Below are 72089 nucleotides of genomic sequence, written 5' to 3' on the forward strand. Positions count from 1 at the left end.
TGTAGGACTTCACCATGTCCCAGAAATCATCTACAGTTGCCTGGAGAAAGTCCGAAGTATAAAATACTTCGATTTGAAACATCAAATCCCCTTCAGCAGCAGCTTCTCTGGAGTTGCTTGCTCTCAAAGCTAGAAGCTGGCTCGGAACAGGTTTGACCAGTTTCTGCAATTCAGAGAACAGTTTAAGTAGTTATATACTAGTGCTGCTGGATTAATCTGTGTGAAAATCCCCCCATTGCTCCAGTCACTACCACAGTGTGCTAGGATGAACCTCTTCCTCTGTTTCAAGGGTTATTGAGCAGCATTGGTGTCCGGGGTAGCTCAATAACTGCAGCAGCAGCAGCGCCCATACTGCCAACTCTACAAGCATGGAATTGAGAAGAGGTAAGGAAGCAGAAGGAAAATGCTTAACTGGAACAGCTGTGGAAGAACATGATGAGGTCCTGTGGCTCTTTCTTCAGGGAACGCGCTCTCTCCTGCACTTTCAGTTGCTTCAGGGTATATGTTAGCCAGCTCTGTTTTTGAATATGTCATGGTTTAAGACCAGCTGGTAACTCAGAACCATGCAGCCCCTTGCCCACTCCCCTCACTTCTTCCTTCCTCCGCTCCCAGAGGGATGGGGAGGACAATCGAAAGAATGTAACTCCCACAGGTTAAGATAAGAACAGTCCAGTAACTAAGGTATAACACAAATCACTACTGCTGCCACCAATAATAATAATGATAAGGGAAATAACAAGGGAAGAGAACACAACCGCTCACCACCCACCGACTGATACCGAGCCCAACCCGAGCAGTGATCTAACCCTTCTGGGTAACTGCCCTCAGTTTATATGCTGGGCATGATGTGCTGTGGTATGGAATACCTCTTTGGCTAGTTTGAGTCAGGTGTCCTTGTCTCTGCTTCCTTCTGGCTTCCCCTCCTCCCTGGCAGAGCATGAGACTCAGAAAGTCCTTGGTCAGAGTAAGCATTACTGAGCAGCAACTAAAAACATTGGAGTTACCAGTGTTGTTCCCAGGCCAAAAGTCAAAAACACAGCGCTGCACCAGCTACTAAGAAGGAGAAAAATGACTGCTACTGCTGAACCCAGGACAGGATGTAATTTGAAAACAGCTAGTAGATAATGAGCTTTGGAGGAGAAGGCTTTCAGCTCTTAGTCAGGGCCAGGTTATGGAAGGAAAAGAGAGGATGAACAGATGTTGTTGTAGAGGAAGGGAATAGATGGGGGCATTAAATAGGTGGGGAACAACACACTAACAGAAAAGATCCAGGCCTGCTGGCTTCACATCATGCCAGGATTAATGGTTGAAATATCTCTAGCTATTATTGAATTCAACAAAAACAAAATCTGATTTCTTACTGTTGTAAGAATTAATAATTCTGTATGATATATATACTATATATTATATAATAAGTAAGAAACGTAATTCCGTATGTCAGGATATCCCACCCCACACAATGAGATCTGGTGCATGCAGACATTCTAATGCAGACCAAAAGAGGATTCTTATGCCCAGAGCAAGACACCCAGCATGTGATGCAAACAAGTGTTGTCAGATGTCAGTGTAAGGAAAGAGAGGAAAGATCAAGTAGAGATTCATTTTGGTGGCTCTGCTGTTATGCTGCTGTGAAGGATTTATGGGCATTAGGCCAGGGCTATTGATTCTTAAATGCTCATTCTGAGGCCTACTGCCACATTTCCGGTTCTTCTATTCTCCTTAGCAGGACATGATGGAAATGTCCTATTTTCCATGCTTCTCCAAAATCTGCTCTGAACTGCCTAGAATGAATACAGGTCAGAGAATATATTAGCCTCTGATTTGGCTTACAAGCTGATTTTCTGCAATGGTAACTGTCACTGATTTTATCTCAGAGATCTCTACAACAGCTCTTCATGTTTTAATGTGTTATTCCAGGCTTCGTATCACAAATGTTGATGTAAACTTTGGTTTCAAAGGAATTATGATTGAGTTTTCACTGGTGAAGGAAATAAGGCTAGCAGCTGAAACCGATTTTCTTAGATAAAACAACAGTAGGAAGGTTGGCTTAGGCTCAGGGCTCATAGATCTCTGGTTAGAATTGATTGAAGGCTGTTGTTTCTCATATGGGAGCTGAAAATGGATTTCCCAGTGGGCTGATGTCCATACTGCAGAGCTACATGAGAGTTCTCAAGTCAAGGGTATGTGAAGAAGTCGCTGGAGATAACAGGTTACTCTACATCTGCTGGTTGGCAAGTTCCCACGCCTGCTCCTCCTCCATTGTAAGGGTGAGGTAGTTTGAAATTGTGAGCCCTTTGATGAAAAATGGATGAACTAGTTTGCATTTGCCAAGTGATATTGTGGGATGAAAACACACATGAAGTGGCAGTTTCTGGGGGAAAAAAATGACTGCTAGCTTGCTATTCTGTGGTTACATGTTATGTGTCCTTCTCCACAATATCCATTGGGATATAAAGCAGAGTGAGAAAGTGATAATGGCTATGACAGCTGTGCTGTGTTGTGTTGCTCTCTCACGTGAAGGGATCCATAGTAGTGGGAACTACAGCAGTTACTGCTTGAGATATTTCTTCTTTTGTCTAGACGGAAGATGACTGTTTTCAGGGCTATTAATGCAGTTTACTTTGAGAATAACTTAAAAACAGCAGCCACTATGATGCCTGCTGCTGTCTCATTAGTATATTGGCTGCTAATGGCCTTTAAGCATAAACTCCATACACAATAAAACACAAAGAATTCTTCAGCTGCTTGAATCTTAAAAAAAATTGCAACTATTTCCATTTAAAAAAAATTATTCTTGCTCAGCCCTATCCTGATAGTCATCTGGCTGGCTAGATAAGCTATTAGTCTTTCATCTCTGTAATATGCTTTTGGCCTGAAGCAAAACTCAAGTTGCTCAGTAATGTCAGGAGAACCGCACTAAAATAAACATCCACTTCTGATGTCATTTTTCCAAGGCTTTCATTCGTGTGCAAAATGTTCAAAGTTCAGCTGAAAGGTGGGGTAATTTCTACAGGTAGTGGGTTTTGCTTTCCTGTTAGGAAAAGACTATTATAAGGATTACCACTCAAAGGGACAAAGCGCTGATTCTCCTCTCATTTCCACCGGCCTGTATCAGGCCTAATTCTACTGACTTCAAGGATTTAGTCACTGTGAGGGAAGAATGTGGGCGAAAAGGTGCTCATAAAGCTGCAGCAGCATTTTGATGTTGATTAGCACTGTTAAACACAGTAATCTGGTGTTGCTAGTGAGTGGCTTTCTAGCATTAGTGAGGGTGCTCTGAGCACAGCAACAGTCAAGAGTTCACTCACATCAGAGCCAGGCTTTTAAAGGGATATTTGATAAAAAGTATACCTGAGTCTTTCCCTGCTTGTCCTGCATTGCCTTTTGAAAATCCACTTCTGTTCTGTTTTGCTTATATGTTTCTCAAGCATTGATTTTTATGGTGGAGTTTAACATTTCACTTCCTATCTTACTTCCATCCTGTCAAATAGAGTTTCAAGTAACTGCAGCCACTTGTCTTTCATGATCAAAGTGACAGAGAGACTTGTGTTCTCAAGCTTTTTTGGCAACATGTCAAGAACAAACCCTCTTGTGCGTAGCATATAATAATATGATTTGTTGCATGGACGGTATTTGTTTGAAGAAAGGGGAACTGCAGAGTTGTTAGGTCTTGAGAGGTGCACTTTAAGGAATACAAGGAAAACTAAAGTCAGACACAGAGAGACTTAGCTTTGCTAAATGAAAACAATACAGATTCATAGACTGTAAGGTCAGATAGAACCTTATGATCTCATCATTTGACTGGCTATATAATTTAGGCCACAGAATGTCATTTAGTATTTATTAAAGTGAGAATTAGTTGTGCCCTTCATGAGCTTTCCTGACTTGTGATAATTGCTTAGTAATTCAATGGCAATCAAATAAAATGCAGAGTAAATGTGCCAGTTATTTTCCTGATTTCATATGCTGTGGGGTCAGTGACCTGCAAACCCCTTTATGATCCCTGTGTTGTGAGAAGAACTCAAGGGCTGAAGTCATGGTGCCATCTGAGTCTCAAGAAAATCTACAGGTCAGTAACCTTTTATTTCTGACCTTTTAACTGGCTCTAGTGGTCCATGAAGACCTAAATGCCAGCTCTTTCAGATTCCTGGGAAGCTTCAAGCCTCTTGAATCTAATTCTCTCTGAGAGTTTTGCTCTCATATATTCAGGTCACTGATACTGCAAAAGCAACCCGCAGCCATGTGTGAGAGGGAAGCTTTGGGGCAACCAGTGCTGTTCAGCTAGCACTACACGATGAATTTAGGGCAGTCGTGTAGCTCAGGAATTACACTTCTGCCTGGGAGTAACTATGTCTCACCTAACCATGCCTTTACAGGGAAAAGAACAGTGATGCAGATTCCTCATGTGTGTTATCTGGATGAGGCTAATCAATCTGCCATTTACAGAGGAGCTTCTCTCCCACTCTTGTATTCATGAGGGCTTTCCTTAAAATTGGGAAGTTAAATCCCATTAGCACATTTAGGAGTTGACATCACCCTCATTTTTGTACTGTAAGTTGGTACATGTGTTGAGATGAGTTCTGGAAAATCAGAAGAAGTTATTTTTACCACCTAGGGAAGCCATGGGATGTCTGTGATGACTGGATGTTTTACAGAACAGGTTAGACAAACACCTGTCAGGACTGGTTTAGATAGAGCTGAGTTTACCTGGGGGCAGATGAGGTGACCTCTTGCAGTCCCTTCTAGCTCTATTCTGTACAATCCTCTGTCTTATTACTGGAATTCAGTCAATGTCCAGTGTGTGCAGAACTAATATGTTCAGTGTGGCAGAAGAGCCTGAATTCCCTGAGCACCTGTCAGCTGTACAGGTCTGTGGGACTCAATGCTTGATGCTGCTCTGACACGAGGTCCGTTTAGTGTGGTTACAGTGCAGTTATTCCTGACAGCTCCTAGGGAGAAGGCAGTCAGCTTCACTAGAACTGTTAGGAGCCTGGGGTCAGAATTACAGTTGCACATACTGTAAAATATCCTGCTGTGGTTATTCAGGGCCTCACTGGTTGCGAGGTTCAAGCAGAACAAGTTTTCTAGGGTCGCAGTTCTGGGTTCTGGGTCACTGGAGAATGTAGTAGAGTAACTATTTGTTCTTTTCAGATTTGGCTATCTGGGTCACTGAAACCTGGTTAGTTTCTAAGGACAGTTTCAGGGCCATGTGATCCTAAAGCATCTATGGCCCTTTTGAGATGGTCCATTGCACTGAAAGCCTGGAGGAGTCTCAGCTATGACAGCTCAGACATATCCTTCTTTCCTGTTCTTAACTGGGGACATGCTGGAACAGGCTAGAGTGTGCAAAAGTCTGTCCAGTGCTGACCAGAATTATGCTTGCAGTACATGGGCCAGCTCCAGAATCAGAGGATGACAGGACATTTGCCACTTTTATCTACCATCTCCTTACAGGTGCACAGAGCATGACATTTAGCTCCCTCAAGGAATAAATATATTTCAGTTTAAATGTTGTATCAAGGGCTGGATCTTCTTAGGAATACTCTTGAAATAAGCCAGATATCTTCAAGAAAGGCACACAAGTGTGTAAGTAGGATAATCACTAGGTACCATTTGGTTTTGAATTTTAATATGCTATGATTTTTAACGCGGGTATGTATACCTTGTACTGGCCCAGCATGCTGGTTATGCAGAGAGAATCTAAACCAAAGCCTTCTGAAACATATAGCAATCTTTCCATGGACTTTGGTGGGATGCCAGGAACATTGCTGTCTCAGACAGACTGCTGCTACATAGGAAAAAGCCAGGGCTTTAACTTCAAGGGTTTGCACACACAGTCAATGAGCCTTTATTTGCATGACCAGCAAAGTATGAGGGTAAGCTTCTGCCTGTCTCAGAAAAAGTTCTCACTAAGGCTGAGTTGGAAAATCTTCCTGTCATGGGAAGCAATGCAAAATGCTGCTTTGTTGAAAAGGAAACTTTCTTGAAAAACGTATCAGCTCTGTTGAAGCTATGTCTAGGAAAGACTTCTCTTAGAGGAGTGGGTGACAGAGAAAAAGAGGATGATGAAAAGGTAGAGCACATACTTCTGACTCTATTACCTCAGACCAAAGATTCTGTTTTCTGCCAGGTAAGAATTAGATGCCCATGGAAAGAGTTTAAGAACTGAAGATAGATATGGTCATCCTTTTTTGCATATTTCCCATTGGAAGGCAATGGGAATAAAGAGAAGTTGAGCACACTGAAGCCAGACAGCAGTCCAGCGGTAAGGGCTCTCACTTGCAGGTCCTGACTCCAGCCTCAGATCAGGTATAACAAAAGCTGCAGTCTGGGCTTTGGTGAGTGCCCTGAGAAGTGTCACTGGCAGTGTGTATGTGCAGCAGTAGCCTGTCATCAAACATTTGTTCTGATTTGAAAAGGAAACATTTTCCAAAACCCTGCAGTTTCCCAGGACATGGGATTTGCATGCTGTGTCCAGTTCTGGTCTTATTCCACCACTGCTGTCACATGCTGCCTGCTAGAGTCAAAAAGTATCTTTCCCACTCTGGTGGCAGGGAGCTGTGTGCAGCAGTGCTGTCTCCACCATATCCGTCTTTTCTCTTCCCATCACATCATCAGATAAGTTTCTGCCTCACTGGTCTTGGGTGCGGTGGTACCATAACAAAAGGGACTATTAGTGCCTTTGATACAAGGCAGTGCAGCAGTGTGATCTACCTGGGTAAGGAAATGGTGCCTACTAATAACGAGCAGATGTTAACAGCAATATCGCTCTCAGTCTGGGCAAATAAGCTGCACAGCTCTTTGATAAGTGGGAACAAACTAGGACTGGGAAATCTGGATTTCTTGTCCAAGCCCTGAGGCAAGTCCACTTGTATTGCTACCTACCTCTTGGTGCTGGCCCACCAAACTGTCTGTTTCCCATCTCAGAGCTTGGTCCCTTCCCCAGGGGGTCAGAGAAGACATTTCATTGGCCTGGTGGCATATACTGGGTGTTATGGGAAAAAACCAAAGATTTTGGAACAAAGAATTCATGTGTAATTATAGTGATATCATCTCACTATGCTGAGCAAGAGCAACTTTTCTGATATATTTGAGTATATGGTTTCCTCATTAATACTTTTGTGCTACATTTTATATAACTAACAAGAAATGTGTCCCTTTTTCCATCCAAAATAGCAATTATTTTTTGCTAATTTGCACTAAAATTCTGAAGCAGAAAAGCAGTTTGGAGTGCAAAACTGCGAAGTGATGTGTTGCAAATCAAGCAACAGCATGGATCAGTATGTCTTTGATTTCGAGCTGGTTTTAAAGTGACACCTTGAAACACAATGTTGATGGGCCTGCAGTTACTGATTTATAGTTCCCAAGTGCATTTTTTTTTCTGATACCAAATAAAACAATTAAAAATTGTAATGAGATAGATTGCAGTCAAAAGTATCCTTAACATGTTTCTGCATATGTTTCTCTTCTTGATAAAATACTTTTGTTACCCGGGAGATTTCTCCCTCACTGCAGAAATGTAATATTCAAGTTTAACATCAAGTGACAGGCAAAGTGTCATGAGGAAAGCACAGGCTCAGCAATACAAGGAAAGCCATGAGAAATGCACACTATTGTGTGAGAGATCTTATGTGTGATATACATGTTCACACTGTACGCATGACTTGTCAGAGCATTACAGGTCTAGAGAGAGCAGGGGGAGTTTAAAACAGGATCGAGAGAACTGATGCTTGGGTGTGGTGCTTTGGGAGTTTAATATGACATAGCTGGGAATTTAACACCAAGTTAAGTCTCACAAATAATATTTGTCACATTGGTTCCAAGTGACAGTGGGAATAGAACATGCATAGAAGGAGTGATGTGGAGTAGGAGAAAAGGAAATCACTTGCTAAGGGCTTCTGAACTATTTTATTCTGCGTGAATAGACTTGAGAAATTCCAACCAAGGGTACTTCCTCACAGACTCTCCTGCAAGGCACACTGTAGAGTCACCAGAAGTGACTTTGGATGACAAAATTTTCTGTTGTTCTTGTGAAAAGCCAGTATGTTACACAGCCTGCCCTTTCTTCCGAATCATGTGATACAGTTCAATATGGCACCCTGGACATTTACTTTTAGTCACGAAGACAGGACCTTGTCATTATCGGTGGAATACAGGAAGCGCAATGACTAATCTTTTAGTCATTTTTCTAGAAATTCTTCAAACCTGTAACAATTTCCCATTATGTCATTCTCACTGAGACAGATGTGGCTGAGAGATAAGCCTTGGGGAAGAAGGTAAAGTTGCACAACAGTCTTAAGTGCAGAGTAACCTATAGTGTTGCCTCTTACTCTGATTTATAATAATGGATCTTATGCATTAGATCCCATATCCTTAAGACATGAGGAATTAAAGAAATGAAAATGTCACTTGTTTCACATGCTGGTGAGTTATGTACTTTTAAGTGGCTTTTGCTGCTCAGTGGAACAAGTTTTCTTTGATAGATTGCTCTGCTACTGTATTTGATTTCAGTTTCCCACTGAATAGCACCAAGTAAAATCTGTTATGCTTTAGGTTGTAATACGACTTTCTCCAGCACTGTCCTCATATCATTCACCCCAAGCTTTTTTTCATCTAGATTATGAAAAATGAAATTAATGCAGGGCACATATTTCAGTCAGTTACAGACCAAACTCTGGGCAAGTACCCTTCTGCCTTCCATAAGCACCAAGGAGAAATGGAGACTAAGAATTAAAACAATTTCAACATAGAAACTGACCTTCCTTGAGTATCACTGAGATACTCTGTTTGCCTGCATTGAGATAACTTGTGAGGCACTTGACTGCATTTACCTCATTGCAGCTGAGATCACTCTACCTTCAAAATAGACACCTACTCTCTTGCAGGAACGTGCAGATTGATGGACTTCTTGTTTGTTCTCTTCAGATTTCTTTGTGCATCATTTTGGAGAGTTAGATAACTTTTTACTTGTAGAGAGCAGTAAGAAACCATCTCCATATCACAGAAGCTAGCCTGCCAACTGCTGCAAAGGCTTGTCTTCTCCCAGCTCCAGAGATGCAGAAGTGAGTGATCATACAATGCATGTGTTTTTCTTGGCTGTTGTCTGGCTTGCTTACAGTGGGAATGAATAGGGGGAGCTGTGAGGTGAATGTGGTGGAGTCACCCCTGCAGATTTCCTTAGTGCATGATGGGAACAAAACCTGAGGGAGATGCATAAACCTGTAGTCAGCAGCTAACACAATGAGAAAGGGTCAATCAAAAGCACAGAGTTAAGGGGGTGATATTTTCCTAAATTAAAAAGGACTCTAATTGCTGCAGCTCACCAGGGTAATCATGGGGCACAACATCCCACAACCCACATGACTGCTGTCTCGTTGTCCTCTGACTTCTAGTGACCCATATTGTGTCCAGACTGGGCTTTGTTCCCTCTCCTGGATGATGTAAGTGTTCCAGAAGTCTCTCTTGCTGTTACTAGTGGATGTCTGGTTTCCCTGAGAGGAGCACATATTTCTTAATGAGTGTACAAATGCAAAAACGGGCATTAGAAAGAGGGTTTTTTCATATGCAGAGTCAATATTATTGCAGTTGGGTTATTCAGAATGGAACTGGAAGTTTCATTTGATGGTATTCATTCTTCCAAAATTTGCCCAAAAGTCAATTCACAAACCTACTGAAGCAAATTACTAAACATCTCTTGCTGTTTGGTAGCAATCACATTGAAGAACTTCTTTACTTGGGGTAGATCAGCTTGTTTATGATTTGTTTATTTCAAAGTGCCTTGAAATACCGAAGGTAGGAAAAAGGAGGTTTGGTATTTTTTTCAAAAAAAGGTGTTTTGTTGCCCATTTTTCTTCACTTTTTACCTCTGATGGGCTTTCCAATTTTTTATCTATGGAACATTGTAAAACTGCCACTGGATTTTTAAAAATGCGAGTGCCTTATCTGCACAGCAGCCATTACCTTCAGCTATGTTTCTTTTTATATACTCTTTCCATTACCATGTATTTTTATTTTACTGTACCTTGCCCCTTCAGTGTTAGTATAAGAACTGCTTACTTTGGAAAGGACTCCTGGCTATCGGGTATTCAGAGTGAGTTGATAGAAAACTTATGTTCCACAGGTCCTTTGTTCCTTTTCTGGCCCTGTCACTTCACTGTCTGTTGAGTGAGATTATGTCCCTAGTATTTGTTTTATCTACATGATTGGTTCCCCTGAAACTCTCTTGGGAAAGCTTTTTCTGTCTATATTGTCTCCTATTATGTTTTATCTTTTTAATGTGAGCACCTTCCTTTCTTGTATTGATCTAGTAAATGCCTCGTGTCTTGAGATACCCTTTTTCTTGTTTATGCAGCTCTCTGTGTAAGCAGGCAGACTCATGCATTAATTCCTAATAATCTTGGTTCTACAAAGGGCTAATTGAGAATCAAAGGTTAGTAACAATTGTGCTCTGGCATTTATATCACTGAGCTATCTCAGCTCCTTCTGATGTCAAAGAAATCGTCTGGAATGTTGCCATCAATTCCTGCTACAATAGAGGAGTCTTACTGTGCATGTTTTACATAGTGGAGGGTGGGTTTTTTTGGTTAGTTTGTTCAAAACAGAGCCTGAAGAAGAACAAACTGGTTTTGAAGACCGGGTAGCATCTGGGCTCCATTAGAATCAATAGGAGCTTTGCCACTGTTTCCCAGGAATTTACTGAGCTATCTACTTAACGGGGTAATGTAGTTGATCAAAATATAGCTCTTCTTTTATGCCATTTCTGTCTAAAGAATTCTCTTTCTATATAGTTTGCTTTCTCTGATAATCAGATTAAGAGATCACAGTAGTTATGAAGCACCATTAACCCACATGGACTCTTCAACCCCCAGGGTTCCTTGCTGGCCCACGTACTTAACCTGAACCTTTTGCTCTCCTGGAAAACATGAAGCTACCTGGAGACAACCCAAGTATCATGCCCAGGACTAGGAGAATGAATGGATGTGGTCAAATAGGGGCAGCACACTGTATAGTTGCACTTAAGTTGAACAGGGTTTCAGCTCTGTTTTCTTTAGCAGTGGACATGGCTCTTATATACAGCAAAGGGCTGAGGGGAAGCCGGGACAGAAGCATTTTTATGGGACTTCCATATTTCTGTGCTGTAGTCCTGGGCAGAGGAGTGCCACCTGAGACTGCTGTCAGTACTGGACATGCTCTGTATAGTTGGTTAATTCAAACATAGTAAATCTGATGTATTTAGGAGGTGGGATTTCTGAGCATGCCCAAATGCAGTGCCTAACACATCTGCTTGAGGCCCGATGCCCTCTGGATGTAATGCACAGTCTATGTATGCAAACTGCATATTCAAATACTTTATGTGGGGCTTCAGGGCTTTGGCTGAGTAAGATCTGCTGTTCTGGTGGGCTGAGGAACATGCAAGGATTCTGGTCAGAGGCACTGTACCTGGTTTTCAACCTGGTTTAGGTTGCCGTTAACCAATTCTGAATTAATCCGATGATAGTACCTGCGTGGGTTTCATTGTGTTGGTGTGATTTTGTTGTACAGAACACAGCTGATATATTATCCCCTGACTGCGAATTTCTAGTACAATTTGAAGGTAGATGTAAAAGACGTTTGTCTCAAAAAGTCAGTGTTCAAACTATGTTTGTCAATAGTAGTCTGGAAAAAGCTGTATAATCTTCCTTCTTACCAAACAGATTTCCTAAGAACTGATCTGATCTGAGGCCTCTAGCAGTAGTTATACTGATTATTCTGTGATCTCCTACATGTTTGTGTAGCTGTGCTGGCTCATGTTATGGATATGGGAGGGGCGATAATCGTCAGGAGTGCAGATAAGAAAAATCTTTCACATTGAGGATGCTTTTCCATTTGCTTTCTTCAGCAACAAAGTCAGCTTGAGAAATCTTTCTTCCTCCTTAGCTTTTCATTCATTCTTTCCCACCCTCCTCTGCAGCCACCACCCTTTCAGTGGTGCTGATAGAAGTGCTCATGGGACATGTAAACACAAGACATGCTGTAAACCAGGTTGTAGACAGAAGTGCATGACATGACTGAGGACACACAAGGCTCTGGCATAGCAGAGAAATGGGTAGCTCTTAGGAGGGGTGAACAAGAACTTCTTAACCAATTTTGCCAAGAAGAAAATGTGCTATAAACTACATCCTTCAGGATTGTTAATATAGCCATTCCCATGTGTATGTGGCTGCACGAGCCATGAAAAAGACAGCTTTGTCCAAGAAGTATGCAGTATATGAGAGAGACATTTTGAATGGACAACAGAAATTAAGTAGGTTGCATGTGGACTTGGAAAAGATAGCAAGACAGAATGCTGACTAGTTATCTGTTTGCTTGGCATTCGTGGCATATCTAAGGCTTGGGAGCTGTGTGAAAAAAGGAGTACTTGGCAGAAATTTGATTCACTTGAAAACCTTGTCTTGCCTTTACATAGAGTCACAGCAGAATGATTGAAAGGAGTCAGTGAGTTGGCATGAGGGCATAAGAGAGCTGTTGTGGTCAGTCAGGCAGCATTAACTAGTCCAAATGGGACTTGCTGTAGGACAGAGACTGTACTGAAGACCATCATGATCCTGAAATATTTTTATGGTAAGACGCAGATCCAGTGCAGATGTGATGGGCCAAAGAGAGCCTTGAAGATGAAAGGTTTAAAGAGAACTGTGCATTGATGGCTATCTCCATAGCAAAGTATTTACCCTAGTGTATTCACTTCAAATGCCTCCTCTTCAGAGAGTTTGTATGCAAACCTCTGAGGTGTGAGAGTGCTCTCCTCTCAGACTAGCTATAGAGGCATATTGGGCAATAGCCTCTCCAGCTTACTCAGAGTTTGGCAGGTTACTTTTTTCTCATGGGTACCTAAGCTATTTTTAGATAATGCAGCTGGCACCTTCCTAAAGGCCTGATAATGAGTTAGGAATGCTCATCTCAAGCATGTGTATTTGTTCCTTCTTCAAGGCAAGCAAAACTGTCTGGGATCATCAGTGAGATTTATGAGCCTCCCTGGAAGCAGTGGGTTTCCTCAGCATTGTTCTCAGCAGGGACGGTGTAGGCAGACACATGCTCCCCCCTTGTGTGAGCCCTGAGGGGAAGACTTTTTCAGATAGTGACTATGGAACCAGTTATTCAGTATTTGCCTGTCAATGAAATATTCAATATCTCCTCTGGAATGTGCCTGCAGACTGGGGATTTAGAAGTGTGGAAGATGATTAACAGGAAATAAAAAAGCCAACTGATTTTGGCAAAGGCAGCATGACTTCACCTCTGCGAGATGGCAAGTTTTGAATCAAGACTTTTTGTCAACAACTGGAAAAGGCCTCATTCCCCATTGTCACTCAATGGCTTTTCTTTTCTGTAAGCAATTCAATCAAACGAAGAGTAAACACGAAGATTGCCAGTTGAGCATATGATGGCAAAGCCTCTCCTTTCTAATTCCAGACACTCATATGTTTGTAAACTGCATGTCTGGTAAGACTTTATCGGATTGTTAACTAAACTATTTTGATGACTGTGATCCAGAGCAGGAGATCAGAATCTCACTGTGTTTGATACTATACAGGAACAGGATGAAAAAGTCCCTGTCCTCAAAAAGGATGTTAGCCAGCAGAGGTGTGTAGATGCACTAAAGAGCACAAGAGAGATCTTGTGGAAGCACACTTAGAAGGAGAGACAAGGCAGTCGGCTCCTCCATATCTTAATCCCATGTTTTTGTTTGCATCTTGACAAGGAAGACTTCTCCAGAGAGAATGAAGAAGGTGCTCTGTGGTTGTCCATGGGGGATCCTCCAAGAGCAAGGGCACCAGAGAAGAGCAGGAGGTTATAAGGCTGTAGTCAGATTATAATGATTCTACTGGGAGGTAACCTCATGGGAGACGGAGGCTGGTGCCCATTCTGTTCTTTGGGATCTGATCTCACTTTCATGCAAACGGCTGGCAAACTCCCAGTGAGCTGAACAGGACCCACTGAGAGCAGCAGAGGCCTGGGGGCAAGATGCCGTCTCTGAAGCCATTCTCTGGGCCTGCCAGGTATCTGATAGGCAGCATGTCACACCGGCTGCCTGAGAGGCAGCAGCCGGCAGGCTTGTTGGTGCACACCTTGTTCCCATTCCCAAATTCCTGGGTGGTCGGGCCTATTGCCACATGCATACCAGCTGGTGCTTGGGTGTCTCCGCACCAGCCATGGTGCATATACGCTGCTCCTTGGCAAACGTTATGTAGCTGTGATTGGGATTGTAAGAGGATAGTGGGGAAGGGTCTCAAAGATGCTGTAGGGAGTACAGGATAGCTGGGCACAGGACAGAGAGGGATAGCTGAGGCTTCACTGCAGGAGGCTGGGGATGCGGAGAGGAGCTGAGGGGGTTATAGTGTGGCTTAGGTAGGAGACTTGGGGGACCCTGGGGTGCTGCAGTGGGGATGTAGGTTGACTGTAGTCTGAGTGTGACCTATATTTGAGAACTATGGTATTGTGTAGGAACATTCAGGAGATGAAGGACATCGAAACACAGTGGGAAGGGACATGGGCAAGATGTGTATAAAAAAATGGTGAGGTGATTCTGAAGCATATGAGAAATTGTGGAGTGTAGGAGGTATGAAGGGGAAAACATGTACTATGGAAAGGATTATATGTTGGGAAATGAGGCTCTTCGTGGCCTACTCCTTGCCTGGGTTTTGGAATTCTTCAAGCATTGTCCATACAGACTGTATCCCACCTTGCACTGGATACTGCCTCTAGATTAAAGTAGGGTTTCTTTCCTTATTTTAAAATAACAGTATGCAGACTAATAGCCACAGCACAAGCCACAGAGAATGGATAAAGTGTGCCAGTCAGAACTAATCCAATTATATTTTAATTTTCAAAGATTTGTTTTAATTTGCCATAATGGTGTAAATTATGGTAAATTTACAGCCCCTTCCTTTTCATTTGTGCTTTATCAGAAATGCTGAATTTCCATGCAGGCAACTAGAAATACCAGGACACTTGAAAGGAGAGAGTGTGTTCTTACAGATTTTCGGCAGCAAATATAACAGATTTCTGTGCATATCTCCTTGAAAACATGAACCCTGGATAATTATTTGTTAATATTTAGCAGTTTTTGTTAGATTGGTACTTTCTGAGGAAACATGGCTTGAGAAACAGAGTTGCTTCTTCTGCTGAGGAATGGAACAGTGACTAGAAGATCAGAGGAATAGTTTCCTGAGATATCGCCCATGCCTGTCACTGCAGTGTCTAAGTGACACGTACTACAACAGCACTGCAAGGAATTTGAATGCAACCACCTTAGTAACCGGTTATGCCCCTGTTTACTGCTGACATTGATCAGGAGTTTTGCTCCAGATTGGCTTAGAATATGAGACATCTGTAATTAAAACTAAGATTAAAAAATAGGTTTTTATTCAAAGAAGCATCAGATCTGGTTAAGACTGGAAGTCCCGCAAAGGGTGAGGATAGGGTCTGATTCAAGTGTGGGTTTGATGAGGAACAGACCCCACACATGGATTGTTTTCCCACAACCTTTGTGAGTGACACTAAACTATTGTTTACTCTTTCTGAGCCTCAGTTTCCTGCCTCACATTCCTACCTTTGTGTGGAGGATAAACCTACTGAAGGTTGTGAAGTTCTTTATGCTACAGACAGCCATAAAGCACGAGATTCCCTTGGATTACTTTTTATCAAGCAAAGAAGCTGAGTATGGAACATTGTTATCAGAAGCTCTGTTTTTCGGCAGAGAAAACCCCTTGGTCCCAAGCCCAAGACATGACTGAAATTCTCTGCTGACTTTGACTTGGCAGGATTATAACAGGAGAAAACTTGTCTCAGTCACTTCCACACTGTTCCAGGTAATCACATAATTTTAATTCCCCTCCTTGCACGTTCATGCCGTAATATGAGCTGTGGGCTTCAAGCACGTACTGTGGAGTGTCCAGGTGAGAAAAAATGCAGTGATTGACTTTCTAAAGACACTTAACTTGCAAGGGGATGTTTATGTAAGATACAGTAGGGACCTGTTCTCCCAGCTAAGAACTGCACTTTGAAATCAAAGGTGTTAAACTTTGGTTTGTCATCTGTCACAGCAAGACTTTCACTCTTTTTTAACACATAGACTTGTTGCTAAACCGACATAATCCTGAAATGCAACTTTTAAGTGTGATTTATGATTTTGATTAGATATATTGTATCAAGTTACTGTTGTAAAACCTCTTGTTTTCCTAGGAAGGTAAGGCTGTAAATATCCTGGGAACAGGAGAACTGGGATGATATTGCATAGTTTTTTCTAAAGGCTTTTTAATTTCAAAGCCAATGAGAAGAAATAAGACCAAAAAAACCTACCCTGAAACAAAAAACCCCACCAACTGCCACATAACAAAATCGCATGTAATGTTTAGTTATCTAATGGCAGTAAAAAAAACCAAACCAAACCACGAAAAAACACAAGCAACTTGTAGGAGCCAGAAATAGAAGGCACAGATTCAAGTTTTAACTGTGAGAACAAAAAACGTTTTCAGAATGACTGTCAGCTTACCCAGATGTGAAATGCATAGGCTCTAAATTATAACATTGCTGAGAAATCAGACAGCTCTTTGCCCCTTCCACTTGCTCACAGGAGGCATTGTGATGAAATGAGAATACTGCAGATATTTTGCAAAATAAATTTATCAGTGCCTCCGACAGCGGCTTGCAGCTGTCAAAGGTCTGGCTCGTGATCAGGAGATTGTGGGAAGTCATGCAAAACAAACATGAAAATCTAATGTTTTTCCAACATAAAACCTCATAGTGGTGTTACCATTTCAAGGCTGCCATCTTGCTATAACCCTGAGACAGAGGCTTGCAACTGAGTGCGTGTGCATGTGTGTAACAACTAGGTAAAGCCTTCACTGACAGAAGAGCATCACTAAGTGCTCATGAGTTAGGCATATAGAGCACTGTGGGAGAGAGCTCCTTGCTCGCAGCTGAGCAAGAAGTGTTGCCTTTCCCCCAGTCTGGATTCTGTGCATAGGTCACCCTATTCCCATTGAGCTTGCTAGACACTACTTCCGCTCTCATAACCAACATTCCCTTTCTGAATACTTGTGCTTACAAGGCAGTTTAAAGCAGGTGGTGATATTATAGTTTTGTGTGCTCACAAACAGGCTTAGAGGTATTGTGCATGCAGGAGAGCACCAGGGAGGCATTGCATAACACGGACCATCTACAGAGACAATTTTGGGAATACAGATCTATCATGATTCTCTAGGGGACAGAGAGGAAGGGCAGTCCTTGGCTGGCGAAAGAAAGGCCGATCTCGGGGAGAGAGCCCCCACCACATGGGCCTTGGAGAGAGGACAGATGCCCTGCGGGGATGCAGTGCGGGTCTTCAAGAGCACTCTGCAGGGATGTACCTTGACAGTGATTGTGCTGCAGTAAATCGGCAGCCTGGGAGGGACTGGGAGTTCAATCAGGGTTCAAGAGTTGTTCTCAGTCAGCCGGGGCTCTCCTGGCTTTTGACTCTATGTTTGACTCTGAAGTGCTCTAATCACAGGAAGAGGACAACAGGAAAACTCTCCTCAGGAGAGCTGGTCAGTAGGAAGGGCTGGCCTAGCAGAAGTAAACAAAAATATTCTAACTGCCTCTGAGAATACGAAACGGAAAAGCGGGAGGGAGAGCAGGCTGTTTGCTTGTCACTGAGACTGCTGAGATGTCCCTAGGAAATCGGAAGAGGAAGGTGGGATGTCGGTGTCCTGCGCCATTTCCATGTTTATCTTTTGAGCAGTCTTTTGTCGAACAGCCGTCTCTGCTGCACTCCAGGAATATGCAAGCTGAGCACCCAAATTACAGTTCTGTCTGGTCCTTTTGTCATTGCGCTGAGAAACAGCCTGAGGGGCTGACAAAATCAGTTCCAGTGTCTTCATTCAAATACTCAGATATGTCACTCCTTTTTTTATGGAGAGATGGATATGGTGTGTCTGACTGTGACCAGAATTCAGTGTCTGTGTTAAAAGTAAGAACGCTGTTTGTGTAAGACAAAAAGCAAACAAGCTTAATTTTCAATTGGGTAATGCCATGGACATGTTTACACACCGAGTGCTTAAAAGCACACCATGTTCCATGTAGACAAATAAAATACATCGCCCCACCTGGAGGTGTAGGGACTGTAGTTTGGTTTTCTGCGGGAAGGGGTTTTCCGTCAGGGCTTTGTTATAAAAACAACTCATTCAACAATAAAGAACCTCTTGAAAAACCAACAGTGCAGTCCAGAATGATGGCCGTTTTCATTAGTCTGAGCTAGTTAAGCTTAAGCATTTTCTTCAGCTTGAATTTCTTGGACTGCTGAGCGGGAGATGGATCCAAAATGAAACAGTAATGCTCCTCCCCAGCTCTATGAAGTCTCTGTCAGGGCCAAAGGTTTGAGTGAGTGTATTACATAAAAAACCAGCTTTCATCTTGTACAGAGGCTCTATTGTGCTTCAGAAAGAGGTTTGGAGTCATCTAAATTTTTACTTCTTACCCATGAGTACACAGTCTCAGACTGCTCCTTGTGAAGCTGGCAGTCCGTAATCACATCGGGGCGGGCTATAACCACTCACTGATAGATATTTAATGTTGCCCTAAATCCTAACGCGAGCTGAAAAACGAGAAGCCTGCCTAAAAGCTTATCAGATCTAATGCACTTTTACTGAGATGAGGAGGAAATACAGCGGTAGTAAACAAATACAGGAACCTATTGTGACTGCGGCTTAGAATCACCAGGAGACCAATTAACACCTTTTTGTTAGGATTAACCATTATGATGTTTGCAGCAAGAGCCTTAAATTGGTACTTTCTTGTAGTTCAAAGTGTGACTACATTGCAGTTACAAGGGAAGTGGAGATCAAAGCTCCCAGAACAAATAATTACATGAAGGTAAATTCCATCTGATGTAGGAAGCAGCAGAAGCCTCCAAAGAATAGCAAACAGTCTGGCAGGGAGCAGCCCGTAGGAGTGTGAGCAACACAAAAGGCAGGCTTTCAAAAGGAGAAACGCCTCTCCTCAAAATGATGGAGTGAATCGACTGCTCTGAAACCATTTCGTTGTACGGGGCTGCTCTTTGCTGTGTCAGCAGCTCCATTATGAAGCTTTTATTTTCCGAGGTTCATCACTCAGCTGAACCGGTGCTAATACGTAGCATAGAAAGCCTGTGTGGGGTCTGTGTGCTCGGCTGGGGATTTTAAAGGTAATTAAGGAGGAAAAGCCCATTGTGCTATATTTGGTGACTGTTTTATTTTCTCGGTGTTGGTCCTGTGCCCAGGAGAGGAGGCTGGAGGGTGGGAATAATGGAATTCCCCTCATTGCTTCCATGTTCCTCTTGAGGCCCTTCAAGCAGTAGTTTGCCAATGAGAAACTTGTATTTAAATAAATGACTCTGGAATTAATTGAAGTCTCAGCTTTGATGTAGTGCGAGCTTAGATCTCTAATTTAGACTTTGAGCCTAAAGTAGAGGGGACTTTGTTTTTCCTACCTAAAATACAAAAAAAAACCCCAAAAACAAAACAAAAACAAAAACAAAAAAACACAACCAAAACCGAATCAAACCAAACCAAACCAAAAAAAGCCCACCAGGCCATGAGCAAACATTTATGGTGTTTTAGTGGTTTTCTGAACGAATCACTGCTTCATTTATTTCTTTATTTTTGCTGAAAAGCACTAATGAAATAAGTAAGTGACAGCTGAATGAGCCATAAATTTGCATTGCTTTAAAGAATAATGGGTTTTGCAAGGAGAAAAAAGCCCAACAAAAGAAAACAGAAGCAAAATTTTAAAAATTCTCAAAATTTCCGTTTTGTCACTTTCAAAGATTAATATTTCTTTGTTCTTAATTTTTTTCCCCAGCTTGAAAGGTGCCAAAATGGACCTTTAAATAAAGGGTTAGGTTTTAAGGAAAATGTGTAATAAAAAAAAAAACAACAACCAAAAAAATTCCCTAAAACACAATAAACGAACCAAAACAAAAGAAAAAAAAAAAAAAAGAAAAGAAGCAAAAAATAAACAAAACAGAAAAAGGTCCTGTTTTGGGTGGCATATGAATGAAAATTATACAACAACGCAAATGTACCTGTACTGAAAATGAAATAAATTACTGAGATCTCTATAAATGATACTGCAGTTACTCCCCTTCTAATTAGAAGCTTGGAACATTTAATTCCATAAGCAGCCTCCTCCTTATTCTCCTAGGTTATAAAAGATGTATTCCTTCAAAGACTGGGCGTTATGGAATAATGAGCTAACACTTCAGTGTGGGGTTGACTCACCTGTTTTCTCTCAGCTTGTGCTCAGCTGACCACCTGCATTCCTGTCAGCCTCCTGAGGCAGATAAAATGTTTTTCATACAATTAAATATTTATTGTGTCCTGCAGGTATCCTGGTGAGATCTGTGCTGGGTTAGAAGGTGTGTGTCAGCTGAACTGGTCTAAAGAGCTGCATCTGAGCACAGCCTGATTCAGTCTCCTTTCAATTTAACTTAAACTGACAGGAATTAGCATAAGAGGTTCAAAGCAGTTTAGTTAACCTAGTTTAAATAAGATACTAGTTATGATACGGAAACCTTTCTTTCTTTTTTTTTTTTTTTTTTCCAACACGTTGGTGAAGAGAAAATTATTTAGGCCTAGATATGTTTCCTCACCTCCCATGGGCAATGCAGGGATTAGATACCACCTTCTAGATCTAGAAGCAGGTGCCAGAGCCCACTGCTTTTACACATACAATATCCATATGGGAAGAAAAAATAACTATTCCTACAGAAGCAAAAATGTTTTGAGGTAACTGCACCCCCTAGTCTGTCTTTTTGCCTACTGGGAAAATCTACTACGACAGTGACTGTCAAGTCAGCGTTCATCAAAGTAATTTAACTTTTAGAATGAAATGAACATTTCTCAGGCCGATCACCCCTTGCCTTCCTCCTCAAGCTACCAGCACATCACCAGGGCTGTTGCAGGGCGAGCTAGGTGGCCCTAGCTGGACAAGGAAAGGCTTCCTGAGCCTGGGGGGATGCTGCCAAGTGGAAAAGCTGTGCTCCAGCATGAAGGATAGTGTGTGCCCAAGTCCCTGCTACTAGGGAAGATCAGGGGGTTTGTCCCTTGTGCAGCAACAGAGTGTCTAAAGGGGTAGGTGAGTGCCACAGACTGGCCCCAGCAGCCCCTCAGCCTCTTCAGGCCCCTTCTCCCTTGGGCAGCACGGCAGCACAGTCCTTCAAACCCAGCCTATACACCCATGTCCCATGCAAAAGAGCTCATGGCGCTCATGAAGTGAAGATGAGGGGAATTTCAGCATGCATGCAATAAGGCTCTTGCTTTTTTTTCCGTAAGAACAAACTGAAAAATGAGACCATTCACTGCCCATGGGACACCCCTCGATGCCTGTTCTATGAGGGGTCCACCCTGGGAGGTGGTGGATTAACACTGGCTCATACTCTTCATCCCTGGGAGCCAGGCCAGGCACCATCCCTCTCTGAAGCCTGGGGAGCCACAAGGGGAAGGTGGGTGCTCCTTCCTTTCTTCCCTGTGTGCAAGGCCCTTTTTAAACAAGGCAGTCTGGTGTGTAAGTCAGGTCGATGTTTTGACCCCTCTGACAAAAGCCAGGAAGCGCACACTTTGAGCTGACCCTGGGCACCTCACTAACTCCCACGTGTTTGTTGTCACAACAGCTCAAGCTAAGGGCTGGATTCAGCTTAGGGATTTCCTGGCTTTTGTCGGTTTGCCTTACAGCCATAACCTGTTTTGAACATATTTCTTTCTGTTCTTAATATTAATGTTGGAAGTGCTATTTACAATAGCCATCTTCTAATGAGTGGGAAAGAGTACAAAGCCTTTCTGGAGGAAGAACATAAAGTGTTTGAAATTGGTAACAGGCATGGGGGCTGTTGGCAGAGGATCATTTGTAATAAATGGTCTTTTTGTTTTTACTCATTAAGAGGTCAGTTCCACGAAAAAGAACACTTCTTACTCTTTTATATGCTCTTATCGCAAAAAGGGCTATTCTTTTATTTTCTGCCATGCAGATGCAGAAAGGGAATTATTTGTATCAAAGAATGATTATGAAGCATGTCTTAAAAGACCATGTAAAAGAAAGAGTACATTTGTTTGAACATGTAAAGGAAGACCTCATGCTTCATTCACTTTGATGAACTTGAGTGTAGCATCTCTTCATGGCTCTTTTTTTCTTTTTTTCCCTCTGAGGTCTGAGTATAAAAGCTTGTGATCCCCTTGGAAGTTAATGAGAGGTTCTTTCTTATATGATTTGAACAAAATTCATGCTTCCTTTGAAACCAGTAGCATTAATCACTGAAGATGACTTCCCTGCTATGTATTATCATAGAACTCAAGTTGCATCTAGAACAGCATTTTATATGCAGTAATTGAGACAGACTTACGTCATTGCTTATTTCTGTGACCATTCTCTCCAGTTGCAAATGTGGTGGTTCAGGAATCCAAAAAATTAAAGGGGGCAGGCAGAAAAAAAGATATTAGAAAAATGCTGAAAGAAGAACACTCAGAATGACTCTGAATTATGTTTTCCCGGAAAGAGTCCTGAATGCCACAGCTGCTGAGTGACAGGCACTGTGACCTTCCTCTCTGCTTCTGAGAAAGGTCTTGCTGTGTTGTATCAACTGTGGCACATTCACTTCCTTACGGTCTTTTCTTTCATGTGATGCATCCATAGGGTACCGGACAGCCCATGTGTTAGAATGTTAGAATTGCTTCCTGTGCAATCCTTCCACCTTTGTGGAAGTGATTGAGTTAGCTTCCTCCCCTTTTCCCCTTCTTTCTTTTTCAGTGGGAGAATGTAGAGAACTAATTTCTCTCCTCTCCTCCCAGTCGATCAAGAGGAGTTGCCCAGAAAGCTTAGAGAAAGAGCCCCCTGCAGCTGTCTTAGTTTCTAATGCTAAATGACTTAGTGTAGCCATCCAACTCTGGAGTTGTAGAGCCTTATACGAATTCAAGTCGTATTTTCATCTGGCACAGACCTTACATTATTTTACAATATAATGACTATTAATAAAAAACATTAAATGATAAACAGAGTCCACATGGCATGGTCTCATGCTCTGCTTCTGCCATTGTTGGTATTGATTGTTTTAACACAGCTATAATTTGCCATTATTTAGGCCATCAGCCAGCCTCAGGGGTGTGGAGGAGTGCCATGCCAAACCGAATGGCCCCTGCCAGGGAACATTGTGCCTGGGAGCTGGAGGAGATGGTTTCCTTAGGGGAGGAAGGTTTTGTTCTCCCAAGCAGGCATCCTGACCCATTGTAGAAGGCTGGCAGGGCAGCGAGCTGACACAGGGCTTGACACTGCCTGCAGAGATAATGCTCAGACCCTAGCGATACAGAAATTGTCATTTTCTTGTTAGCCTCCCGCTGTCAGAAGATCTATTTCCCTTTGTTTTGAGCTCCCTTTCCCTCTCTCAGCTTCTAAAAGTTTCTCCATGAGAACAAAATAAGGGGTTTCTCCAAAGAAGAAAAGGGTTTTTGGACAATCGCTAGAGTTACAAAGGAGTGAATGACATGCTTCCTCTGCCTGACAAGCAGCTGGAGTGAGGAGCCTTTGAGGGTGCAAATAGAAATCATTGTGCTGGGTGTTTGTGGAGTTACTTATTCATTAGATCTCTTTTCACTAAGTTAATGAACTTATGCAGCCTGATCCTGCTTCTAATTTAGCTGGTGTCAGTCACAGTTCTGCGGAGTCTGGGATAGATCATTGGATTTCTAAACTAATCCCACTCAGGCAACTGAATTTTACTTGCATATTAGTGCTTGTCTGGGGTGAATGTCTTTCAGTGTTCACTTCAGAAAGGCATTTAAACTTGATTCAAAAGCATGGGGAGAGGAGAATCTGCCCTTCCTTTGGTAGATTATTCCAGAGGTTAGCAAGCCATGTTATTGGGCTATTTTGAGTGTATCTGGCTTCACCTTTTACCTATTGCTTTTTGCTGTGCCTTTCCCAACTAGATTAAAAAATGTGTTAGTGTCCAGCACTACTTGAGGTATTAGAGCTATTCACAATTGTGATTTTGTTTTCCTTACTACTTTTGTGAGTTGCTGCCTTTCCTCCAGTTTTCCAACATGCCCTTAAAACAGAAAATAGAAAGTGGATATTGCTCATAGCAGTACTTCATACTCACAGAAAATTGTACTTAAATAAAAAAAAAAATAAAAATGTACTGCCCCCTATTTATAAGATTGCAATAACGCTGTTAGCTCTTCAGGTAAGCAAAACCTATTTATTTCTGAAAGTTTGTACATTTGGCACTTGAGATTACCTCAGTGCTGAAAGCTGGGGGTTCAAATTCCTCATCCTTCCTATCTCAATTGCTGCCTGCTGAACCAGGGACTGTCAGAGGTGAGAGGGTGGTGAGTTAAAAAAAAAGGTCAAATTAAGAATTCTTTTCTCCACCTTCATGAAGAAATAAGCTGGGTTTCAACATTTAGAAGTTTTTGTAGTGCTGAAAGAACCTGGATGCTTAGATACCTCTGCACAAAAGGCTTGCATGATCACAAAGTGCTGTCAGTTTTAAGAAGGCAGAATTTTTGTCACTGTTATTAGTCTAATTTTTCTTAGGATTCAGACATATTCACTTAGAGGTTTTTACTTGGTACCAAAAGAGAAACCTGTTAGGGCAGCTTAGGTTTTGTATACACTGGTAAGTCTTACTGATCACACTGTGATGGTTAAATTTCTGTAGTCATATGGGTTTAAAAAGTAGTTCTTTCTGTCCCAGCAATTACTGATATTATTTGAGGGATATCTCTAAAATAATATAAACTAAAATTAGAAAAAATACATTTGTATGAGAATTGGGTTGTCCAGTGGGAAACTGCATCAGTCTGTATTAAAATTCAGCTTGTATTAATACAAATTTCCAAGGTAGACAAGCCTGAGTTGTTTTACAAAAGCTGCTGGAAACAATCACCAGGGCTGATTATAGTTTCTTCATTCTATTTTCTTAATATTTCAAACGTGGAGAAATCCAACAAAATATTCATTTTGGAATTGGAAGAAGCACAACAGTCTCTGACCTCATAGCAGCCTTCTAGTGTCTGAAGGAGGCCCATAAGGATGCTGGGGAGGGACTCTTCATTAGGGACTGTAGTGACAGGACAAGGGGTAATGGGTTCAAACTTAAAACACGGGAAGTTTAGATTGGATGTAAGGAGGAAGTTCTTTACTGTAAGGGTGGTGAGGCACTGGGATGGGTTGCCCAGGGAAGTTGTGAATGCTCCATCCCTGGTAGTGTTCAATGCCAGGTTGGACAGAGCCTTGGGTGACATGGTTTAGTGTGAGGTGTCCCTGGCCATGGCAGGGGGGTTGGGACTTGATGATCTTAAGGTACTTTCTAACCCTAACTATTCTATGATTCAATGAAATGATACAGCAGTGAAACTATCAATCTGGTTTTAACAGCAATTGTCTCAGCATACTGTGTATAAATTTTTCTTGGTACTAGAAATATCCAGGATGATAATGAAATGCTTGTGCTCCTGTATGTTGTAATGTCGATTGATCCATTAATTGAACTGAGAAGGTTTTGATTCCCGTGGTGTCCCAAGGGGAATGATTATAAAGTGTACATGGTAATGGGGTTATAGCATCTAAAAGTATGGTGTGTACAAAACCCATGCTGGACAGGGAAGGATCACCAAAAGCCAGTAGAGATGTGAATGCAGCTCAGCTGAGGCCAGATTGAGATGGGAAATAGGTTATCCTCTGGCTTCTGATGGGAGAAACTGGCACTGAGAACCTGAGGCAGTCTACGGTTTATCAGGACCTCTCTGGGGCAACACAGGAATCGTGTTTGTAATAGGTTGTTTGTTAGTGCTGTGAGATAGAGTTTCCATCATGAAATGCTCTGAAAGATATGGGGGCTGGGGGTTATTGGGCTGAAACTGAGTGTTATGAGTGACCCAATGTGAGAACTACTGAAGGAGAAAGATTTCTTCTTCTTTACATCTGTTGTGGCTGTGTACTTTCTGTACTCACTTGAGTTGTCCCTTTTGTTCCCTGTGAGTTGGTTTAATTCACTTATCCAGCAGAACATTAGCTTAGTCATCCCTTGACTACCTCAGAAACAAAAAACAAGTTTGCCACTGCGTTAGCTGTGTGAATCAGCTCAGGAAGGTCTCTAACATGTGCTGAGGAAATGAGAACCAGTGGACAAAAGCAGGAGTGAGAGAAGGAGAGAGGAGAAAGAAAGTGAGGTGACAGAGGATACTGAGATTCACTCAGCTGGAATAGCTGTTTGAGAGTCCAGATGAGTGCTTCTGAGAAGTGTATGTGGTGAGTAAAAGGACAGGGTCCAACTCTGATCTTGATTATGTTTGTTTCAGAAGTTGACACCTGGAAGGTCTGGGCCAGAGACCTGCATCCGCAGACATGGTTGGTGGTGGCTGTAGGAGGGAAACTGAGGTAAGGTGACTAAAGCCATGGATACAAGATAGGACTTTGTAGAGGCTGAACTTGTATATAGGTGCCTGAGATCTCTCACTAGATGCTTAATGGAGGTCTTGACTCTTCAAGGGATGAACAGATAAGGTTTTGCAGAGGCCCTTGCATGTAGCTAATGCCTTCTTCTCTATGGAGTTTTAACTTTGCCAAAAACCATGCTGCTCCTCTTATTTAAGTGAGTTTGGCTGAATAACCTTCAAATATTTTAAAGTATAATCATAGGATCACTCCTAATGTCTAGATGTACTGAAATGCTTGATGTTGAAGACCCAGCATCCACACTATGTACATTTTGTGACTGGTCTGTGTATATCAATCTATATATGTGCATATATATGTATTTTGCATTTTTGAGAAGCTCCAGTCTGGTTCTGTGAGCTGAAAGTCCATTGGTGCTTAAAAAGCAGTTGATGTGCTCTCAGAGTGTATCCTCTGGTTTAGTTTCATCCAAAAGGAATACGGTTTTACTCTGAGACCACCTGCAGTGTAAATCAAAATGCTTGTTGTAGGGACTATCATAAGATTGGTTTCATAAGTGTGCCTCTCATTCAAAGTAAAATGCTAATGTAGGCACTCTCTTATTTTCTTGATGAAGATGTAAGTTTGAAAATGAGCATCAGAGTACATTGTTAAAAATAAAACTGCTTTATTTTCCTGATGAATTATAATACCTTGTTTTGGAGACTGCCAGGAGCCCTGGGTCTGTTTTGCAAAGTGTGTATATCATGGCAGTGGAAGATTAATATTTGCTCCTACAAACTTCAGGCAACAGTTAGGATTTGTTGTAGTACGTGGTAACTAACCACATGTAAGAAGGTCTCCAGGCTTGGCTTCCAACAGATAAACTAGACTGAGCAGAGACAAAATTGAGTTTAGTCATCCCTTTAAACACAAGGAACCGAAATACAGCTCTGGAAGAGCTTCCCTAAAGTCAGCTGGGAAGCCTGCAGCAAAAATGGTGAATCCTTTTAAAAATCTAGATCAGTTGTCCTGTTACTGTACAATACTGCACATTGATATAACTGTTCAATCACTGACAGAACACACTGGGATGTGTGCCAAGACTTGAATCATGGTATGGACTGGCTGATGAGTCAAGAGTCAGAAGGGACCTCCTGTTAAAGGAGTTTCAGTACAAGAACCCTATTTATAGTCATAACAAGCAAATCCTGCTTTTCCTTTTAAAGTCCTCAAAGAAGAAAAGGAAGGCATCGCACAAGAATATCAGGCTAATGCAATCAGGCTGTAGGCTGCTCTTTCTTGGTTATACCTCTATAGACTTTGCTGCTTCTACAGCAGATACATTTGGATCACCAATATTGATATAAGACTCAATGATTTTTATTTTTTTTCATAGAACAACAACATAAGAATACAATGTTACAATCTACTTACCGGCTCGACATAAACAGTTGGCTATCCAGGGTCTAGTTTTCTGCAGTATGACATACTATTGTTGTCTTCAGGGTATCTCACCAATTCGTCATCATTGGCATTAGTGCAACTAACTGAACTTAATTTTGTTATTTTCTATTCTAATTTTAAGTGCTACACTGTTTTCTTTCCTCTCAGGCTGACATTAATCACTTCAGGAAACACTTTGTTTTGTAGCCGGAGGCCCTTAGTCTTGCAAGTGTTCAGCCAGTAGTGATCTGATAAGCTTAGTGCTGAAAGTACTCTGTGAAAAGAGATTTCATTTATCTTGAATATTGGGTAACAAACTGTCAAGATTTCTTTTCCTTTTTAATACATTATTTCTATGCAACTTAGACATCAGACAGAACAAACACCTGGATGAGGAAAGTGAAAAGGTGCAGTTGAATGAAATGCACTACTGAACTCTTAAATTTTTTGCCTGGAAAATGCAAAGGAAACCCTGTACAATTAGGTTGTCATGTTTGACTCACACCATCCAGTTTGCACATCACATTATCCAAACAGTGCCTTAGTACGTCACTTCTTTAGTTTGAAGTTTTTATGTACCAGCATAATATTAGAACAAAACTTTGTTATAGTACCAAAACAGGAGGAAAGATGGTGGGTTTTTTTGTTTGGTTTTGGGTTGCCCAAGGAAAAATTAAATGGAAAACAGATTAAAAAAGAATTAAAAAACACAAGCAGCCTTTGCCAGCCCGTGATATGAAAATCTATGAATTTTTATGATTTGTGTTCCCAAAACTTGAAGCTATTTAAAAGCCTCAGACTTTGAGGTAGTGGCTACTTGCTTAAGGAATTCCAAATCAAGCATCTGAAGCTCTGGTTCTTTTCATTTAAATAACCACCACCTGTTTTGTTTTGGTTTTAATTCAGTTTCACATTAAATGTACTCATGGCAAATACCTGACTCATTTCTGGATCCCTGTCCTTGCCCAGCAGAACTTGAATTGGGTATGTGTGGAAGAGCTGTTGTTTGAGTCAACCTAGAGAAGTCAGGAGCTCAGAGCTATAATCCTGTCTTAGTCAGAGGTGTTCCCATGAAGCCTGGTTTCATTAATTAACTAGACTAGACTTTAAATGGGATTAATTACATAGGTCTAACTTCTAAAGCTTGCTGAATGTGAGAAATAATATGGTGGGTTATGGGAAATACATCTGTCAGTGGGCAGTAGTTTAGGGTGTTCATGAACCTTTGTCTGGGCTACAAAACAACTTGCATCTGAGAAATGTTAATGCAGCACTGTGCACTTTCTTTTATGTCTTGGAACAAGCCAGCCCACTCATTGATGAACTGGCCCTTATTTTCTGCCTAGAGCCTGAAGCATCATATTTGTGTATCAATAGGAATAGCAGGAAACATATTCATTATCAGACTGGCAGTAGTATAGGTGGAAACACTGAAAATAAAATACAAATAAAAGGCAAAAAATGACAGCTATATGGTGTACTTTCAAAACGAAACCTCAGCTTGAGGTCTATTGAAGGGATGAATTTTGCAGACTGTGTACTTCCTCATTATCAGACATTATATCACTTCTATATTATTATGCATTTATTTACTGGAAATTTGTTCTGAAAAGCATTTAGATAACCAGGCAATCTCATTAAGACAAGAATAAATTACAGTGTGCTAATAGAAGTCTTCAGGGTGTTTAAGACTTCTCATACCATGTTATCAGATTTAACTTATTTTACTGTACACACTCCCTGTGTCCTATCTTTGAGTTGCATTATATCAATTTTTGGATGCTGGAGAGGGACTTTTCCTTAGGGACTGTAGTGATAGGACAAGGGATAATGGGTTTAAGCTTAAACACGGGAAGTTCAGGTTGAATATAAGGAAGAAGTTCTTTACTGTGAAGGTGGTGAGGCTCTGGAATAGCTGCCCAGAGAAGAGGTGAATGCTTCATCTCTGGCAGTGTTCAAGGCCAGGTTGGACAGAGCCTTGAGTGACATGGTTTAGTGTGAGGTGTCCCTGCTCATGGCAGTGGGGGTTGGAACTATGTGATTTTAAGGTCCTTTCCAACCCAAACCATTCTGTGACTCTAATTCTAATTAACAGGTTGTTGTTCAATTAGCTTTCGTTTTCTGTTTTGACTTTATTAATGTGAAAATAAAGAGGAACATTAACACAAACATGAATAAAGAGGAACATTAACCAAACAGCATCATAAATCTGACCATCACATTCTGATTTAGTCTTTCTGTTGTAGGCTTCAGTGTGACAGATTATTGCAAACTACAGTTCAGTCCTCTGATAACAGTCAGTAAAAAAAGTGGAATCTATAAAATGTATGCTGATGGTAGTACATTAGCTAGAGGAATGAGGAGGAAACTGAAACAGCCTATTAGGATTTTCTAAGCAAAATGCCTTACTTGGGAAAAAGAATCTAGTAATTAGCAGTGTTGTTATTCTGCGTCAGTTTTAGTTCTGTTAGCTTGTCACTGACATTGGGGAACTACATAGACAACATAGAAGAATTGTGGGAATCTTTATATTTATTGAACTCTGCTTCTGGTTTCTCCTACAGCAAGATGTGTGGCTGTAGATTCCAGTTTGTTCTTTAAAGACATGTTTTTCCCATGCATGAGAAAATGCAGCATTTAGACAAACAGGTCCTTTAAGTGTTACTGCAATCCAAACAAACAATACTGCTGGGCATAGAGCTACAAATCTTGCTCTCAGCTGAGCCGGCTGAGGGATTACTCGCTTACTGATGCTGAAAGAGCTGTGTATTGCATAGCTTTAATAAAAGCTTTCTTCACTTTGTAAAGCAATCTCTGTGCAATTGGTTCATGATCTTGCAAAGCAGACAGCTGGCTGACAGTTTTTCATTGAGCTTTAATGGAGAAAAGCCAGGTCTGAAGAAAATTAGTGTAGTAGTCTCAAATGTTTTAATAAGATATAGACTTTCTGTGAGCTCATTCTTATTATTTGGTTTAAAACATGTTTTTAAAAAGAAATGTCAAAGAAAACAGTCTGGGAAAAATCTCTTGAGTGAAGCAGGCTGTAATCTTGTTTCAGTCTAAGCTCAAATATGTCATAGTTTAGGAAGTTATTTACTGAGGCCAAGTAGCCAAAAAAATAAAGAACACGGAATATGCAACCAGTGCTAGTCCTTTTTATTCGTTTCTTTAAGGGAATAAAAATGCATGTTCCACTAATGAAAACAATCCATCAGTCTTTTGCAATCCTATTGCATTTGCAGTCATTTGGTGCTACATCATTTAGAGACCAGACTTGCTCTGGGGGTTATGTTCTTCTTTTGAATTAATGAAACCTGACTGGTCTTTCTTTGATTAATATTAGGCTGAAACTGGGCAATGGTTCTTCACCTGTATTTATCTTGTCCTTTTACTGCTTCTGTTTCAGACCTAAAAAATTATTTTTGTTTAACATTTGTCCATTTTCTTCCCCCAACAGTAGCAGTTAGGCTAATACATTATTGCCGCTGCTAATCCTGCTGGGCTTTTCTTTGTAAATTATTTCCTTTAGGAATATAAGATTATTACAAAATCAAATACATAAATTATTTTTTTAATTACTGTTTTGGAGCAATATGCTTAGGTTTAATGTTTTTATTATTTGATTTGAACTGGAGAAAGTGGATTTGCCACAAAGCAAGTCTTGCCTATCAAAGGAGCTGTTGGGTTTCAGTGAACAGAGCACCATCTCCAAACTTTTAACATTAAAACCTGTTCAGTTGCCCTGGGGAAACATATTTTTCTCAGGACAGCCATGCTATGTTTAATTTTGTTCAGTGTGTAAGAAAGGCATGAACAGATGGACTGACTTTTTCTGGATTCAGGGGCTTAGTCGAACTGAAGTCTTGATGCATTTGTGTATATTTTGAACCATTAGAAACCTTCTTAGCTTGCAAGTCAGTGAGTACCATGAATGCATTCTGAATATTATTGGTTCCTGTATGTATTTATTTTTAAAATCTGTAATTTATCAATACAGTTATTTCCCACTGAGTAAACCACTCCTTAGTTTACAAAGAAGTTTTTTGGCTCACACAGTCTGTCCCTGTTGGAAGCCAGTATTTGGCATGTGTCCCTGTGATGCACAGATGAGGCACAAGCAGCAGAGGGTCAGTTAGTCTCGGGAAGGAAGATGCCAAAAATGTGGTTTGCTTGAAACTGCTGGTCAGGACAAAGAAATGCAGTATTTGAAAGAATGATGGGAGGGATGGGTTTATTGTAAGCATGTTTATGGAGCAGCACACATGTAAATTACAAACCAGCTTAATTTCCCTAATCTGTTTATGTACTCTTCTAGAGCCCAACTCTACTTAGTGCCAGCCAAAGGCAGCATGACTGGCATCTCCCAGAATTCTTCATCCTGGGAAGGATTTCGCTTCAGCTGTGGCTTTACAAAAAATTTTTTACAAATTAAATTTAAATTTTAATTTAATTTACAAAATTAAAAAATTTTACAAATCTTGTGGTCCACAATCTTAGCCTATCAACCTTTGTAAGAGAGTGACCAGAACAACTTCTTGGAGCCTAGATGGCCTTTGTGCCTGGCTCAGGTTGTCCTGGCTTTAATGAGCTGCTGTTGTACATAGCTTGTAGTTTTAACATACACTTTTGTACTACAAAGGGATACGCTTTATCTTGTTTTTTTGAATAGTCTATTGGCTCCTTAACTAGCAAATATTTAATCAGGAAAAATGTGTTAAGTATGCATATAATTCGCATTCCCTTTCTCAATTTCACTCTCTATTTCTTTAGGGTATCATGATGCTCATTTTCCCCATGTAGCCAGAGGGCAAGGAGTAAATGACTTGCCCAAGGTTGGCCATGGTGGTTTTAGGTTGTGAACCTGCATATTCTAACTGCTGGGCAGATCCCCAAGTCACTGGGCAGCTTTTGCCTTTATTGCTGCTTTTTATGTCAACAGTAACTCAGCTTGGCTAGAATTGGCCATGTTGGGGTTGTATTATAAGCAAGAGAATAACTACTCCTTTTATGCCTCCAAACCAGTCCCTTTAATCCTTTAAACCTATTCAAACTAGGCTCAACGAACAAGCTGCTAGAAACAGCTCTGGGAGTCAGAAATCTGTCTATTGGAAGAGGGATCCCTCTGTGTAACAGTGAAATTGGAAATGGTCAATGTGAACCCTGAAATAAGATGTTTTCCCTCTTGTCACCTTACATAAAGTTTGTATTTACATTGCTCAGGGTAGAAGCCAGGTACTCCATGCTGTCATTTGCCCTGCTTGTGTGTATTAGGTTATATCTTGGCTTTGTAGACTCTAAGTTGACTGAACTGACGTCATTCTATGTTTGACCTGATTCCGGCTGGGATAGAGTTCATTTTCTTCCTAGTAGCTGGTACAGTGCTGTGTTTTGGTTTTAGGATGAGAATAATGGTTGTAACACATTGATGTTTCAGTTGTTGCTGGAGCAGTGCTTACTCTAAGTCAAAGACTTTTCAGCCTCTCATACTGCCCTGCCAGCAACTAGGCTGGGGGTACACAGGAAGCTGCGAGGGGACAGAGCCAGGACAACTGATCCAGCCAGACCAAGGGGATATTCCAGACCATATGACATTGTGCTGAACAATAAAACTAAGGGAAGTTGGCTGGGGAGTGGAGGCCTGCTGCTTGAGGAGTGGAGGCCTGCTGCTTGGGGACTGGCTGGCCATCAGTCAGCGTGTGGTAGGCAATTGCATTTTGCATTATTTGTTTTGTGTGTTCTTTTATTGTTATTATTATTTTCCTTTCCTTTTCTGCCCTTTTAAGCTGTTTTTATCTCAGCTCAGTGAGTTTTATCTTTTTTTCTGATTCTCTCCCCCATCCCACCATAAGGGAGTGAGCAGACAGCTTTGTGCTGCTTAGCTGCCTGCCAGGTTAGACCATGACAGTATTATTAGACATCGTTGTTTGTAGTGAGTAGGCAAGATACTGCTTGGTATTTTCAGACATCTCATCACCTGAGTCAAAAATATTCCACAAAGTCCTTGCCTCCAAGGGCAGAGGAAGAGCTAGTTCAGAATGCAGAATTGTAAAGATTTTCTTTAACAAGAAATTGTTTGGATTCTTAGCAGTATGTTTCCAGAATGCTGGAGTACAGTTCTACAGTATTATTGAATGTAATTTAGGCTTCAACTAAATGCTGGCAGTCATGGGTATTCTCTAAGAGCAAATCAATACAGCTGCTTTGTCTAAAATATTGAACCACCAGGCCAAACCATTCTCAGTAAAACCCAGTCACGATGATGGTCTCCGAAGCTGAGGTTGGATGTGATGTTTGGATTCAGAAAGAGCTTTCTCAAGGTTGCCAGCTCTTGAGTTGTTGGAAAAAAATCAGAAATAATGCAGATAAGAGTTTGTCCAGATTTCAGAAGGAAATAGTATTTTGAATTGTGCCAGTTATGTCAAGTAGAAGCAGCAAGCTTCACAGAAGTTAATTTTAATAGATTTATGCTAGTATTTATCAGTTCATAAAATTTTAGGTAATTAGCTGTAGCTTGCCTGACGAATTTTGGCAGTGGTTATATACGCTCCAAAATATAAAAATATAAAATATATACGCTCCAAACTTAAAATCTTGTAAAAGGAGAACATAAAATTCTTTTGGAGAAGGTACTTAAAGGTGGGAGGAAGTGTTACTATAAAGCTTAGGGAATGTCTGAAATTTTGGCAGTGTAAATGAGGTACCAAACTTTCAACTCTTCTATGTACACAAAGGTTCTCCCTTGCAAACCTTTCTAGAATAAGGCTGCTGGGGTGATGGACTCAAATTTACATTCAGCCCAGGTATAAACTATGTTTGGAGATTGACATGACATTGTCTATGGTATCCCTGAAGGAGATCCTCCATTTTTTTAGCAGGCCTAGAGGATCATCAGGCTGCTGGTGGTGCACAGTGCTTGGCTGCTCTAGTGGTTGGTTTTTGGATGAGGAAATTTTGATTAAAAAAAATTGAGCATTCTAGATTACGGTTCTGCTTCTACTCTGAGGTCAGTGTGCTGTTCACTTGACATTCAATGTGCATCTAATCTAGTCAACAAAACTGCGGCAATTGAGAGCTTAAAGTCTGGGAGAAAGATTTGTTAAGAAGTCATGTTCCAGAGATCTTGAGTTCTTGCCAATTTTGAAGATAATACTGACTTCTAGTTACAGAGAATAGATCACTGTTCACTATCAACTCAGACATTTCAACGTTCCAGTTGCAAAGTTTGCCTGGGTGTTGTGAAAGTCCTCATTAAATTCTTGGCTGAGGGTGGTGTCTTCTTTAATGAGCTAAGTCTTCTCAGACTGTCTAGACCAAGACTATTTCCATAGGATGACATGGCTTTGCACTTTGATCAGTATTCATAGTGTCACTTCTTTTTAATATGGCACAGAGTTAAAATGTATTTCTATTGCATCAGTGTACCACAAAGTGTGTACTTTGGATTCCTCCCTACTGTCTATGTTTATATGTGTCATACCAAAATCCTTGAAATTAATGAAGCCCGATTTCCCAAAGGATTTGTTCTGTATGTGCCCTAAACACAACTAACACTCCCTTTGTAGCATTTCACCTTTTTCCCATGGCCTGGGTGTTGTATTCTATGGTGCCGTTCCCCAGCCCCAGTGACTTCCCAGTTCACCTCATACTGGTTCCAGTGAGTACTGGTGCATATGGCTGCTGACTGGAAGGTAGGCATTATTAGACCAGCCAGCTGGCGCTTGTGTGCTTATGGACCAACTGGATGAAGTTTCTCTGGTTTGATAAGGGAAAAGTGGTTTTAATTCACCACCTCTAAAGGTAATTTAATCAGCCTTCTAGCCAAATGTGAATTCTCACACTGTTTCTTAGAGATTTTTATTTCTGAGCCTTCAACCACATTGACGGACAAAAATTGAAGAAGCCCTTTTAGGCAAAGGAGAAGAGAAGGACAGATGGACAATTAGAGGGGTTTAATAGGTCTCACTTCCTCAGGTAACAGTGGACTGAAGCAGGTAAAACATACTTGTGTGTGTTTTCCTTGAACTACTTGTTACTGAAGGTCATTACAGTCATATGGTGGGAGTAGTACGGTGGGAGTAGTACGGTGGGAGTAGGGTGGGAATCCAGCTGTGGCAAATGCTGTTCAAACACCAAGGAGTGCCATGGAGTCATGCCAGAGAATTTGGAAATCATAGAGTGCTCCTCTCTGAGACTGCAAGTAGTGCATGGTGGCAAGAAGGAAGTTGAGTGTTTCAAATAGTTGTTGGTTACTTTCTCTACTTTCTGTCTTCTGACTTACTGGAGAAACTTGAGAACTGTTTTCTTTTTCCCAAGTGAAATTTAAGAAATATGACTTTAGATAGACTGCAGAGAAAATAAGAAAAGTATAAGGCATAGCTGTACTGTGAGGTGGGTGGCTGCTATGGTTTAACCTCAGCCAGCAACTAAGTACCTGGTGGTTTCTTGCTCCCTCCCCTCCTGCCCCCATTGGATGGGGAGGGGAATCAGACAAAAGTAAAACCTGCAGGCTGAGATAAGAACAGTTTAATAATTGAAAGTAAAATACAATAACGGTGATGATGAAAAGGTAGAAAACAAAGAGAGTGGAATAAAACCCAAGACAAGACAACTGACACACAATGCAATTTCTCCTGCTGCCTGATGACCAACCTATCCCCGAGCAGTGATAGGTGTCTCTCAGCAAACTTCCCCCAGTTTGTATACTAAGCATGATATTCTATGGTATGGAATAACCCTTTGTGCAGCTCGAGTTAGGTGTCCTGGCTGTGTCCCCTCTAAGCTTCCTGTGGCTCCTCCTCACTGGCAGAGCATGCAAAACTGAAAACTCCTTGATTTAGAGTAAGCTCTACTTAGTAACCACTGAAACATCAGTTTGTCACCAACGTTATTCTCATACTAAATCCAAAATACAGTACTAGGAAGAAAATTAACTCTGTCTCAGCCAAAACAAGGGCAGTGGTAGAGCCACTTGTTGTTGTGTGGCATATGCATGCGTGCGAATTCTGATCCCAAAAGCTGTACTGGTGCGTCATCATGACACTAGGTAATTACTGTGGCCTCTCAGTCTATTGCAGCCAGTCCGAGTATTTCAGTGGCATCCTGCGTGGCATCCTGCATGGCATGCTGCAGACCAGGGATGTTCTCTTTGATCCTCAACAATCAGAATTACGCCCATTAAAGCAACTGGCATTTGCCTCTGCAAAAGACACTGCTTAACCCTGAAGGTGCTTGAACATCAGACTTGAGTGAGAAGACAAAATTTGACAAGAAGAGATGAGAAGCAGAAGGGCCTGTGGCTTCTGCAGCTGCTCCTTTTCACTGGAGATTCTGGCTTATTCCTCTCTTCTTCACTCTTTTCCCAAAGCAATAGTTTTGTGCAACAGATTGAATCCCTGCCATGAATTGCATCTGGCTATGTCTACTGGCAAGTCAAACTTGAAAGCAAGGTAAATATCAGCTGAAGATACAGTTTCACACTTAATGTGGGCAGCCTTGTCCGACCTGTATATGTAATATGCAAAATTAAAAAAAGAATTAAAAGAAAAAAAAAATTTACTCACAACAGACCACCTGTACCCATATCACAGAGGTTCCTGATGACTTCAGCTAGCATTCCAGGCCTCCAACAGCTCCTCACAACGAATACATACTGAAATCTGCTCTCAAGATCTCTCTTCTTTTTCTTTGTTTCCTCTTTTATTTTTTAACTTTTTCTCCCTACCTGCTCATTTACTTCTCTGCTGCAAGGGCAAAACTGAATACCTGCACTCTTGGAGGGATATGATCTTCAGAGAGACAGGAAGATACCCTCTACTTTTACACTGAACTAAGATGATAGACTACCTTTTTGACAAAATCTTCTGCACAAGCCATATGTTAGGCTGACTTTGGGGAAACTTTGAAATACCTCTTGAGATATGTGCTATTATTGCTATTTTTTTTGTTTAAATGCATCAGAACTGATCCTGCTGGTATTGAGGTTATTAGAAAACAAGCAACCAACCCCTCCCAAAACACCACAAAGCAAAACCTGATGGTTTATTTAAGTACTAGTGGCCAGTCAGACATTAGACTTGTATAATTGCAAGATTCCAAGAATTTGCTTTCAAGAAAAATGACAGATACTGTTGCAAACAACATTTTCTTGTATTCTTGAAGACAGTGACTCGGCAGGTAAAAAATGTGAAAGTTGGTAACAATGCAGGTCTCAACACTGCTTAGCTCATCAGTGGCATCCTCATTACTGCTAATGTCTTTTCCAACTCGTGTCATAAACTTTTTTTTTTTTTTAAGGTCGTACTATATAGCATACAGTTTATTGCATGCACATTTTGTGTTTAATGAATCAGTGCAAATATAATTATAGCTGCTTGTAATTTCCCATATAACTAAAAATACCGTTTTCTGCTCCTGGATAAAAATAAAATCCTGAATTTCTGTAGTCTGCAAGATTTAAAGTATTTCAGTTAGGAAACACTGAAACTTACTAATGTTTTCCCTAAGATATTATTCTTTTCCTCAAAAAAATTGTTTCATCTAAAATGCTGAATGTTTCCCTAGAATAAGATAACTTGTGCAGCCAGTTGGATTTTTAAATGTGGTGATTTATAGCATAGTGAACAAAACTTTGTAATTAATCTTTCAACATCCTTTAGAGTGGCAGATTAATAAACAATATTACCATCAGTGCAGCACCCAACTAGTTCCAACAGTAAAAGACTACCACAATGTATCTCTTCTTTTCCTGCCAAAAAAAAGAGACCAGCTTGCAGACATAGAAGACTGGGAGATTTTATATATGAAGATACCATTGTATGCACATTTACCTGAATTGGGTGGAGGGGTGTATTTCATTCTAAAGCTAGCACTCTAATGTTAGGTGGTAAAATGCAAACCTGTTTTGTTTGTTTTGTTTTGTTTTTTAAATTGCCAAACTTTGTCTTTACAACAGTTTATGTGGATTTCAGAGGCTAACATAATGCTCTCCAGCTATAAGCAGTGCCCAGAAAGCAAAAATTGAAACATGCAGCAAAAACAGAAATAAGTTTTGAGATTATATTATTAAGAAATAATGCAGATCGCAGGCCCATGAAAACCACAGGATGTTACAGGTATAACTGATGTAACAAATGACATGCATCTCCAAAAGTTGCCATGCTAGCCTCATGCACCAGCAGCAACCATGACCGAGTTGAGCTTTATCTAGATGTATATGTATTGCTGTAACCTGCAGAAAGGCTAGTGGTGGAGGGGGCTACCAGTAGCCCAGTGTGGTGTCGGCCCAAAGTGCCGATGAGCTGATGCAGATGGAGAGCAGGTCTGAGGAAGTGCCGAGGGAGAACCATTTCAGAGAAAGTGAAAGTCCTTCTCTAATTCATTAATTCTGATTTCCATGGTTGCCACTCCCTTAAGGCAACACAGTGCCACACACTTATCTGAAGTTAGTGAAATGTAAGACTTTTTAAATATTAATATTTCTTGGGGCCTTTGGGTAGGTTCACCACCTGCTACCTCATATAGCAGCTGTCTAAAGCACTTTCAGTCACATGCTTTTTCAATTTTAAAATTTTCGTTTTCCTGAGCCCCTCTTCACAAGCTGATAACACTTTAAGGGACTAAAAATTATGCAGCTTCCCCACAGCAAGTGTTGTGAGCCCTGGACTGTACTAGTGGACATACTTCATATGTCATCTGTGTAATTTTAAAATAGACAGTTAAACATAAATAACCTGAACAAGGTCACTGGAGTCTCAGATTATATTGCAGTGGCACACCAAATCCATTTCTTTCTATCTGTATCTGTCCTGGGTGTTTTCAAAATGCTCAGGTGTCTCACAGTGGTTTTCTTTGTTACAGAGGCAAGGGGGTCTGGCTGCTCCCAAATTACGCAGGAGCTGGACACTAGCCAAGAGCAACTTGAGGCCACAGGGAGAGAGTCAAAGTGCTTTTAAAAGTTCGTATAGTTCGATTTTGTGAAGATTTGTTCAGCTTCACTGTCTTCATTTGGGTTAATTCCCTACTACAGAACATTGCTATGTGGGCATCGTTTCCAAAACATTTCAGTCAGAAGTGAAACATGAACAGTTCCATCTACTAATTAAATCAAGCCCAAGCTGTTGCAGCAGACAGCTACATGACCCTGCTGTATCAGCTTCTTTCTGAAGTAACTTCAGTCTAGCTTTGGTACTGACATCACAATAAAGCAAAAATTCAGAACATGGATTGTAACTGCTGTATATCCTACAAGAAATACGATTCACCTATTTCCACTACTATTTCATGTGCAAGTCTGGCTTAATCATTGTTAGCATGTTAGTGGTGAGAACTGTGTAAGCTCTATTCATACTGGGAATAAACCTATGTAATGAGATAAATAACAGTTCAAAATGCAGAGGTGCTAGTTTGTCTGTTGTTTCCCAGGTATTTCTCAGTATATAAAGTTATTGACTATTTCACACACAGCTCCAATTCTAAAATGGCATCCTTTTAAGAACCAGTCATTCTTAAAAGTTATTGTGAGGACAGAGGTTTTTCTTGGACATAAGCTTCTGACTTGCTGGAGATAGTATAAGAAAAGCAGAGTGTTAAACAGAAGTCATCAGCCTTTTGCTCTTAAAAGAAACCATGTGGCTGCATGGCTATGGGAAACAGTACTGAAAATAGTGTGTATGCAGCACAATGTGGCTTTGAAATACTGAGAGTGGTCAGGAGAAACTCTCACCAATGCCTAATTTTGCATGCGTGTTTCAGTGACTTAGCACTAACGTAACTAGGAGCTCCCAGTTAAAAACAAGCTTCCTTTATTAGTGAGAGGTACAAATGCAAAATCACTTAATGGAAAGACCAATAAAAAGGGCAAATCACTGTGCTCTGAAAGTGCGTGTCAATGGAGCCTTTCAGAGCACCGTAAAACCACAACCAGTCTTTCTAAAGCATTACAGGCAGTGCTTCCTTAAGAACCTGTGAAACCCTTGCTAAGCCTCTAGTACCCTTTACTCCCTTTGTGGAAAAGAAAACCTGGCACACTGAAGACCACAGGACATTAACACCTGTTGGTGCTTGCCAAAGCTCCATGTGATCTGGGGGTTTGCCACAATTAGTCAAAAGTATATATTTATCATTCTGAATACTGTCTCCAGCTGTTGAGTAAGTGGCTTTTTCTGTAACCTCAAGATCAGGTCCTAATGAAGTGAGTTGAGGGTACTGAATGAGAAGCCCATGAGGGAGACCATTGCTTTCTTTTATGGCATTTCACTGCTCTTGCTTTGTAATGGCTGTGAAGGAGTGTGTGGCAGTCTAAAGATCATTTGCTCTTTCTTAACAATAGCTCCAAATAGAAGTCTGAACATTCCTGCTTACTGGAACTTGGCTTCTTAACGTAGGCTTGATGATTCTTATCCATGTTTCAAATTACATCTTTGCTTAATACAATCATTAAAGGCATCCGTCCTGGGTTCAGCAGTAGCAGTCATTTTTCTCCTTAGTAGCTGGTGCAGTGCTGTGTTTCTGACTTTCAGGCTGGGAGCAATGCTGATAACACCGATGGTTTTAGTTGTTGCTCAATAATGTTTACTCTGACCAAGGACTTCCTCAGTTTCATGCTCTGCCAGAGAGGAGGGGAAGCCGGGAGGAAGGAGAGACAGGACACCTGACCCAAACTAGCCAAAGAGGTGTTCCATACCACAGCACGTCATGCCCAGTATATAAACTGGGGGCAGTTACCCAGAAGGGTTAGATCACTGCTCCGGTCAGGCTGGGTGTCGGTCGGTGGGTGGTGAGCTGTTGTATTCTCTTCCCTTGTCATTTCACTTATCATTATGATTATTATTGGGGGTAGCAGTAGTGGTTTTGTGTTCTACCTTAGTTACTGGACTGTTCTTATCTCAACATGTGAGAGTCACATTCTTTCGATTCTCCTTCCCATCCGTCTGGGAGCACAGGAAGGAAGAATGTTGAGGAGGGAGAGTGAGCGAGCATCTGTGTGGTTCTGAGTTACTGGCTGGGCTTAAACCACGACAGCATCTAGCCTTACTCATGACTAAAATCATTGCAGTTGTAAAAGGTGAAAGCCAGCCCTTTGAGCTTAGTACAACAAAGCCTTCTCTAAAGGGCCAAGGATGCCAGTGTGTGTGTGTGCTTGGTGGTTTTTTTCCCCTATAATGTCCCTGTGCTTTAATTTTAATGAAAAATGGAAAGTAATATTGTACTTTCAGTACATACAGCTCAAATGAAAACAGTAGAGGAGAGAAAGGCAACTGAAGTTTCACCATAGTCTTACAATGTCAGTTAAACAACAATAATAAAAAAGAAATAAACTCTAAAATACCTTGGAATATAGAGTAAGTTGCAGCTTAATGATTTAATAGAATAATGCCGAGATATTTGGATTCAACTCTTGATTTTAGAGGGATGTTCAGAGACATAGGTATTGGATATGGGTCTTGTCTTTGTATGTGTAAAATAAAACTACATACCTTTTATTCTTTTAGAAATTCTTATAGGAGTTTTTTGCTTTCCAATGAATATTTTTCTGTCTTTTGCCACTGGAAGAAAAGCTGTCTGAGAACAGGTTATCTGAGGAAGTTGATATATCTAACCATACTGTAATTTGATTGATAACAAGAGAATCTGATGTCTTCCAAGCACACTTTGAAATCTCCTTTCTTTACACTACTTTTGACCTTAGAGGTCTTCCAAAGCAGTGGCATAGGTTCATAAACGAATGAGTCCAAGAACACCTGAGACAGCTAGACAAGGCAAAACCAACTCATGCAACTGGAGATTTCTGTCAAAGGTATTCATAGTCAATTTATTTCACAGGACTTCCTTGAGCACTGATCTATTTTCCAATCTGTTTTTACAGTTCCAGTAAGAACTGTATTTTAAGACAAAAGTAAGATATAAGGTGAACAGTTGGAGGTAATAGATTGAAGCTGGCTGTTGAATTGACACCCAGGCTAGATTAACTGATATTTCTTTTTAATGTCTATTATCTAAATGGATACTACCCTTTTAAAGGCTAGCTCTGCTGGAATGGCAAAGGGAGCGTTTATTCTGAGTTGTATTTGGTATAATTTTCTCTTTACAGGTTTATGCAGATGATGTAGCTACCAAGCTTTTGCATTTTGGCTTTTTAGAATAGTATGTGATGGATTAAGAAGGATGTACTTGCATTTCTTGTGACCTTGAAGTAAAGAGGCAAGTTACAAAGAGGTGTCAGAAGATTTAACAGTATGCAGAGCAACCCTATAGAAACCTAGTACTGTTTGTAAAAAAATAACAAGCAAGGCAAAGAAGTCTCCTCGTGCTTTTTAAGGGGTAATTCGGCAGAATTTATTTTAATTTTTTTTGAAAGGGTCTAGTTTTCCTATGAGGTGCCAGAAAACATCAACAAACACTCCTTCTAAAGAATATCCTTAACACTGCTGCCTTTAGAATAGTACTGTAAATTTTGTTTTCAATCAGTTTGTTTTATCTATAAATATCCAAAAGCTAACTTAGCAAAACACTTACAGGGAGTATGATGTGCATTTTCCTTGCATAACTGAATCATATTTTCTGCCCAGACAGTAACAGTATTCAACTCCAAATAGATGAAAATTATTAAGAAAATTAATACTAGGATTTTCCTGCTGTATCTCTGCAAAGCATCAGTTGATCACCTAAGCTAAAATGGCAGGAATCCAACAGCAGGATTAATTGCATTACTAATGAAATTTTCAGACATAGATTTTCTGTGTTGCCATGAAAGGGAAGCAAACTGAAAGCTGAGGATTACAAAATTGAGGACTTTTAAACTTTTTTTTCCATCAAAAGGTCCAAGCCCTTTGGCAAGCTGATTGGCTGGAGTCACTGATGCTTTCTGCAAAATAGAGTGTTCAGATAAAGCCAAAATGGAGAAAAATATACAGAACTTCCACTGTTTTAATGCAATGTCAGTGGGATTCTGGGGTTTTAAGCAGTCTTGAGAAGATGAGAGTATTTCCAAGTGCCTGGACCAGTTTTTATGCTATATTTTTTTAATCCCCAGCACTGCGTCTGGGTGAGATCAGCACACATCAGGATGCATCAGCATGCATCAGGGTGCATGCATCAGACCCAGCACATATCAGCATGCGTCTTTATCCCACTTCTTCAGCAATGTATTTTCTATAGGATTATACGGAGGTGATCCAGGCTGGAGCCGTGTGTGCTCCAAAGAGGAGCCTCTCCAGACAGCCAAGGAAGCAGGGTGCTACAGTGTGCTGTATCTAGTCAGGGAGCATAGATACAGACAGTGGCTGAGGTGGAAGGCAAAATGTGGTCCCCTCTTAACAAGACTGGGAGATGTCACCACTGCAGTTGTTTGTGGAAGACTAGGAGGCAGGGGCATGTGAAGCTGCAGATTTTACAAGTGTATTTATGCAGAAGATCCAGGATAAGCAGACTTAGAATGACTGTCAGGAGGCTTTCTCTAGCTGTGCTGCAAGGGAGAATGTGAAAAATGTTTTCAGTGGATGATAATGTGTGTGGGGAAAAAAAAAAAAAAAAAAAAAACCAAAAACAAAAACAAAAACAAAAAAAAAAAAAAAAAAACAAAAAACAAAAAAAAAACCAAAAAAAACCAAAAAAACCAAAACAAAAACAAAAAGCAGAAACAGATGTGGGTTAAGCAGTAGACACAGCAAAATGGGTTGTTAGCAGCAGATCATTAGCAACCCACAGTGATGATGAGGACACTTTAATAAACCCATTCAGGGAGGATTACTGCTATTAGGAGTAATGATCAGTGTCAGCAGTGTGTTTTTATATGAATTTGGGGTCTATATCATGCAGTGACAATCTCTGCTGGAGCCATTTTATGTCCACTGGTATATGGGACATTTTTGCTTAATCAGAGCATAGTGTGTAGTTTGATACTTGTATTTCCATCATTACAAAAAAGAAAGAAAAAAATTACAAAATTATGAGAGGTCTGCAAATTAGTGTTACAGAGTAGATGGGCCAGCATTCAAAGTCAGAAAACACTTGAAGTTAGAGCTCTAAAAAGGTTGGGTTTTATTCTGTTGACCTGCCTCTGTCTGCTCAGAGTCATAGCCAGGAATTTCTGCAAAAAATCTTTCCTGCTTTCCTATGAAGCACAGCACATGAGTGAGCTGAATTACACATTCTACAGGCTCCCTGCAGGCATGCTGCTGTCCCAGTCTGCTGCCAGGGGTCCAGTACAAAGTATCCTGAGGCCTGGGGCTGTCCCTGTGTCATAGACAACTGCTTCTAATGATGGAGCAGATTACTTCTGTAAATACTAGTTTAACAGTAGGTAAAGTTATCCTTGAGATTTATATTGTCATAAAGGAAGAAATTACTAGTTTAATGTAAATGTGTCAAGAGCTCAGTTATGTTATGGAGTTTGGGAGCTTTTGTTGCTGTTGATCCAACAAAAGGAAGGTCCTTTCTTCCCTTTCGAAAGATATTATCTCTGAACATAAAGTTGTGTTTGACTGATGCTTGACTATACTTAATATGGGGTAACTGAAGATTATAAGAAATGGAAGATGTTATACAATTTTTGCAGAGTAGATCAATACATTAAGAGGAATTCCTACTGATCTCAAAAATATAATACATTAGTGTGTGAAAAAGAAAATAAAGTATGGGACAAAGAAAAGGAAAAAGTGTGGAAAAATTCCCAGCTCTCCTTCTCGTGGTGTGCTTCAGTTCTTATGACCAGCATCATGTTCCAGCAGTTAAACCTTTGCCTAGCAAAGCTTCCACCCAGAAGAAAAAATTTCCAGGCAAGATGCAAAGAGGGAAAAAAATGGCCTTATATTTCATTTATATCCATTTATATTTCAAAGGTCTTTCTGCAGGATCACGTTTTCAATAAACCTGCACAGAGCCAAAAAACTATATAAATAGTAACAAGTAATTGGCCTCTGGCATTTTGCATGAACAGTGAGAATGTGAGTTTTGCTCAAAGAAAATACGCAAACCTGTCAATGCAAAACAGTGACAAAAGCTAAGCAGGGACTGTTGCGTATATGGAGGACTGTCTTGCCTGTAGGCATTGTTAATTTTCAGTTTCACTTGAATCTCACTGGCCTAACTCTGCTGCCACTGGTAATTATGCTTACTGATTTCAAAACCAGCTAAGGCGGTGTTGTGGAAATCCCATCTTTATCTCTGATACAAGTCTAGTCCTTGCTTGGATGGAGAGAGCTTTTCCTTTCTGATCCCCATCAGAAAGATGAGAGCCCTGCCACAGCATTCCCTGAAGCCAAGCTATCCTGGAGTATGGCATGGCAACTGATGGTACCCCCTGTAAGAGACATTACAGATTTAAAACAGACAGTTGAAAGGCTTTACATTACAGCCACTGTACACCAAAAGGTGCTGTTTCTGCCTATAAGCCCCATTTTTCATCTCCAGAAACATGCAGTATCATTAAAGCTGAAGTCTACTCCTGTGTATGTGAAGAAGAAGTAAAGATATGTGTTTGGACTACATTTGGGCACAAGAATGTCATTGAAAAGCGTATGGGAGCTAGATAACATGCCAAGTTGTTATTAATTTATGACAGAGTCAGTTGGAAATACAGAATGTCTCTTTAGTGTGAGACATTTATTAAAATGTCTCATTTTAATAATTTTTTGTGCTGGTGTGATGCACTGTAAAGTCTTCCCACATGCCTTTGACCTGCAAGTAACTATGCTCCAGCAACACCCAACTCCTAGAATGAAATGAGCATTGAGATACACTAGCTTCCGCAAAATCTGGCCTCAGTTGCTTGTAAGTATGTCCTGGTTTCATAGGGGCACGTTTCTGACCGAAACGTTGATGTAGATGTAGCTTGTTTTGCCTGATGATTACAGTTTTCCTTGTCTGTTACCATGTGTCATTGCTGTGACCTTTGAGCCACCCGTATTTTGCTCTGTTTCACACCTATCCTCCAACCACAGCAACCAGGGAGGTGGCTGTGTATGGAGTTGATTTTGGGTATTTATGGTGGAGACTACACACTTGAAATAACTACATGCAAACTGCCACACTAGCAAATAAATGATGTAGGAAAAAAAATTCTAAACCAAACTAAGCTTCTTCACTAAATAAAAAAATTATCAGGGCTGCTGATAGATCCATTCTGCCATCTCTTCTGTTATCTGACATGATATGGTATAACGTCATGACTCTACTTACAGCTTCACATTCCAAAGCTTACTTAAATGGAAAATAATTCTGAGTTATAAGCAATCAAAGACCTGTTTTATCTAGTTTTCCAGTTTGTTGAACAAGAAAATAGCTAATTTGGTGAAGCACAGTGTTCTGGGACATAATAGTGTCCCTCATGAAAGAAAAAATTAATAGCAGTAGTCATGATGTAACTTTCCTTTCCATGCTGAAGGAATTCACTGTTCAATGCCTGCTAAGGGTTAGTTATAAGAAGTACATTGTAACAGCTTTATTTTTTTTTTTGGTCAAAGCATTCACATCATGTCTGAGCAACTAGAGTCAGTACAAGTCCATGGCTTGTTATCAGTGACCATGTCCTGGTTACTTAGAAAATGCTTTTCAGCAATTTAATATGGAAAGCCAGGAGTCACTTGGATAAGTTACTTAACAGCTTTTTTACCTCTCCTGTCTTAGTCTGAAGGATACTGTTAATTATTTTGTAAAAGCTGGTATCTGGAATTCTCTAATATTTTCTTTGGGATTATGTTAGTAAGACCCTGAAAGAGCAGCACCCTAAATCACAGGGTGGATGGAGCTGTCATTTCCAGGTAGCTGTGCTGGAAGCTCAGTTTCCTGGGGGGATTTTAGTACAGGGTAGTATGAAGTCATGAGTCACCTAGTGTCAAAAACTGATGCTTCTCATCTGTCTAGGAGTCATTTTATGCTGAGTGAATATTATTCTGCTACCAGAGAGGACACAAAAGAAACCCTTTGCAAAAACGTGAAAGGAAGATGTAGCACTTTGTGACAAGTGGCAAAGCCTACTGAAAAATCAGGTGTGTAACTCCCTTCTTGCCCAGTGAGGATGCTCAGCTGTCCTGATGTGACAGCCCACGCAGCAGAGCTGCTGGCATGCCTTCAGCTTCACACACCAGGCTGCCACCCCAGTGCTACAGTGTCTGTTAAATTGCACACCAGGCAAGGTCGTTTCATGCGCTGTTGCTACTGCGTTACCAGATTCAGTTAGAAAAGATGGAGACTGGCTTAGTCACATAGCAAAATGTCCTTCCCACACATGTTAAATTAGAAGCTTGCTTTTTTTTTCCCTGTATCTTGCACTGACAAAACCTACACTTGATGAAATAAATGGTAGTTTTGGCATTGACATCAAAGAGTGGAGACAAAAAAAGCATTGCAAAAAAAAAAAAAAAAAAAAAAAAAAAAAGGCTGGGAGGAAGATTGTTTTGGGAGAGTCTAGATATCTCTGGCCTGGAAGAAAGAATAATCTTTGGCTGCACTAGAAAAGGTGGTTGTAAATCATATTTGCTCTCTGTTGCTGCTGGCCAGGGGCTGATTAGACCTTGAAATAAATAAAAGCAAGTCCAAGGCAGCTCTTGGATTTATCCCAGCTGTTCACAGCCTCAACCAGAGACCTCTGTGTGTCCAAGTCTTTTCACCAGACTCAGAATATCATGAGCTTCCAGCAATGGAGCCAACATGCCTTATTCTGTCCCTGCCTCTGGAGGACTAAAACTCTTTTGTGGTGGTAATGACTGGCTCTTTTGTGGGAGGGAGCAGGCTGGGAACTGAGACCAGGTATGAAGTACAAGGGACTATGGCTGAAGAGGAGAAATAAGGAAGTCAGTGGGGAGCCAAGAGGGGAGGGGGATGGTGATGTCTCCTGTCTTTCTCTCACTGAGCCTTCCATCATCTGAGCTAATCCTAAAATCTGTAACTCCCAGACTTTTCCACCCTCTTCTCTTCAGCTATAGCTTTTCCTGATACCGCTTCCACTCCCTGCAACTGCAATCCACTCCTTCCTAGCCTCTGCAGATGATGGGTGCAGTGTGATGGCTCCAGGACACCAAGGCAGCCAGACTCATCATTTGTCCTATAAACAAGTGCCCCCTGCAATGTCTCACTTCTTTGCATGCAGCTGCATAAATGCCTCTACCCCACACCCTCCAGCTCTAGCACATCTGGCTCTCTAGCACCCTGGCAGGGGCAAAATACTCAGTGGGTTTCTGTCTGTCAGTGGCTGAAATGCTTTGGTTGCTCTGGTCAGTGCTCTTTATGTCTCCACCTCAAGCTCCTAAACATTTTTCTTTCTTTGCCCAGGTGCTATATTTGTGTGTGTGCATGTGTGTGTGTGTGCATGTACATACATACACATTAGTCCTGAAAGTGGAGCACAGTCTAGGAGTCAGTACATAGGTGAAAATCTTGATAGATCAGCTGCGTGGTTCTCATAGCTCTTTTGTGCTGCCAGTGACATGATGCAGATAACAGTGCCGGTCAGACAGGGCATCTTACTTATTCTGCTACAATAGCTGAGAAGGAATTAATCTCCTGGAGCTAGAAAGACTTCTATTATCCACAGAATGGATTTCCTGAGGGAGCTTGAAGACTTCATATATAAGAGACCTCTGGAAGACCTTGGAGCTCAAAACACTGAATTTGAACTCACATATCCACTGAGGCTGAGTATGCAAGCTCCAGCAATACCTTCCCCACCCAGTATGAAAATTCCTGTGTGGAAGAAGGTGGTGTTTCACAGATGTCTTCAGGTTGTCCAGATGCAGTAGCATGTTTTCCAACAAAACTGTGATCGTAAACCAGTTAAGCAAATGTACACAAGGCACACAACTCAGAAGCACATTACCTGTAGAAAGTGTGTGCTAAGTCTTTTTCTATTCATATTTCATACTGCAAAGAGCAACATTGTTATTACAGACATGAAAAAGCACCTTTTTTGTTGTTTTTTTTTCCGAGAGTGCTAAAGGGGAGGGATTATGTGTAAACAATAAGTTTGTGATCTAGCAGTCTGGATGTTTCAGTCAACGAACATGAGCATACTAAGGTCATCCTTTGGAGAAAGTTTCTTTCTTACTTTCTATTACTCAATTTTAATTTTGCAAAGATGTTTTAGAAGACTGGCATCTATTTTCTGTCAAAGACAGTATGCTGAGACCAGAGATGACATAGTATGGAAATCCAGTGTCACACTCTTGCTAAGCATATGTTGAGGAATCAGCAAAGCTAACAGTAACAGTAACCTCATGGAACTCTATTTTCAACACACCTGAAAACGTATGAAACGCATTAAATGCATGAAACAGCTTAAAGTACAAGTGGACAGGGTTGGCCCGGACCCAGCATTAGCTATCATCTCTTTTCACAACCATTGATGGCTTCCAGTATATGTGACAAAATGGGAAGAAGGGAAACACCCTGACCACTGGCAGGATAAAAGGAGAATATGGTGGAAAAGAGGGCTGGATGTGCTCTGTGTGCCTTAGGATTCTCTTTTAGTGAGGGGTGTGTGTGTGTGTGTGCAGATCTGTGCTTGCAGACCCCCACTGCTGCGGATGGAGAAGCACCAGCTGCAGACCCAGCCGGTGGTACCAGGCACGTGCTCGCATCGCATGCCGCCAGCCTGTGACAGCAACGTCGGATGTCCTGCAGGTGGCTGGGAGGGAGGACAGCAAAACAAAGCACCCATTCATTCCTTGCCCTTTGGAGGTATTCTCACAGTGTCATCCAAGTGTATGAATCAGAAGGGCAAACACACACTGTATATTCTGTCTGGAAATGCAGTCTTTGTGTCTCCAAAACTCTTCTCTGGCATGCTGGAGAGTTACACCAGTGCATATCACCTGCTTGCTAAATTGAGGGGAACTTCTAAGTTCCCAGGTGACTTTTAAAGGAGGTAGGAGCCAGGATGGATGGGAAAACAGGGCAGAATAGACTGGAGAGTGAATGTTATGTCTAGGGGAAAGATGCTTTGCTCTTGGTCTCCTTCCTGTCATGTCATCTTTATGTCCTGACATAAGAAAAAAAATTGAATGGCTCTGGTTTCAAAATGGGTGGGAGCAAGTCTGAAATACCACCATTATCAACACTTTGAAAAATCTGTTTAAAGTTTGGTCAGGCTTCTGTGTCCTTATTTGTCTAACTAGTTTCCTCAGTAAATATGAGTCATTTAGAAATATATGCAATGGGAGGAAATAATTAACAGAATCTAGGAAGATTTATTGCCCACAGGAATTACTGTTTCTGTGGAGAAAGGAGGATCCGGTTAATGAGATGCTCTCAAGTGCAATTACATTACAAAAGTTTCTTCTGCCTATCCTTAAATGGTATCTTATTGAGCTAAAATATGCATATTTTTTCTTCTTCCCATTGCAGAAGAGACACATTAAGATTGAAAAAAGGATATATGCAGCTAAGGAATTTTGCTTCCTAATACCAGATGCTTCCATAAAATTATAGTGTCCATAAATTAATAATGTCCTCAGCTTGGATTTTATACAGTAAAGATTTTATAAATGTCTAGCATTTAAAGAAAAGTACTACCTGTGTTTAAAGAGCGGGAAGGCATAATTTGACCAACGAAACATGATGACAGAAGTTCTTGGATGAGTAACTCCAAATTCTGCAAAGACTTTCACTTTGTTTTGACCTTACTGCTAGAAGTGATGTGGTGTTTCACCACACACCCCAACTCCCCCCCCCCCCCCCCGAATAATGTAAACAAGAGCAACAATTCCAGATTTGGTTTGACAGAATATGTGTTTGACCAAAAAATATGTAATTTTAGAACGTTCTCTCAAATATGGAAAAAAAAGTTATTTAAAAGATTCTGGAGGAAAAGGGGGCATGCTTTGTTCTGACACTTTAGAACATAGATATATTTAAACAAAAGTGTCTTCAGTTCATTTTTGCAAGTGAAGACTTTCAAGAGCAACAGTGTTTCATGTTGGATCAAAAGATATTATTATAACCTGTAACATTAATTCTCTCTTATTTTGAACTGATCAATAATAATAAAAAAATATTTCATGTTAACTTAAAACGTATTTCTGTTTCTTTCTGAACTGCTCTGAAAGCCGTTAGTGATCTAATTGTGTCTATAAATCATGGATCAATGTGAGATTCATACTCTTCTTTTCTGGCTTTCTTCAATGTTCTTGGTTAAATGAGAATAAGTCTAGAAACAACACTATGAAATATATCATGAAGTCATCATCAAACAACCTCGTGACTATTTTCTTTGTATTTGGACCCTTCTCTCTTTTGTGTTGCCTTTTTACTTCATTATCTCTTTGACATGAGATCTCTACCTTGCTCATTTACGCTACCTGGAAAAGCTGTCTTGTCTTTAAGCCTCTATCTCTCTTGAAAGTCACTGAGCTTGACCCAGAGAGTTGTTACTGGCATTCATATTCCAGCTGGATCAGAGAAAGTCACTGAAGGAATATATGTAGGATATGGGGTTGTGGTTGATTTTAGATAGTATGAAAATGACCTTTGTTAAGTTATTGCTTTTTCTTATTTTTCCTTTCTCTTTTTATACAAGACTTTTTAAAAATTCCTAAAGTTAGAAAATATTCTTTTGGCTAAAGAGTAAAAACTGTGTCAGAAGCCTAGCTTCTGGCAGGGATGCTGTAGCAGGTCTCCTGTGCTGCTTTGAGGGAATGGTTTAAATACCTCCTCCTCTTTTTTTAGTTTCTTAATTTCTTACATAAGTAAGTTAAATTTCTCACTCTGTAAAATAGCCTGATGCCTACAAATACAGTGCTGAACTTAAAAAGGAAAAAAAGGAACATATACGTATCTATTGCCAAATGCGACACTCCTAAATTTACAGACTTTTCACTTCTTGAAGTGCTATAGAACAGATGTCATAGTATTTCTCTTTACTGTCCTTGTCTGCAGGAGGCAACTTTTAGAAATGTGTCACTTTTATATTGAATAATATTTTAAATATAGCTTTTTACAGTTTCTTCTGTGGCTTCCAAATCACTTGTGTATGTAGAAGCCCAAGCACATTGTCCCATTTTGAAGGCCAGTAGTCCTCAGGAATTGCACATTTGCAGAAACACGGTACTGGGGAAAAGCATCAGGACAGATAGTGTGACAGTCTATATGAATGCTCATAGTTTCTGACAGCTCCATTTTCTCCTGCCATCTGTGTCCTCAGTCTTCCTGGAAATTATGGCGCATCAGCAGTTCTGTTTTATTACCCAAAGCTAAACCAATTTAGAAGGATATTTGATATGGCAGCAATTTCTTGAGTTTCCACAGAAAAGCTGTAATAGTTAACACTCAAATAAAAGAAGTTATACATTGTGGTCTTATAATGACTAGTATGTGTATATTTAGTATAAGAAAATAATTTCCATATTACTGAGCCTTCAAGTCTTTTTACTAAATTACTCTGAGCCTTTTAAATAGGTTTTTAGGTTAAAACTCCTATAAATTCTAGATGTGTTATCCTAGGAGAAAAAAAAACCAACACCATAGAGCCATGTTTAAGCCTTGCAGTTTCCTGTGAAAAACTTTGGGACTCCTTGCAAAATCCTAAGGGAACAAAATCTCCCCTCCTGTTTCCTACTGTGCTAGGCTCTGCCAACAGCACCTCCTGCCTAGCCACAGGCTTATCCCATCATTGGGCACCATGGATTTTCTGTGTGAGTCAGGAGAAAATCTGCCTTGGTGGGCAGGTCAGAAAGAAATATAGCAATATCTGCGGAGAGTGCACTTCTGTTGGGAAATGCGGATTTTGTTTATTCAATGTGCAATCATTTGCAGTGTGGGAAGCTAGAAATGCCTTTCATGGTTAAGTCCTATAAATAATAATGCAGGTTCTTGTGTCCCTTGTGCAGGGATTTTAAGTATGGAGTAGGTCAGGATGTGTACACCTTTAAATTAGTGGGAGATTTCTTCATTGGTTTCAGTGGGCCCACCTCAAACAAGCTGCAAGCTAAGATCCACGGTTCTGTTTCACACTCTCCCAAGCTCTCTTCTAAAGGATATCTGTACTTGTTTCATCTCTGTGGTTTTATAATCTTCCCATTGCACCATACCCTCTCCTCAAGTGATCATGTTTTTCCTGTTATGGGGCTATAAGGTGGAAAACTCATCTGTTCTCTTCATTTAGTTAAAAACAATATCAAATGCCCTCTGGCACAATGATCTTAGACTATTTACAGAAAAATTCTTTGCTGCCATTCCTCCCTTTGTTTCTTTTTACAGGATGTTTTCATTTCATCTTTGGTGATTTCAGGATGTTGTCAGAGGCACCTGGAAGATTGCAACATTGGTGGTGGACTCCAGTACCTAAAAACCATAGATAAAAGATCCTCGTGGTTTCTAAATCAACTTAACTACACTGACTTTCGCTATCTGAACAGGTGATTCACGAACTGGTAATGCAAATCAGCATTTTGGGGATTTTTTTTTTTCCCAGTTTATGAAATATAGTGAAATATATATAAAAGAAATGTGCATTTGTGGCTGTTTTTTCCAACAGAACTTGTTTGTTTGTTTGTTTTTCTTTTTTTCTCTATGATTTTCTTACAGCTCTTAATAGTAATCTGAAAATTATTTACTTCTGGGTAACATATATTTTTGTCAGACCTGCCCACCAAAGCTGTTTCAAAGCTTATTGTGACCACAGGTGATGAGAATAAACTACAGTCTGTCTACAGCTGATAACACATCCTTATGATAGAAGTGGGATGCTGTAGCACATACATACCACCAGCCTGGCTCTGCTGATGGAATATATACCATGTGCTGAGACGTGCTGATGTGACTCATCTGTCTGTTTCCATGAGTGATTTGGCTATCCAAAAGATGCTTGCTTCTCTTAGGCCCGTGACAGGGAGCTGGGTGTGGTAAAGTAAAGGTTACAAGTGCTTCTTTAGCTAAGGCAGGTGAAAACTGGCCCCAGAGAGTCAAGTGGGAAAATTCTATAGACTTTATGAGGCTAGGTGGTAATTCAGTGTTTGTAGATCAATTTGGGATTTCAAAATATTGTAATTTTCTATGGTATCCACGGGAGGTCTGGTGGCCTGTGCACAGTGCAAATGTGGATTCTCTCCCATGTGGCACTCCTTACTTCTGCTAACTTTTCGCAGGTCCTCTGGAATCTGGAATCAGTCCTCCAGGTATGTCAGAGAGCAAAACCCACAGTCTCAAAAGGATCCTCTTGCAGATATCTTTCTATTGCTGCACTTCTCTTTTTGTTTGCCAGTTATCTTCATTGCAGGGGAGATGATAGAGTTTCCTAAATCCATCAATAAAATGTGCCAGTACTACAATACAAACCGTGTTGGTTGGAATTAGTTTCTAATAGTCCCCACTGCCCCAGCAACATGCTTTTGCTGTGTGTCTATGTTGTCATGTTAAGATTTTCCTGATAACAGATGAAGGATTGTTTTCCTCTTTGGAGCTGACTGTCTCATTCTAGGAAATCTTTCTGCTCCTTGACTTTGCTTTGACCCTTAGATTTTATAAGACTGGGGAAACCCAGGCTGATCAGATGGAGAAAACGCTTGGAGCAGGGATTGCTTTGAATGAGAATGCCCCTTAAAAGTTTTGAGAGCTATAAAAAATTCTGCAAATTCCACAAGAAATCTCTACAAGCCAGAGGTAATAAGGGCACATTTTTTATAGTCAACAGAGTATGTAACTGAATTGTTTTTGCTCTCCAGACATGCAAATCTGAGACAGAGCTGACTTTGCAGCTAAGACAACTAAGTCTTCTTTATATTGCTATTCTTGTAACTAATTTCTATTAGCATGTTTTAAACAATGCAACTTTTTGGAATGACTCTGGAGAGTTGCAGGGTGATACTGAATTATTAACTGGCACATAAAATTCAGTGTACTAAGTACAAAAGACATGCATGTAGGACAGAGGAAGAAAGAGGTCAGATGGAGAAGGAGAGCATTATTTACACACAAACACACACATATGCATACGTACATATACACACACATGTACAAACACACATCTTAAGAAATCCTGAAAATACCAGTCCAGCAATTAGATGGTGTCAGAAGGGCAAAAGGACCATTTGTAATTCTTATGAGAGTTGTAAGGAACAAGCTAGAAAATGTCAGTAGTATGTGACATGTATCTCTAGCACATTCATTCTTGGACGCTCCAGGCAGTTCACTCGTAGAAGAACAAGAAGGACAAGCAATGTCACAGGGAAGGGAAACAATGCCAATCAAATGGTCTCAAATACGTGGAAAGACTAAAGAGAAGCCTGTAGTTTGGATGAAGATGGCCAAAGAAAATTTGAAGAGCAATGCAAAATATCTATAGAATGACTATTCATTTTTTTTCATCATAAAGCAAAAATTAATGAACACCTGGTGAAGTTAGCAGGGCATATATTCAGATAGATAATTTTTCATTTCAGGAGTAAGACAGAGAAAGAACTCAGTGGCATGGGACATGGTGAATACCAGAAATGCCAATGGAGTCACAAAAAGGTCTGTAAAAGTTTTGGAGGATGGATTTTTCTGTCACTATTAAATCCAGAGGTGTGGATCTTGTCTCCGGCTCTGTTTACTCCTGTGTAGCTAACGGACTGGCAATGGAAATGTATGCTGGGACCCACAGTATTCTACATGTTGCAGCATTAGTTACTGGGCACTTTTGGAAAAGGGACATTGGCTGAGACAGATGTTTTGGTACTGTTTTTTATGTCATGACCTTGAAGACTAGTTTTGAAGTGGCTTCCAGTTTCTACTGAATCTGATTTTGAGACTGCAGGGTAGGAATTCCCTTTCTGGCAGTGCAGCTCAGAGGTCTGTCTTATGTGGGAAGGCACAAGAGGGGGACACAATGTGCTCTGGCATCTGTGTAGTTGTAGGGCATCGCAGACAAGAAGCCCTAGCTAAAGAGCTGTCCTGAGAGGTGTCTTCACAGTTGTGCCCACGAAGCACTGGAGTAATGTTTTAAAAGCTAAGATGCTGATTTCTTGCTATATTTTCACTTTTGGAGCATTTAGTTTCTTTTATGGAAAACCTTTTGTTTTCTTGCAAACCTTTTCTTTCCATCTGAAAGGAAAATATAATTTTTTGTTAAATATTTTTTCATATCCACTTTTATACACTAATCTCCTGATGAAGCCTTTCTGGAGGCCAGAATATCACTCTGGTAAACACTGTAAATGTCTCAGTTCTTGCCTTAGAGTGTTGATCAGAGCCCTCTTGAAGGTAATTTTAGATAAAATACTTTGGAATGGCTTTGCTCACTCTAGTGACCCTGGTGAGCTTATAGAGACACATATGTGGCATGACTGTCTAATGATATTTGCTATGAGGCTTTGTAGCAGACATTTAACTGTAATTTCAGGTAATATTTGAGTAAATTAAATAAAAGTATTCCCCTTACTGAAGGCTATGTACTAATGTTGAAAAATAGTGGTGTAGCTGCTTAGTTTTGTTAACCTTTTCACATCCAGCTATAACATCATCCTACTATAGTATACAGCCCTGAGACTGCATTTTGCAGAGCATTGACAGGCTCAAGGGTTATAAGATCATAGAATCATAGAATCATTAGGTTGGAAAGGACCTTTGAGATCATCAAGTCCAACCATTACCCCAGGACTGCCAAGATCACCACTAAACCACATCACTGAGGGCCTCATCTACACAGTTTTCAAACGCTTCCGGTGATAATTCCACCCCTTCCCTGGGCAGCCTGTTCCAATGCCTTATCACTCTCTGTGAAGAAATTGTTCCTAATATCCATTCTAAACCTCTCCTGGTGCAGCTTGAGGCCATTACCTCTTGTCCTATCACTTGTAACATGGAAGAAGAGACCGACCCCACCTCACTCCATCTTCCTTTCAGGTAGTTGTAGAGAACAATACGGTACCCCTGAGCCTTCTCTTCTCCAGGCTAAACCACCCCAGTTCCCTCAGTCGCTCCTCATCACACTTGTGCTCCAGACCCTTCACTAGCTTTGTTGCTCTTTTCTGGACCCTCTTCAGCACCTCAATGTCTCTATTGCAATGAGAGGCCCAGAACTGAACACAGGATTTGAGGTGCAGCCTCACCAGTGCCCAGTACAGGAGGATGATCACTGCCCTGGCCCTGCTGGCCACACTACTGCTGATACGGGCCAGGATGCTGTTGACTTTGTTGGCTGCCTGGGCACAAGCTGGTTCATGTTCAGCTCTGTCAGTCAGCACCCCCAGGTCCTTTTCCATGAGCAGCTTTGCAGCCACTCTTCCTGAAGCCTGGAGCGTTGCATGGGGTTGTTGTGCCCCAAGTGCAGGACCTGGCACTTTGCCTTGTTGAACCTCATACTACTGGCCACAGCCCATTGATCCAGCCTGTCCATATCCCTCTGCAGAGCCTTCCTATCCTTCAGCAGATCAACACTCCCAGCCAACATCATGTTTTCTGCAAATTTACTGAGGGTGCACTCAATCCCCTCATCCAGATCATCAGTGAAGATATTAAACAGCACTGGCCCTAACACCATAAGGGACACCACTAGTGACCAGTTGCCAACTAGATGTGACACCGTTTACTATCACTCTTTGGGCTTAGCTATCCACCCAGTTTCCAGCAATGGTGTTAATCAACAGAGCATGAACTTACGATGTGAAAGTGCGTGGAGGCGAGTTTGTCCTTGAATGTGTGATCGGAATGACAGAGAGTTGGAAAAGAGAAGCTGAACAGACCTTGTGTATGGCATTAGTCAGGGCATTTGGAAAGTGCTCTGTCTAATCTTTTCAAAAACTAGCAGATAATTGGAAATGAACTCCATAAATAATAGTGTTTTGGAAAAGCTTTTGCCTTGTGAGGGGTTTATGTGTGCTGATGGCTACATCATTATTGATAGTGAGAGGACATAGTTTTGATCCTGCTGTTTCAGACCCTATGCTGTGGTGTGTGAGCACTATTCATTTGGGCCATGGATCATTGTCAGACTCTCTACTCACTGTAATCCGAATGCAGGCAGAGAAGGCATTTAGCAGCCACAGCCTCCTTACATTTCTTCACCTTAGGTGGGGGCAGAAAGTGGCATCTCTGGCACACTTGTGTATTTCTGGTGGTCAGTAAAACCTAAGACTGTCAGGAGTCACTCTGCATTGCTGATTACACGTACTGTGCTTTCAGACAGGTTTTGCAGTATAGCCAGAGGTTGTCTGTGTAGCTTGCTAGAGCACAGAGACTCAGCCCATGAGAACTAGAGGCATGAAAGGGAGTATTTGTGACTGCATAGGGCTCTTTAATCTAGCAGGTAAGTGATTTAGTCAGAGACTGAGGCTAGATTAGAAATGACTATGATTATCCAGTGGACAATGCACTTAGGGATGCTATGGACTTTGTATCACTTGATGTTTTCAAATTAAGGTTCGATATCTTTCCACAGAACAGTACTCTAGCCCAACCAGGGGGCACTCGACTTGGCAAAATAGCCGTTTAATGACATTCTATGGTCTGTGTTTTTTGTACAAAGTCAGGCTGGATGATAACAGTAATTCTTAAAATTTGGGCCTCTAATGACCTGCTTTGTCTTCACAGTCAATTATTTTAGTTATTTATGCACTAGAACAAAATAAGATACCCTTGAGACACTTCAAAGGAAATTGTATCCTTTCTTTGCTATCTAATTTTGATATGTGGTGTGCAAAATTTGAGCCACATCTTTCCATGTGTATTATAAGACCATGCCAATAGCAACAGCCAAAAGTAACAACTTTCTGTCTGCCAATGTTTATTTGATTGTGAATTGTTTATGTCCAGGTTTTGCTTCCGGTTGATTGGCAGCAGCAACAGCAATGACTTCTTTTTTATCAACCTTCGCCCCTCTCCCCCCAAAGTCTCATACTTAGTTGAATTCCCTTTACATTAGGGTACATCCAGTGAAGCTGAAAATACTGAGTTCAGCAGAATTACTCTTGTGAAAAATTGAGAATCCACATTGACAATAATGGACCTTGTATTTTAAAATTATTTTCACACACAGCTAAATAGACTGTTTACTTTGATTCAAGAAGAAAATGGCAAATCCTTATCCCTTCATGCCATCCACTGTCCTGTCCCTTCACCTATCAGTGATCTCAGCTACCCTCCGTCTCCAGTCCGTAAATGACCAAAGGCATACTTCTTTTTGCCTTGTTTTAACAAAGCACTAATACCTCCTTTTCTCCCTTATCTTGAGTGTTACTGATGTCATGCTGATATCACAGTCTTGTGTAGAGAAGAATACAACATTGCTCTCCAGAACAATAAACTGTGGAAGTGATGTGTGTCCCATCAAAACTGACATATGTGAGCACATGATGAAGATCCTGCTTGGTATTTGGCCAAGATTTTGCTTTCTGTGTTTTCTGACTGGGAGATAAAGTACAGGAAATAATTCCAGAAAGAACAGGAAATTAAATTTAAGATCAAAACCTTCTTGTTTTAAGTTCCTAACTTCTCCAGAAAAGCTTGTGAATAAACTAATATAAGGTAGCCAGAAATCTCACAGGAACAACTTTCAAACTTGCAGAATACGTGAGTATTTATACATCCTGATTTACAGAGGACTTTTTTTTTTTTTTTTAATATATTTCTGGTATATTTGAAATTCAGCATATTTCATATAGGTTTTGATTCTACAGAATTTTTAAAAGTAATTTATTATTTTTCTGATTTTTTTTCTAGTTGACCAAAAATTATATCCTTTTTACATTATTTTAAACTGGGAGTTACTTTTTTCATACATAACTATACCACTGGTAATAAATGCCATGTTTTCATTAAAATGCTGTAAAACGTTCCTGAAGCACAGGCAGATTAAGGAGATAACAGTGGTATATTTTGGTGGTATAATCCACATAATTATTTTTTTTTTTTTGGAACCTCTTCTTACACATCTTGTTACGTGACGGTGGTCAGAGTTTTGCTTTAGACCATCACATCAGGTTATTGTGCAGACTTGTGTGTAGACTTGAAAAGTCTTCCATAGACTATTAAAAAGAGCATATGGATGCCCTTCCTGTTCTTGTTCTTACAATTTTAGTCTCCTTCTGTCCTTAACTAGATCTGGAGAATGAGATCATACTTAGAGAATAGAATTACAGCCCTCTCTTTTTTAAGGAAAATTGCCATGGGAATATAACACAAGCCATTGTTTCACAACTTGGGCATGGAGAATTCAGTGTTTGTAACACTTATTTTGTAGAGGATTCTATGAAACATCTCTAATTTAAGTTATGGGGAATTTCTTTTCCCTCTTCTTGACCTAACAAATTGTTCTATTGGGAAATTTTTGAAACAGCTGTATTGTTCATTAATCAATAGTAAATTAAGAAAATTACCTAGGACTGGTTATCAGCTGGATTTTGCAGTATGTTGAAAAAGTTACATCAGCCTCCAGACACTGTAATGTAAGGTAGTGTAAAACAGACATCCCCAATTAGGGATCTCCTGGGGAGAGGAAGGGAATGGAGGAGAGAGATTGATAGCACCATGTTTTGTTGAATGTCATCTATGAGGAGTCTATACGGTAGCTGTTCAATTTGTGGCTATATAGTTGTGAATTTAATTCCCATGTTAGCACTCGAGTAGCTGTACCCTGTTGACATTGTAATCTTTTGCTGGTGGGAAGAATCTAGCATTGCTTTCTATAGTAATAAAAACCCAGTCCCACAAAACACTGCTGTGAGATGGTGTGTATTTCATCAGGTTTTACCAAGTATATGTGCACAGTTCTCTCCATTAACAGCTTTTCTGGTGACTCAAAGTCTATATGTCCCAGAAATTCTCATATACGTGCCTGCATCAGAATAGCTGTAAATATTGTACAATTTGGTTTACAATTTTTTCTTTTAAGCGTTAAATATGGATTGACTAATTTTCCAAGAGCTTCGTTTCTTTTTGGTAACTGTAACACTTGTATATCAACTTTTACCCAGTTTTCCTAAAGGAACTGAGGTTTCTCTGGTAACACGGTCTGTCTCTTCTGTTGTGTATGAGTTCCCTCTCCCCTGGTAACTCTGCAACTTGCTGGCCAAATTTAAGTGAGTTTGAAGGAGATGATGATAGAAATCTTAACATGAAATACGCCCCAATGGATTTTTTGCAAATAAATGGCTGGAGAGAGGAAAGAGACCTGAACTGGTGCCTCAGAGAAAAGGCAAAGCATAATTAGCTGTTTGACAATTGGTTTAGTAGCAGTAAGCCAGTCTTCATGCAAATAGGCGATTACTTGCCATAGCACATTGGTGGCATGAAGGAATAGTGTAACTGAGGTTACTGCACTGGGAAGGCAAAAGAAGGCATGAATCTGTAGGAAACCAAACTTTTATTAGTTTTGTTTTTCAGTGAAGAATGCGCTGGTATTATTTGGCGTTGTGTATTTCCACTTGCCATACTGTGACTGCCTATGGAACTTAAATTCACCCTGCATAAGAAATTCCTGTCATTTTAATTTTAGAACTAATTGGTGTAGTAATCAACACTTGATTTCGTTCCTGGAAACTTTGCTCCTTTTGTCATCTTAAGACTTGCTTTTTTGAACAAACAACTAAACTACCGAAACTAAAACCAAATCAAACCTAACAAAAAACCAAAACAAACAAACAAACCCCACCAAACACCAGCCAACCAAAAAAACCCTAATAAACAAACAAACAAAAAACAAAACCAAACAAAAAACAAACAAAGAAGCAGAAAAAACTTCCAAAAAACCCGAAAAACAAACCTGGAAAGACTTACTTGGATAGTGTATCAATGGTCTGAGGAGTTCTTCACCACTTTGCAACTTTGATAGGAGATCTGAATGACTCTGTAAAGGATACAGACTTAGGGTTTTTGGCTTTCAACCCAGTTTTGATCTGCAGATCACAGAACATTTTGCCAGTGGAGATGTGAAGTATTTATGCTTAGTGATGATAGGTTTGTTTTCATCAATTAACTTTGTAAGTCCTTTTAGAAGTGGCCCATGGCTCTCCAGAAGTGTGTGCACAAACATCTGCAAATCTCTCCTTATGTCAGCAGCCGGTGTTAGGGCACAAGCAGAGTTACTGGATGAGGTGGGACGGGCAGCGTTACTTGGGAGCTCTGAAGAGGACTTCAGTAGTCCTTAATGCCTCTTACATTTATTCTTTTTCTCTGGTAGCTGTAATCCTTGAACAGCTCATCCCTTCCTGTTGGTCTATTGCCATCCAAACAGCGTTTGAAGAAATGTCAGAAAGTTCACCAACAGACAAGGCTCTGAGTGCAGAAAAACATGCTAGAGCAAGACCACTGGAGAAACTTGGCCCCAAGGGGAAATAGACACATAGTCAGACTCTTTATTTGGGGTAAGTGGCTGATAAGTCATTTGCTGCTCACTGAGAGGAGTGTTTGGAAAAGGTTTTGTTTCAGTGCTGGTCTGGTAGCTGTAGCCAGCAGAGGTGTGTGGAGATGAACTGCATCACAGCAGGGCCTGAGGGCAGACAGGGCCCTGTGGGCAGCATGGCTGCAGGGCGACACAAGTAGGGAAGGCTTTGCTGCCTGCCTTGCAGGCATAGAACACCCTCCCCTGCTGTCTACACAGGGCAATCATCAGCTGAACAGGGAAAAATGAGCTCCACTGAATGATCCCACTGCCAGCAGCAGTGCTATTTTGGGCGCATGTCAGGTGGCAGCCTGCTGTGACCTCCCCGGGTGTCAGATCTGGAGCAGGGCAGGGGCTGGTGTGGTGGCTGGCAGGTGAACATGCCTGAAGACCAAGGGCAGAGGACACAGATACCTCCTTGGGCAAATGGGAGTGCAGCCCGACAGCCTACATCCTCCAGTCTGGCACTGTAAGGAGTATACAGGTTTGAATAAATAAATCCTGCTCTCTGAGGAAAAGCTCAAGTCTTTGTGTGGAGCTTTGTGGAGGCAGAGAAAGCTATTGGAAGGAAAAAAAATGCTGCATAATTTGCTTGTTTCTCCAAGTTCAATAAACCCCTTTGTGTACAGTTATTGCCTTTATACAAAATAAACATCTCTGTCAATGAAACAGGTTACTGGAGACTAATCTACTTTCTTTGGTGGTTCCTTAGCAACCACAGCTGTGAATTAATTGCCAAGCAACCTGGTTCAATGCTTAGCAATGAAACAAACAGAAAAAAAGAAAAGAAAAAAGAAAACGAAAAGGTGAAATGAAAAGGTGCGAGACTGAATTGTGAAGTTAAGTGCAGACAAATATGTAAATATTTGTTGTTTGTTTTTAAGGATGGCAGCCATTAGTTTCTCTCAGCTTTCTTAAAATACACATAATGTACTTGTGATTGAAAGCTTCACTGAGGTCTCCTGGCAGTGTTGTGGCTGGTGCAGAGGTGCTGTGAGCTTCACCTGTGTGGGCAGGAGTGGTGACCTGAGGAGCAGAGAGGTGGGACACAGAGCACCCCACTGAGATGCTGGCCCAGGCAGCGCACACTTGAGGTGCCACCAGAGGATATTGATGCTTTGTCTTCGTACTGGTGATGGGCAGCATTTGCATCATGAGCACAAACAAAACTCGGCTGGAGGCAAAGGTCCTGCCTTTGTCTATGATGAAAAAGTTTCATCTCTATTCATCCTTTACTCCTTACTGGAATGGAGGTTATTTTTCAGGCACACACAAAAGAAAAGCAGAGATGCAGGGCTCAGTCCCTAGAGGTGTCATGGGGATCAAAATCTGGGGAGGGAAAGGCAGGTGTATAACTGGGGTTGAGGCACTCAGGTGTCAACTGGGAGAGTTTGCAAAAAGAAAAGGGTTATAAAATGAAAAAGGTTGCTGGGCATTGTCTTGATTGATACCTTCATCAAGACCACTTTTCCTGGCTGAGGCATTGCCAAGAGTATATGCTGGGTGGCTTCAGGGTGGGCAATCAAAGCTTTTCTTGCCTGCGAAGGGCCATATCAGGAGCCTGCTGGCACAGTGGGCAGTGTCTTTAACCAGAGTGGACCCTGGGGTGTTGCACGGACATGCTTGCCACAGCCGAGAACCTGGACCACCGATGGAGGGAGGAAGCAGGAAAGCTACTGGGGACTCAGTAATCCATCCTCATCTGTTGGGGCCAGTTGTATGGTCACACAGATACCGTATGTCTGGGTCTGGGTCTTAACATAAATTGGTTTATGTCAATGTCTTCCTCAGGGCATTATGCTCCGCAGTCCAGATGGCGGAGTGCCCTTGGTACAGAAACCATATGGTAGTGCATAGGAAAGGTTCAGAAGGGGAGAAAAGATACATTAAGCTGTTCATTTCTCATAACAATAGGGTCAATGACATTTATGTCAGCATTAGCTGATGGCACAAATGACACCAAAGTCACGGGTGGACATGATTAATGATGGCAAACCATAGGTACACACATGGACTGCAAAAATTGGTCTGCATCGAAAGACTGAAATTGGATCTGAATTTTAAAGGCTTAAATCCCAAAGGCTTCAACAAGTCAAAGGTTTAAAAAGTTTTCAAGGCAGGGTACAGCACCCAGAAACTGTGGAATGAGCAGTATTGTTGCAACATACAGCACCTTGAGCATTAGCAGGTCTTGGAGAACTGGTGTTAGACTGGAGGCAGCACTGGGTACAGCAAAGTCTCTGTGGCTGCACAAAGAGAGACAGAAGTAGTTCGGATCTGTCTGTTGGGAATGGGGGGCCACAGGAAGCAGGGTAGGAATTGCCTCAGAAACTGTCAGCCTAGTACTGTATTTTTCTTTTCCTGTCGTAGGGTCCAAGACATTGAATAGAGTGTTTTAAAACTCAGTCTGCAAAATGTGCTTTTAGTTTACCCCCCCACACCCAAAAAAAATGGCATTTTTGTTATCTGACCTCACCAGAGCTGCATCCTTTTGCTGCTGCTTTTTAATGATCATTTAAAAATGATTAACAATGCCTGGAGCCATGACAGCCCGACTTCCTGTGCTGAACTTCTGCATGTCTGGATTTGCAACAGGGAGTTCCTGACGAGCGAGTTTCCTATAAAACAAGGACACTTGGGTCATTGTTTAGAAAAACTGACTGCATGGAAGAGGTATAAGTCATGGACAAGGACAGCTGCTTTGGCAGAGAGATTTTTACTTGTTTAGGGTTTCTTTTTTTTAGCACCGGAAACACATTTGTTTGCAATTTCTAAAGACATCAGAACAGCAGAGTGACTGGATGTCACTGGCTGCATAAATCTAACCCTCAGTTCCGTTTTCTTAAAAAAGCAGAAAAAGTGGTGGGAAAGACTTCTTTATAATCAGGTGGGATTACTGAAAGATTTCATGCAGAAAGAGGCATGACAAAAGCTCACTTATACCATGGGGAAGGGGAGACTTTGTAGGGTTTAGTTTCTGAAACAGTGTCCTCAGTATGTGGTTAACTACTGTCTTAGAAACAAAAACTCCAGTGTTTACTGCCTGGTCCTAAAAGCAGAGACCCATTTTTAACTGATTGCAGGTTTCCTTCACCGTCTGAATCCCTTGTAGTCCCTGGTCATGTCGGGTTTTCTTAAAGCTTATTTGAAGGAGTACGTTAAGGTTTGGTCATGTATGCTTGTTTCTAAATGAATTTGTTAATCTTGAAAAGGCATGTGACTGCTATTGGTTGGTATATTTTTATGTTGAATTGAAAAATATTTCTATGTATAGGTAGGAAAGAGGAGAAAATGCAGCCACCGTGCTTTTTTTGGCCACCTCTAACTCTCTAACTGACATTTGCTTTTGCTACTGAGGCACCAAATAATGGAGAATCAAATGTTTATATGACTGTAGGAACATACAGAAAAATCTATTGGGCACTGTGTATGGGGTGTATCGGAATGATATGCTTCTGCACAGGGAGTTATTTCTATAAAATTAAAATCCTAGGTTTTCTTCTAGATGGCAGGGCAAATGGAAGGAGAGACACCTCCCTTCATAGTTCCAAGGGAACAAGCTGATGGAAACTGCTCATATCTAACAGCAGAAGTGGTACTGTAGTGCTGGGTTTCAGTCATCCACGTGTCATGTAGTCAGCACCTTTTGAGACATAAGGCTGTATCTCATCTGGCTTGCTTGTACCATTCCAGAACACCATGGGTCCTTAGATTTCCTGTATCACAGGAAAGAGCACAGAATCATAGAATTATTTATGTTGAAAAGACCTTAAAGATTGTTGAGTCAAATCATAAACCTAACAGTGGTAAGTCCTAATATTAAACCATGTATCTAAGCACCACATCTACACATCTTTTAAATACCTCCAGGGATAGTGACTCAACCACATCCCTGAGCAGCCTGTCCCAATGCTTGACAACCCTTTCAGCAAAGAAATTTTTCTAACGTCCAACCTAAAACTCCCCTGGCACAACTTGAAGCCATTTTTTTCTTGTCACAGTATCACAGTATGTTAGAGATTGGAAGGGACCTCAAAAGATCATCTAGTCCAATCCCCCTGCCAGAGCAGGAACACCTAGATAAGGTTACACAGGAATGTGTCCAGGCGGGTTTTGAATGTCTCCAGAGAAGGAGACTCCACAACCCCCCTGGGCAGCCTGTTCCAGTGTTCCGTCACCCTCACTGAGAAGAAGTTTCTTCTCAAGTTTAAGTGGAACCTCTTGTGTTCCAGTTTGTACCCATTACCCCTTGTCCTATCATTGTTTGCCACTGAGAAGAGCCTGGCTCCATCCTTGTGACACTCCCCCTTTATATATTTATATACACTAATAAGGTCACCCCTCAGTCTCCTCCAAACTATAGAGACCCAGCTCCCTCAGTCTTTCATCGTAAGGGAAATGCTCCACTCCCTTGTCCTATTGCTTGTTACATGGAAGAAGAGACTGACACCTACCTCGCTCCAACCTCCTTTTGGGTAGTTGTAGAGAGTGATGAGGTCTCCCTTTGAGCCTTTTTTACTTCAGAGTGAGCAACCTCCTGCTCCCTTAGCTGTTCTTCACATGACTTGTTCTCTACACCTTTCACCAGCTTTGTCATTCTTCTTTGGAAGCACTTCGGCATCTCAATGTCTTGCTTGGAGTGAGGGTCCCACAACTGAACGCAGTATGCAAAGTGTGGCCTCACCAGTACCAAGTACAAAAGGATGACCTTGCATATATGTCTTAGGTATCTCCTGCTGCCTTGAGTGCTTTTAGGCAACTGAATCCTGATCAGGGTTTCTAAAATTCAGCCCCAGGCTTGCCCTGAGGCCACCAAATATGGATGTGTGACTTGATTAGCATGTGAACCATCCACACTTCACACTGATGGGGAGAACAAGTATTAGCCATTTCAGGTTTCAGTAAGGGCTTTCAAAAAAAACATCTTTGAAAATCAGACCATAATTTTTATTTAGGTGCTTACAACCCATGGTCTGAAATCCATATTTGAGACTCACAATATCAGATTTTAACATGCTAAAAAATCTTCATGTAAAATCCTTTTATTTCTTTTATTGTCAAAGTAACTGTCCCATCATTTCATCATCTTTGATGGGATCTATTATGTCAAATTTTAGATGCTGATTGAGTTTAGAACTCAAGGTACACAATAAGTTCCTCTGAAATCAAAGTGAGAAAATAAAAATCAGTGTTGATTTGGTGTCTAATTAGCATTAGACTGCCTTATGGTATGGTCTGAACTTCAAACTGAACTTTGCTCCTTGAGAGATCATGCTGATCACTAACTTTAGCTATTGCCCCAGTTGTAAGGTCCCCTGCTGAATAAATTAATACTCATGTGTGTCATACGCTAAGGTGTGCTGTACGAAACCTGAAAGGAGAGTCTCTGCAAGAAGTGGCTGCTGGTGAATCTGAATCAGATGGGCATATTTAAATTATACAATTATATATTAAAAAAAAAAAAAGGAAACCTTTTTGGCATACCTAGGTTTAGTGAGAGGGTTGCTGGAGTGAAAACCAAATGCCATCACATCAGTTTTGTGTCTACATTTGTCATCGCTGCTCTTATTTACATGGTACTGATAAATTTCTGTGTTCTATCACACAAGCTTTTAGATTATATTTAGTTTTGAAGCAGAAGGGCTATGTTTACTGAGAGAAACAGATAAAAAGAAACAGGTGGTGAACATCCTACAAACAATCAGGGAAGATGTGCACATTCACACAAGTAATATCATTTCAGCATGGGGAGTCAAGGAGTATCCTTCTGACTGACTAGATCTGAATCTTTGCCTTCTGGCAGGCCTACGAACTTCAGTATCAGCATAAAGGCCTTGAATGTTCACTATGATAGACCATAAATGATAGTGTTGAAAATACAAAGCTGCAATATTTCTGACGAGAGAAACTACCACAAAGTCACTGGGAAAGGCTGCAAGGGTATTATCTTGTGTGAGGTGGGATACCTCATCAATATGAATTAAAACAGTGTGGAAGGCTGGTTGGTGCAACATGCTATGTGCAGAAGCACAGGAGTGAAATGCTTCAGTAATATGGTGGAGAACAGAATCCCCTCTAATTTCAGTACAGAAATTAAGCTTGCTAAAGCTGTTTCTGACTGAAATTCTTAAGAGAATTCACCTAAATTCAAAGCCACAAAACAGGTAAAAGAGCTTATGAGACTGATGATGCAGAATTTAAACATGCTACGTAATGAATGTTTGCCAAGAACTGTTTGTTCTAAATCATTAGATTTAATATCTTTGTTAATCTGGAGTTGATGACAATGACTGATTTCAAACCGAACTGGTAGCATCTGTGAAATTGCACAGAGGTCAGCAATATATTCTGAGCAAGGAGTATCTCTGCAGTAAACTGGGAATTGTATTTGGAGACCATTACACATCATCCATGATGACAAAGACAAGTTTCTCATGTAAAATCAATTTGTTGATGACAAAACTTAAAACATAAAATCTACTATTACTAAAGATGGAATGGAAAGCAGCCAATTCAGCTGAAACTGATCTCCCAGCAGTTTTCAGTAGAATATTTTTACAGTTGAGACAGAGCATACCAGTGAAAAGTATGAATCAGTCACAGCTTCCACAGACTTTAACATTGAATCGAAGCTCCATCACACACAGTCTTCAGCTGCACGCTTCATTTGCTGTGGGCTTATGCTCATCAATCATATCAGAAAACCCAGTGGGCTTCTTAATTCCTTATTTGCATTAAGAATCTGGGTTGGTTTTTGTTTTTGTTTTTGTTTTTTACCAATAAACAGACAAAATGCATGTGCTATCATACAAAAAAGTATTTCTCACCAAACGGGGAAGTGTCATCATGACAAATATAACAGCTACTGCAAAGCTGCCCTTCAGAAGGGATATTGTAGCTGAATAAATGTAAAAGTCTTGAAAACATTCAAACATTTTGCGTGCTGATACCTAAAGCTGAAACTCTGTCTTTGCCTCATTGATGATAGGGATATCATTCTGTATCTTTCTCTTTTTCTGAAGTGTCTCATAGTTTAGATAACAACATCTGAGGCTCACCTGCATGGCTTGCAGCCAGCACAAGTGAGGGGAGCTGGCCAAAAAGGAAATGTTCCCAGTTCTTGTGTGCACCTGGTAAATGAATTCCCAGGACAGAAATATTAGAAATGGATCTGTTTGGGAATTTCCCTATAAAATATTTTTTTTAAAATCAGAAAATGTTTTGTTGAGACCAAAACTTTGTGTAAGGTTCTCTGTTCATAGGCAAGTTTTCTGTAAATGCATTTTTCTCATGTCCACATGGCACATGAACTTCCTTCTCCCAGAGCCCTTACAAGTGGCTTGATTACAGGGCTATAATGTGTTTGGTGGTGGCGTTCTTGCTATAGCCCTTCCTGGAGGTGTTCCATTTTGTACAACTACAGTTCTTCTAGATCAGGAGCTTGATCTCTCTCAATCCATATAACTTATGTCAAGTAATTTTTTCCCCGGTACACTGAACATAATCTTTTTTACCAAAAAAAAAACCCAAACCACCACCCTCAAACCTGCTTTCAGTGGTCCTAGCTTCTTTCCAAATGAAGCAGGAAAACTGGACTTTTTCACAGTGTTTGTTTGCTGACACTTTGCCACAGGACATGGGAACCATTTCACAGGCATTCAAAATTTAACTGTAGAACGTTAAGCTGATGGCTGAGATATCCCAATGACATGCCTTTGTAGCAAGAACCCACAGCATGCATGTAGGATTTCTCTAAGAAGCTAATGAGGTACCGTATCTTCTTCCTTTTAAGTCACCTGTGCCCTATCTGTGGTGTGGTTTATCCTACCAGCTGGCAGAGTAAGCCCTAGACCATATGGTAAGCATAGAGACATAAAGTTAGCCCAGATGAGATACGGAAGCTGCCTGAGTTCAGTGAGCAGGGTCCAAAGAGAAGGGGATTAGAGTGAAGATCCATTGCTTCCAGGCAGATGGCCTGTGACTACCATCCCCCAGGAGATGGGATTATGTGGAAGGAGACACTGTTCTTCAGGGGAGCACTTCCCTGCAGAACAGCAGATTTCATATGGAACGGATCCTCACTTGCCTTTAATTAGAGTTCAAGTCCTGCAGCAAAGGTACCAGGCTCAAGTGGGCACTGGGAATCCTTTGGTTCTCCCGCCAGGACACTGGCTTACAAACTCAGCTACCTGCATCTTGTTCTGGCTTATTGCTGTCATAGATGCACATCTAAAACAAACTGCACCTCTTTTGTCTGTGAATTTTGTACCAGCAGGCTTTTCATAGGTTTTATCAAATTTTTCTCTGCATGAGCTAGATGTGAAGCCTTTTCTTCAGACAGAACCAGAAAATGCAGAACAGCGTGAAATGCAGAGTAAGCAGAAAATGCCAAAACCTTCCCACTTCCAAGGCTGACTGACAATTTCTGTAGATATGTATTGTATATTACCTTTTTCTTTCAATTTTTACCAAAATCTATTAAGAAGGAAAACCAATAATGCTTTTGATATAAAATGTAATTTTGCTTCTGGGCAGAACAGCTGTCACACATGCTTTCAGAGCAGGAAAAGTAGATTACATTTATAGGAGGGTATGTGTGCAGTATAGCATATTGTCCTTATCCAACAAATGAAGGTTTTCCCATGGGATATGTAACTGATTCTCAGTAACACCATCACTTCTGCTTATACATCTGTTCTGCTTTTAACTGCAGTATAACTCAATCATTCTGGACAGATCTTCCTTTCAGATATATATTTCCTCTAAACCTATCAAGTCACAGGCATGACAACATCTGAATCTATGCCAAGGCCTATTAATTAGAGGCCCACTTCCTCCCTGCTGAACGTCAGTGTGCTGGTAGCTGCAGACCAGCACCCACTTCCCATGGTGGCTGCCAACAGCGCTGAGCCTCACTGGCTGCTCAGCCCTGCTTCCACTG

Source organism: Psittacula echo (genome assembly GCF_963264785.1).
Source record: "Psittacula echo genome assembly, chromosome: Z".
Lineage (NCBI taxonomy): Eukaryota > Metazoa > Chordata > Aves > Psittaciformes > Psittacidae > Psittacula > Psittacula echo.